Source organism: Chenopodium quinoa, unplaced genomic scaffold (genome assembly GCF_001683475.1).
Source record: "Chenopodium quinoa cultivar QQ74 unplaced genomic scaffold, ASM168347v1, whole genome shotgun sequence".
Classification (NCBI taxonomy): domain Eukaryota; kingdom Viridiplantae; phylum Streptophyta; class Magnoliopsida; order Caryophyllales; family Amaranthaceae; genus Chenopodium; species Chenopodium quinoa.
The window spans coordinates 4,728,508-4,800,596 of NW_018743510.1; the positions used below are offsets into that span (position 1 = coordinate 4,728,508).

Below are 72,089 nucleotides of genomic sequence, written 5' to 3' on the forward strand. Positions count from 1 at the left end.
TGTTTGAGGAGTAATAAATGCGGAAAGTAAAGGTGGGAGATCTGGTTCCCCTAGGGGAGGAGTGATCAATGTGTTTAGACTTCTCTAGGTGAGAGTCATCAATTACTGAATTTTTAGTGTAATCTCCCCCTTAATGAGGATTAAGGGAGGTATTTATAACCTTGGGAAACGTGTCAATCCTAGGTTTAGGTTAACCTAGGGCTGATTGGGCTTCCCTCGGAAGTTGGGCCTGGGTGGCCGGTTTCCCCATTAGGCATGGAGTATGCCACGTGTCATGACATAATAGGTCCAAGGTGGACGAATAAGCGTGTGCCACGTGGCAAGCCCTGACAGTTCCAACTAGGGGACACTTGGCAGGACCTGATTGGCCCACGTGGCGCACTCCGATTGGTGGGAGCAAAATCCCCTAATCATTTGCCCCTCACAGGCGGCACGTGACTGGTCACGTGTTACCTGTGACAGGTGTCGCACTGTAACAGGCGACAGCCTGCTACAGGTGTCACTCGGCGAAAGGCCGAGAGATTCTCCCGCCCAAATTATGAATTCTGGAAGTGACCCTTCGCCTTCTCACTTCGCCTATATAAGGGAGTGTTGACTTCAGTCATTTTCACACTTGAGAACTTTGTCAGAGAACATTCGGACCCCTGAACTTGCTCTGACATTTTGGACCCTTTCTGCCTACCGCCTGCTCTGACAAGCCGACTGCAAAGGATTTTCAGAACTTCATCAATCGTCACTCGTTCAGGTAACCGTCGGTTCTCTTACTCTTAATTTTCTCTTTACTTTATTCTTTTTTGAAATGGCACCACGGAAGCACACGACACGACCTAGGTTAGTGATCAGCCGGTCACCGGGGACGGCTGAATCTAGGACTAGGAGTGTCGCCTGCCCTTTTCTGGACCCATCTTTTCCCTTTATACAAAGTCCGACTGTATCTGTGTCTATGCAGAGCATGATGGCCAGAACAAAAAAGACTGCCAGGATCTCAAACTCAGACGGCTCCTCCCACAAGGTGCCGATTAGTGAAACATCTGACCAGGCGCAAGATGTGGAGGTGAAACAAAGCGGCTTGAAAGCCGGCAGTTCTGAGGGAGGAGTCAAAGTGACCCCTTCCCATTTTACAGTTGACAATTCTTCATTCTCTCCTGCTCCTTTTAAAGGAGAGGAGGCGGGCCCCTCCGGGAGAGGGGAGGAGTCGTCCTCTTCGGAATCGTCAGAGGACGATTCCGAGTCTAGCTCTTCTGGCCATGCTTCCCTGGACACAGAAGAGAAAAACAGTCGCCTACAAGAGGCGAGGCTTTCTCACGCAGTTGAGAAGGGGGACGATTGGGCGGAGCCATCCGCCTCTCACCGAGAGCAAAATACCCCCTACTACTGCACGGTACCTCGGGGCCGGATCACAGCCATGCAAGAGAAAGTGGAGAGCTTTATCGCAAACCACACAATGGGCCCCGGCTTTTTAGTGTTTGTGCCAGATCCAGAAGACACAGTCGTCTGGCCGGCTGGTACCAGTTATGATAGCGCCTGCTTTGGCTGCTACGAGGCGGCCATCAAGGCTGGGCTGCGCTTCCCACTACATCCAGCTGTTCAGCGGATCTTGGATGGGTATGAGTTGGGGTTATGGCAGTTCGCCCCGAACTCCTGGGTCAACGTACTCGGCTATGTGGCCGGGTGCGAACTGCACGGGGTGGAGCCGAGCTTCGAGGCTTTCGCCCACATGAACTACCTCAGCCGGACCCCTAAGGCAGGCGGTACCGGCTGGTATCAATTGACGAGCCACAGGGGGCTACCTCATGACGAGAGGTAAAGCAAACAAATGGAAGGACTGGCGGAGCACCTTCCTTATCATTGAGAGTTCAGACACAGAGCTGAACAAGCGCTTCAACAGGTGGAACGGGAATCCGCCCCTTCTTGCAGGCGGCCGTAGCATGCCGCCTGTTCCCCCCAAGGCTAAGAAAGAGATCCTAGATAAAGAACTCTTCAAAGTAGAGTCGAAGGTGAACTCTACTTCAGTGGTACGAGAGCAAGTACCCCTGCACTGCGTCCCGAGCTTCAAATGGCTCTACGTCGAGTACTTTTTGGCCGCCTGTGGCCTCAGCAGTCGGTGCTCAAGAGGTAGCCGGCCTGTCGAATACTCTGTTGTTCCATGCATTTCTTGTTATGACTTTTATTAACTTTGCTATTTGTTTTTGCAGCGGACGCCATGAGCAAAATTACCGCCTCCAAGACTGCGGCGGCCCTCCATCATGCAACAGTCTTCAACCGACTCCCCCAACAAGGGGGCACCCTTGGTGGGCTTCGAACCTTTCACCCTCTTTTTGGAGTTGTGTTTATGCATATACTGACTCTTTTCTTCTTTTTTAGACGGGCGCTCCAAGAGCTTCTTCTTCCCAACAGCCGGACCCCAAGGCCCGGAGGACGACTGTTGCGAGCTCTCCTGGTTCTGCCAGGAAACATGTGGCGGCTGAGAAACAACCGGCCACTTCTTCTAAAACTCCAGCTAGGCCACCTAGAAGTATGAAATTGTCCTTGTAAATTTTAGACTTGCTCCCTTCTTTACTAGGTCTAATCCCTTTGTTTATGCTTGATGCACCGGCCCTCAGGAGCCTGACTTGGTCGAGGTGGCCAAGTCTATGATCAAGGCTGTTCCTCCAGCTGAAAGGGAGGCGGTCAGGGGTGTCGGCACCCTTGACCTAGACGGGATTGCAGGGGTCCTTGCTGAGGTATACTTAGCATATTTTTGAGTATTTGAATTCCAGGACGCCTGTTTTCTTTTTGTTTGGAAACTAACGCCTGTTCCCCTTTGTACTTAGGCCCTGCTCCGAGTGAACGGCCTTCGCAAGCCGCTTGACCGGAAGAACAAAGAGGTAAAGGCTGCAAAAGCTATGGCCGCCTCTGACTGTGATAAGGCAATGTTTCAAATTGCCCAAAATGAAGTTCTAACCATTGATATTCTTTATTATCAGGCGCAGGCTACCGCCGCTATCAGGGCTCAGTTAGAGGCGGCCCAGAAAAGGAATAGCGAGCTGGAGGCGACCATCAACAACCTCAAGGCCGAGCTGAGACCTCTTCGCCAAAAGATGTCCTCATACGAAACCTTGGAGAAATCCTTGGCGAGCGTAAAGGTACGCCTGGTGACCCAGGAGAAGAGTCTTACTCAGGAGCTCTCGGAAAAGGCCGAGCAAGAAAAGAAAGAGCTGGTCCGGGAGATGATGGAAGACTCTGCTCAAATCCAGCGCATGACTTGGGGCCGCCTCTTCCCCAATGCCGACTTTGCCTCATGGGAAAAAACGTACCGCCAGTGTTCTGATACATATAATCAAGAGATCCTGGCGGCTGCTGAGGAAGAGGCGTTGGAGGAAGCGTTGGAGGAGGAGGAGCAGCCGGTAGTGGCGCTTGTGCCGCTTGGGGGTAATGCATCAAAGAAGGATGCAGCTAAAGCCGAGTCCAGCAAGAAGAGTACTGACCAGGCGGCAGCTGCTAATATTGAAGATCTGCCCCCTTCTTAAGCTTTATGTCTTCTTTCCACGGCCTGCGTGCCGTTTGTTTATATTTACCCGGCCAGGGGGCCGGGGCTCTGAATATTTTGCCGGTCTTTGATGAGCGGCTTCTTTTTAATGAATTTTTTGTTTTGCTTCAAATTTGTTTAAGTATTGAATATTCTGATATCCAATTGTACACTATACCGACTGTTTTACATGGCCAATAGTTGTAGATAGGTACGGATAGTTAGTCACGCCGCCTATGCCCCTGGACGACTAATTGTCTGTTTCCAGGCTAGACGATCAGTCGGCCATTTATCCAATCGGTATTCAAACCATTTTAAAGACTGGATCCCCTTTAGGCAGGCGGTCCTGTCATTTGTAAAATTAACCAAGTAGGAAAGTGGTTTGACCAAGTAAACATGATTGTTACCTAGTCGCCAAGTAACTGAGTAGTAGCGGTATCAAGCGGTGGGTACCGGTTGTTCCCCATTATTCGCCAATGTTTGTTGGCTTTTAACTCATAGGTTGTTAACCTAGCAGGAGTAGTGGTTGAGAGCCCCTGTTTGCTAAAAACAGGCGGACGACTCATACCTTTTAGGCTCCATACTAAGTTTGAGAGAGTGACTATGAGTTAACTTTGGTGTTACTCAGTCGCCGTCACCCCTGCTTGAGTAGTAAAGGTACCAGGCGGCGGAGGCCGGCTGAACCTTTTGATTCGCCAATGTTTGTTGGCTATTAACTCAAGAGGTACCCCCTGCATTTATCCCAAGTAATACAGGCGGTCATCTGACTCAGATGTCAACTGCTACCACTGGTTTGGTTAGTGATAGAGTTATCCTTGTCTCAAAAACGGCTACGTGGTTGCCCTTGGGGACAGTCGTATAGGTGCCGTGTAATTAGTTTATAGAGCAATGTTCCACCCAAAAGGGAGCTGCTCTCTGCGACGAATTTCATCCGGAGGGATGCCGCCGGACGCCTGCTATGATGTTGGGACAGGTCGTATTAGTTTTGAAGATTGGATCAGTTGGCTTGGCGCCTGGTCTGATCATTCGGCCTATGGCCTTGGTTAGTTCTTGGTGAACGTAGGTGCTAAGTAAAAGGAGGGTAGCCGCCTGTTTAGGCACAGGGTCGGCCAGGCCCTGATCATTTTTAGTTAAGTATAAGGGGGGTGGCTGTGTGTTTGGAACCAGTCGGCCCTCTTCTATGGAGAGTAACAGATTATATGTCCAGACGGCGTGCCCCTATGGTGATAGAGTAAAATATTCAATGGAGAGTAGCCGACTGTAAAGGTACAAGCGGCATGCCCCTCTGAAGATAGAGTAAAATACTCAATGGAGAGTAGCCGACTGTAAAGGTACAGACGGCATGCCCCTCTGAAGATAGAGTAAAATACTCAATGGAGAGTGGCCGACTGTAAAGGTACAGGCAGCATGCCCCTCTGAAGATAAGAGTAAAATACTCAATGGAGAGTAGCCGACTGTAAAGGTACAGACGGCATGCCCCTCTGAAGATAGAGTAAAATACTAAATGGAGAGTAGCTGACTGTAAAGGTACAGGCGGCATGCCCCTCTTAAGTAAGAATAAAAACTATGGAGAGTAGCCGATTGTTTGTTAGTAGGCGTGCCCCTCTTAGTACAAAATTGAATATTAAGTATGCAAACTTTTATTAAGTAGCCCTTGAATATTTACATCATTCAAAAGAAATATTTCTTAAGATTATCTACATTCCAAGTTCGAGGAAACGGTTGTCCGTTTGGTGTTTCCAGACGGTAGGTACCGTCCCTGACCTCTTCACAGATTCGGTAGGGTCCTTCCCAGTTGGGAGTTAGTTTGCCAGACTCATTAGCCCTACCAACTGCTACCATTTTTCTAAGTATAAAGTCCCCCACTTTGAGTGGACGCCTGTGTACTTTTTTGTTGTATGATCTAGTCATTCTCAGGCGGTAAATTTCATGGCGCAAGACAGCATTGCCCCTCCTTTCAGGAAGTGAGTCTAATTCCAGGCGCATGGCTTCCCAGTTTACCTCTTCGTCATATAGCATTACTCGAAGAGTCGGCTCGTAGTGTTCTATTGGAAGAATAGCTTCCGCACCATAAGTTAGGAGGAATGGAGTTTCTCCAGTCGCCCCTTTTTCAGTCGTCCTAATGGCCCAGAGAACATGTGGTAATTCATCCGCCCATAGGCCGCCTGCTCGTTCAATCTTTTTCTTGAGACCGTCTGAGATGATTTTATTAAAGGCTTCTACCTAGCCGTTTGCTTGTGGACGGCCGACAGATGCAAAGTAGTGTGCAATTCCTTGGTCACCCAACCATCTTTTGAGAACAGGCGTCTCAAATTGGGGACCATTATCAAAAACCATAGACATGGGAACCCCGAACCGAGTGATGACATTTTTCCAAATGAATGAAATTACATCCTTCGTCTTGATTCCCTTTACAGCCTCCGCCTCTACCCATTTAGTGAAGTAGTCGACGGCAACAAGTATGTACCTCCTTCCGCCTGTAGCAGGCGTATATGGACCCAGAATGTACATGCCCCACTTAGCAAACGGTAGTGGGCTATGAATGGTAGTGAGGTCAGTAGCCGGACGGTGAATTAGTTTGCCAAACCTTTGGCACTTGTCACATTTTTTCACCATCTCCATTGCATCTGCTTCTAAAGTAGGCCAAAAGTAGCCCTGCCGCCTTGCCCGTTGAGCAAGCGTCCTACAGCCTATATGGGAAGCACAATAACCAGAGTGAAAATCGTCTAGTATCTCTCGTCCCTTTTCTAGAGTAACACACTTTAAGAAGGGTTGAATGCTTGTCGGACCGCCTGTAAATACTTGATCATGGCCGGATGGGTTGCTTCGTATACGCCATTGTACTGACTCACTATCAATTGTGAATCAGAACAGACGTCTATTTTTCTTGCTCCTGCCGCCTTGCACATGCGGATTCCAGCTAGTAAAGCTTCATATTCTGCCTCATTGTTTGAGGCCTGAAAACTGAAGTGTAGAGCATACTCGTACCTGTCGCCCTCTGGCGACTGACATATGACGCCTGCTCCACAACCATTTGAAGTAGAGCTTCCGTCCACATATACCTTCCAGACTTGGTCTGTAACTTGAGAGTCAGGAGGACGAGTCATCTCAACAATAAAGTCAGCAAAGGCTTTCCCCTTCACTGCTTTTCTAGGCTCGAAAGTAACTTCGAGGCTCTGTATTTCTATGGCCCATTTGATCATTCGGCCTGACGACTCCATGATGGTCAGTGGTCGCTTGATAGGTTGGTCTGTATACACGACGACTGCATGTGCCAAAAAGTAGGGCTTCAATTTTTTAACAGCCATGAAGAGTGCAAGACCAAATTTCTCCACTAAGGGATACCTCAACTCGGCATTTTTCAGTACATGACTGACAAAGTAGACCGGGAGCTGACAGCCGTCTCTCTCAGCAAGGAGAACAGCGCTTAACGCATGATCAGAGACGGCAAGGAATGCAAGTGAACTTTCAATTTCTGGAAGGCGGCCTCAGCATCCGGCCCCCATTCAAACCTTGCCTTTTTCTTAATTGCCTGGAAAAAGTATAGGCATTTGTCGCCTGATCGGCTTAGAAATCTTCCCAAGGCCGCCAGACAACCTGTTAACTTCTGAACCTGTCGGATGGTACGAGGCGACTGCATGTCGATGACCGCCTGCACCTTCTCAGGGTTCGCCTCTATTCCTCTCTGATTGATAAGGAATCCGAGAAATTTCCCAGACTCAACTCCAAAGACACATTTCTTGGGATTGAGCATGACATGGTGCCGCCTGAGTGTGGCGAAAATTTCTCGGAGGTCCGACAGATGATCTTTCTGAAGTTTAGACTTGACAATCATATCATCAATATATGCCTCGACATTTCTCCCAATTTGATCAAAGAACACAGTGTTTATCATTCGCTGGAAAGTGGTCGGGGCATTCTTAAGACCAAACGGCATGACCGTGTAACAGTATAACCCCTGATCAGTGACGAAGGCCGTCTTCTCCTGATCTTTCTTCCATAAAGGAATTTGATGGAAACCAGAGTAGGCGTCCATAAAGCTCATCAAAGCATGGTCGGCTGTTGAGTCGACCAGGTTATCAATTTTAGGCAGAGGGTAACTGTCTTTGGGGCACGCCTTGTTTAAGTCTGTGTAGTCTACACACATTCGCCAGGTGCCATTCGGCTTTTTAACAAGCACCACATTTGCAACCCAGTCTGGGAAGTAACATTGCCGAATGAACCCTGCATCAAGTAATTTTTTAACTTCGGCGGCTGCCGCCTGACTTCTTTCTTCTCCATGGTTCCGCTTTTTCTGCCTTACCGGCTTCTTTTTCGGATCCACAGCCAGTTTATGTACCGCCAGGTCAGGACTAATGCCTGGCATTTCGTGGACTTCGAAAGCAAAGATGTCCTTGTATTCTTTCAATAGTTTGTAAAAGTCGTCACCCAGGACTCTCAGAGTAGTCGTCCCAACTTTGACTGTTCGGTCAGGACGCGAGTCGTCTAAGATCAGGTCCGTATGCTCACCAGCCGGCTGAGGGCGGAATTCATCCGACCGCTCCTCTGCCAATGATTGCTATTTTCTACCTTTTCTTGCGGCCCCTGTCTGGGCTGCCTTTCTCTTTTTGCCGCCTGCTTCTTGAACAGGCGCACTCTCCTTGACATTGAAAAGGTCTGTTTTTCCACCACTTGACCCAGTGGCCATAACAGTGGGCTTGACATCCGAGAGATAGCACTCTCGGGCCATCTTCTGATCTCCCCTTAGGGACCCGACTGTTCCATTATCCCTCTCAAACTTGAGCAACATAAGAGATGGGATTATAACAGCCTTGGAATTATTCAGGGTTGGTCGTCCCAGAATCATGTTGTAGGCCGAGAGTTCTTCTACTACCAGGAACCGGACTACCATGTGTCGTCCTTCCCCTTTTTCGCCCAGGCGGATGGGTAAATCCACTCGTCCCACTGGGTGGACGACTCCTCCTCCAAACCTTACTAAAGGGTGGGATGTCGGATGTATGCAATCAGTCTGATATTTTAGTTTTGACAGACATTTTCTACTGATGAGATCTGAGGAGCTTCCGGTATCTATGAGGATCGGCCAACTCTCTGGTTGGCCACTTTACATTCAATAACGATAGGGTCGTCATGCGGCCCTCTTACCCCTCCTAGATCTTCTTCAGTGATGACAATCTCAGGAAATGAATATTTGGAGGGTCGTTCTTGGTGAACGGAATTTACATCTAACCGTCTGATGTTGTCTTTGTTGCCCCTAATAGTGGGGCCGCCTCCTGAGAAGCCGCCTGCAATGGTGTAGACGATTGCACCATCTGTATCGGAGTTGTCGGCCTGTTGATTCTTTTTGGCCGACTGCTTTTTTGAGGAAGTGTTCCCCGTAGATTTCTTGACATAAGTGTCAAGATCACCTTGCTCAGCCAGGCGGTCCAGATACCGCATGAGACTGATGCAATCATTGGTGTGATGACCAACATCTTCATGATAATCACAGAATTTTTCTTGGTTCCGATAGTTTGCAGAACCCTTCATGGGGACTGGCTTCTCAATTGAGATCCGTCCCTTGATTTCCTTTAGGATAAATTGGCTATCCTTGTTAAACGCATACTTTGGGGAGTATGGTTTGAATTCTTTTTTCTTTTTCTGGGACGGCTGTTTAGAGGAATCAGCCGCCCAGACCTCTTTTCTCTTCTCATCTTTGTTTGACGACTGTTTCTGTCGTCCTTCTCTTTTGTCGGACCTTCTGCCGTCTGACTGTTTTACCGTACTACAAAGATCAGTCGCCTGTATATAGGCTTCCGCTTCAATCAAGGCCTCTTGAAGAGTCGCCACCCTCTTTCGGACCAAATCAAATTTGAAGGTCGACCCGTCTTTGAGACCTCTGAAAAAGTCAGTATAGGCTACTTCATCCGGTAACCCTTGAATTTGTAGTCTTATCAGGTTAAACCGCCTGATGTAAGAACAAAGCCCCTCCTTCTCGCCCTGCTGAATTGTTCCTAAATCAAGGGTCGTCTTCTTCGCAGGGATGTTCATGGCGAAGTTGGAGGTGAATAAGTAAGCAAGCGTCCTGAAGTTATTTACACAACCAGTCGGCAGGTTGCTGAACCATTGTTGTGCGATTCCTTTGAGAGTCGCTGGGAAACACTTGCACCAAGTGGGATCATCCAACCCTTGAAGGTACATCAGATTGGTGAATGCCATCAGATGGTCTTCTGGGTTAGTAGTGCCGTCATAGGCGCCTACTAATACATTTTTCACTTTCGCCGGCTGAGCGGCTTCAGTAATTTCCTTGGAGAAGGCCGACGGCTGTTCACCAAGTCTAAGCAACCGTAGCTGCCAGTCCATAGGTTGGACATTTTTTGCTGCATGTCCACCAAACGGAGGTGGCTGTAAAAAATACTGTTGTTGCGGTACAAACGGTAAGTTTGGTACCGCCTGGTCGCTATGAAAGCCGGACTGACGGGAGGTGCCTGACTGACTCTCATGATACGACTGAGTATGCCTCATCGAGGTATTTCGCAGACTGTCTTGGAAGCTTGAAGTAGAGGCCGACTCTTACAATCGGTCACTCTTCTTCTGCTCTAGCAGTAGCCGAGCGTCTGTGAATGTTTTCCTCGACCCGTCCGCCTGAATATGGCAAACAGGTTTCCTATTTCCTGGAGTAGGAAAACGGTATTTTGTGAAATCAAGGGCAGTCGGCTCCCGCTTCCTAGATTTAGGATGAGGAGTCGCCTCTCGCCCTTGAACTGGCTTCCTCTTCTGTGAAGTGGAGGGTTTCTTAGCCGACTGCTCCTTGTCCAGAGCAGGCGGCTTCTTGTTGATCAACTCTTGAATTTCTCCCTTGAAGTCCCTCATGAAGGTCATGAGTTCACTCCTTGTGATGGGAGCAGACCCATCAGTCGGCTGTTGCCGAACAGGCGGTGCGCCTGCTGGCTCGCTTCCTGTATGAAGATGTTCCCGTTCCCTCCTTTCGGTATGACGGGTACGTCGGGCCCTTAGGGTCCCGTCTGAAGCTGTGTGAGCTTCAACTTCAAATTCATTCTCAGTATCGTGGTCCGACTGAACTTGATGGTCGTCTAGGGGACACCTCTCTTCAGGAGTCGGTACAAACTTGGATGCCATCTCAGAAGTACTCTCCCCACAGACGGCGCCAAATTGTTTCGGGGTTTTCTGATGTCCTGCGGGAGAGTTACAATTCCGAGACTGGAACCGGACGCCTGTACCTGCAAAACAAACGGAGACTCCTTGTGGTGGGAGCTCCGCCTCCAACGATCAATTTAGTACTTGTTTGAGGAGTAATAAATGCGGAAAGTAAAGGTGGGAGATCTGGTTCCTCTAGGGGAGGAGTGATCAATGTGTTTAGACTTCTCTAGGTGAGAGTCATCAATTACTGAATTTTTAGTGTAATCTCCCCCTTAATGAGGATTAAGGGAGGTATTTATAACCTTGGAAAACGTGTCAATCCTAGGTTTAGGTTAACCTAGGGCTGATTGGGCTTCCCTCGGAAGTTGGGCCTTGGTGGCCGGTTTCTCCATTAGGCATGGAGTATGCCACGTGTCATGACATAATAGGTCCAAGGTGGACGAATAAGCGTCTGCCACGTGGAAAGCCCTGACAGTTCCAACTGGGGGACACTTGGCAGGACCTGATTGGCCCACGTGGCGCACTCCAATTGGTGGGAGCAAAATCCCCTAATCAACCTGCATGCTTAGAGCATGACAAGTATAAAATACCAATCGACTTGAATCTAAGCAATGGATCGTTAGATTATGATCAAGAACATCCAAATTACTTGGTTAAGTAAAAGGATGAGTTCTTAATGCATGGAAACAAATATAATTTGAGTATTGATGTTGCAAGTACAACCTCGGCAAGGATTAGATCCTTGATGAGGAAGCCATTTATAAGCACGAGGTTAAGACGTCCGTCGTGGCTTAAGAATGACAACATGAACTTATGTCCATGCATATTGTGCGGAAATTTAAGGTAAATTTTCATAATCACAAATGATTAGGGTATCCAAATCATTGTGAGCCAATTGGAGTAAAATCCAAGCAAAGCATCATTAGAAAATCTACTAAAATATTTGTTGAGAACATTGCTGCCTTAGAGGCAATAATAAGGAAGTTGTTAAATGGATAGTTCGTTGTTAAACTTTGATGATTGTAGATTGTCAAGTTGAACATCTCAAATCATGAAAATGAGTGGGAGCCATCATTTGGACGATAAATCCTAAATCACATATAATCCATAACACTCTCGAATCTTATCATCTTATTATGAAAGTTTTTGATGATGAAGATGTTAAGATTTGCAAATTAATCATAACTACACCTATGTAATAAGTGAACCACAACATTCACAATTGCATAAAAGAAAACAAGCATATTATATATGGGTGAGATTTCTATAAATGTTTTGTAAAGAGTATTACTCTTAAACATTTGGTGAAAACCATTTATCATAAGATGAAACGTTGAAAAGTTTCATAGTGGAATAAAATTGTTTTACTAATAATTCCACAAAGTATTTAATTATGGTTTAGAATTAAATAATGAGTCCATTCGATTTGACCATATTCAAAATAGAGTATCAAGACAAGTCTTGGATAAAGAAACACCTATTAAGTGAACGTTGAATATCACACCGAAATTATCCCTAATCGAGTCATTTGAAAGTTGGACGACTAATGACCGCATGAGATTAGTGTGTAGTATGATTTATAGCACCGTTTTTTATGCTACAAGGACAAGAATGTCATAAATCATTTGCACATGTATTGGTTTGGAACTATACCGGATCGACCTATGAGAATACTTTAAGAGGTTTAACAATCGTCATAAGTACATTATTCATTATGGCTATCGGAACCTCTTTCCTCAACCATGAGTATTGCAAGTTCTTTTGATTGAGTAATTGTTTTGATGTTGTCAAACGTCTGCCGTATAAGGGGATTATAAAGGCAACACTCGGGCGGCTAGGGCCTCTTAGTAAGGGAAGCTAATAATGCAAAACTAGGAATGTCCTCCTATTAATAGTAGGGAACATGTCTTTATTGTTTACAAGGCCTCTCAAAGAGCGAGACTGTGAAAATGCATGGCTGTGCTCAGATGGATTTTAGAAATCATCTGCTTATTGACAGTCGAACTCGGAATCAAGAAACACTTCTGGACGTAATAAGGATGACGAAAAGTCTTACCTTATAGTTCACGAAGAGACATTAAGTGACATAGGAAACAGGCTATACACAAACAACACACTTGTCCGGAAAGACAAGTAGGAGATTGAAAGGAATGGTGTGCTTTGAACAAGTGTATTATTCCGATAGAGGGTTCGGAACTAATTAGGAAAGCTAATTATTCAGTGAGGTCAAGTGATCGGATGCCTAGCTGGAAGCCGCTTCCGATCAGTATTATTAATGTATATTAATATTACAGCTTAATCTTGACCGAACCCTTCGGGTCACACCCAATCGTGTAACCAAACCGAAGCGACGAATTAATCAGAAGGATTAAATGAGTCAATATAGATTTTACGAACTAAGACGTCGAATTTCGAGCTTAGAGCGTCAAAAGTCGAGTCGAATTTAGGAATCGACTAGATGGAAAAATTAGTCAAACAACAAGTCAACGTGCACGAAAATCCTAGCCTAGCAATGGCCTAGCCATACGAGGGCTGTAGGCTAGCATGGCTAGCTGAGTTTCATGTCGTAAGGCCAGCACTGGTCGCAAGCCGAGCTTGGTGCGCGTACGCACAACTTAGGATTGTTGGCTGAGTGCGTGGCGCTAACACTAGGCCACCAGCATCCATGCAAGGTGCAGCCTACTAGACAGCCTAATGTTGTCGCAAGCTCGCGCCCGCATGGTCTGCTAGCAGCACACAGCAGCCTGCTAGCTAGCGAGGCTTGCTAGTGCTTGCAGGCAAGGCCGTTGGGCTTGCGGCAAGCCAACCAGCAGTGCATAGCAACCCAGCTAGCTAGCGGTGGGCTTGCGGTGCGTGCAGGCCGGCCCAGCCGAAGCCACAAAGGCCTTGATCGGCCATTCCTTGTTGACCAAGGATATTGACTAGTCTTACCTTATTGTGATTGGTGGGTTTGGTGGCTTGGGGAACAAGGAGGCCTTGGGGTTGTCCTTGTACTCCTCACCTACTCCCTTGCTCACCTTATACCACTTGTCGTTTGATGATTGTCTTGCCATTTTAATTTAATTTGGAGTTAAATTAAATCTTTCATTTGGCATTTTACCAACTATCCCACATTGAAAGATGATGGGAATTCTTGTGAACATTTCCCTATAAATATCAATCACTTGGTATTGGGAATTTTACTTTAGTTGGTGAACTCTAAGGGATCTCCAAAAGCGAGAAAACCTTAGTTCGTAAACGCTAAGTTATTTTTGGTCTAGCCCCTTTAAGCTACAAGGAAGGGGCCGGTTACGGGTCGGTAGCGAGGGTGTGAGCCGTCGAAGGTTTTCGCACTTGCGGAACTTGAAGCTTTCAAGTCCGAGCTCATCGGTTCAGCAAAGCACGCTTCTAGGGTGAGTATTCTTTCTCTCACTCTTCTCTTGTGTTTGTGTTTTGTTTATTTGCATGCTTTTGTTTATGTTGTAATTATTATGCATGCGATCCGGTTATCGCGTTTTGTTTCGACACCGCAAAGCCCAACCATCTCAACAATGCTGCAATTAATATGTAATGAGTAATGACAGATGAATTAACGACAAACCCTAGATCGTAAAATTAATTATTTCAATATTCCAACATGGAACCCTAAATTAACTACATTGACAAGTAAGTTAACCAAAAACGATTTTGTAAAGTTAATATTCGATGATTGTTTAAAAAACATCATACCTCATGAGCCGGTTAAAAGGAAGGAAGAAAACTCACAAGCCGCTTTCAATGGAGAAAAGGAAGCTCACAAGCCGCTTCGATGAAGGAATTCGATTAAGATCCATCAAATTTCTACTCTAAAATGCTGAAGGAGGAAGAATGGATGAGAAGAGAGAGAAAGTGATGAAGGATGGAGACTGGAGACTGGAGAGAGAGAAAAGAAAGACAAATGAAAAGAACAGGAGTCAACTAAACCAGATCAAATTGCAAAGAAACAAATTTAATAAAAGTAAGGGCATTATCGACATAGCATTGCTGATAAGCTATAGTAAAGTTCCTTATTTTTAATTAAGGACTTTAGATTAAATGCTCAACATCTCCTCCTCAACTTTACTTTAGAAATGGTCTTAAGAGTGTTATTTTTTATTTGGTCTCAATTTATTTTATTTTATTTTTTTGCTACTTTTGTAAAATCAAATTTGAGTTTATCCTTATCACTCTTATCTTGTTCTCACTTTCTCCTTTCCTCTAACTCTTGTTTTATGGGTTGAATAATTCGATGTGTGAGGTATTTTTTACCATGCAAACTGAAGATTTTTGTTAATTTTTTTGCCAACTTTGACTAAAAATTAAATTCTTAAAGAGACAGAATGACTCCTAAATTCTCTACCGAAAAAATTATTCAGCATGTAACAAAATGATTTTTGAATAAATAAATAGAGGAATAAATTAATAACCAAGGGATACATACAACACACCATCACATTAAATTATCCAAAGGTTATAACAACCCTAATTATTTTTCAATTAGTTAAAAAAAAAACATCAATTTTTGTTAAAATTGAAATTATTCTAGAACCCTCCTAGTCATGGTTAGATTACTTTAACAATTAATAAGTCCCAAGTATTTAGAAATTAGTAGTTTAAGATTTCTTGTAAAGTTTGAAATTAAATTTTCATTAAATACTCCTTTGGTTTCCGAAAGAAAGTTACGTTTGGTGGTATGGTTAATAAGGAAAATAAGATGGTGAAAAGATATAATTAGAAGTCACATATGTCAAGTACCAAGGCATTAAATTAACTTTGAAAATAAGAATATTTGCATTAAAAGTAGGTAAATATTTTTTTAAAATAGGAATAGTTCTACTGGAAGAAGATAAATAATTTGATAAATAAGGATAATTGCATGGAAAATATGTATGTAAAGGTGAAAATGTGAAAATAAGAATATACAAGTGCATTGGAAGTACTATGCGAATGGTATGAATTCCTATGTATGCCTATATTTTTCTTCTGGGATCTCATCTCAAAGCAATGGAAGGCAAAACAATAGTGGAATCAAAACAATACTCGTTTTGTTTTTTTAAGAATACTCCTATGTATGCCTATAATACTCCTAATTTAAGGATAAGTATTTCGTATATAATACAAGTTCTTATTGAGATTACTATATAATATAAAATAAAATATGAAAGTTGAGAAAAAAAAAATTATCTAATTCAAGGAATAATAGACACTCTCAAACAAAAGAAATAAAAAAAATTAAAATGACAACACGAGTGCCCTCCAGATAAACTGAAATCTCTCCAAATAATCCCTAATTCTTATTAATTGAGTATGAATAAGCATTAATCTTTAAACTAATCATTTTTTTGGGTTCAAAAAACAACCCACTTTTAAAATCACAAAAAATAGTTTGATAATTTTCATTGAAATTCATCTTCTTCAATCCCAAGAGATACGACAGCGAAAGTATGCTCACCAACGACAGAAAATTATAGCTTAAATCTCAAATTTTTGAATGCACAAAGCTATGAGATTCAACATTTATTTATTACAAAAAGATTTGAACAAAAAAAGTTACAAATAAGAAATAAACCCAAGAATTATAATGAGCTTAAAAGCAAAACCATTTGGTCATAACATCACCATCTCAAAGTTATGGACACAAATTCATATATCATACCTTTCGAAATATAAACCCCAAATTTCTTTTTTACTCCGTAATAACTTATCATTTTGGTGCAAAATGATCGGTTTTCTTTATTAATAACTTAATTTATTTATTTATGAAATTATAACTTATTTTATTTTGAATAAATACGTATGGGGTACAACCGTACAAGTATGATGTAAAGTAAATTAAAAATACATTTATTTAGTAATTTAGAAGCTACATCAAACTAACCCACAAAGCCAACAACCAGTTATTTTTCATTAAAGTTTGGAATAGAACCAACAAAGCCAAACATGTAGCATCTTTTATATTTCTTAAATGAGGGACATTCTCAAGAGCATTAGGCTGGAAAAACTTGGTATGGTGATTCTTCTGAGCCACAATCACCACAAACTTTGGGTTCCACTTCTCAACCAGGAATTTACACTCCTGCCAAGTTGAAAATTATCAAAGGATGATAGTCATGGGCAAACCTTAATGGTTTTGCAAAAAAAAAAAAAAAAAAAAAAAAAAAAAAAAAAAAAAAAAAAAAAAAAAAGTTGCTTAGATCTTAAATACTAATCAGGCAAAAACACGTACCTAAATATGATAATATGTTCAGGCTTTCTTTTCCTAGAACTGACATAGAAATCAAGCAGAGCCTATAATGAGCCATTTTAGAACTACTTAAGCTTAAGACAACATTTACACAAGTAACATCTTCTGCAAACATATCTCATGATACCTTCATCTTAGAAACGAAATTGTCAATCATTTCAACCTTAGGAGACTGAGTCCTTAGATGCCGTGTATCGTGAAATCAACAACCATTCCCTGGAGTTAACAACCTAAAGAGCATAAGAACAAACAACATCAACTAATGTTGATAGCAAATTTTCCTTGTCAATTTTCCGGAAATGACGAGGAAGGGGGAGTGTAGAAATTTACAGCAGCAATTGTTGGCACATCAGAATGCTCTGGTGATCTGTGAGATACATCCACCCCAAGAATTATTGTGGGCACTTTTGAAATTAGTGGTATAGAAAGAGTATGCTCACCAACGAACATGGAATTCAACCCAACAAGCTGCATAAAGAACAGATAAATATGAGAAGCCGCACATATTTAAAAAAAAAAAAAATAAGACCATTTAGATTATAGAACAAGTATGAACTCCAAAATCAAATTTTGATTATTACTGCAATTATTTAACATAAAAAATCAAATCAATTAAATAACAGATCCGAAAAAAAATCCATCAAAAGCACCAATTTACCCCTAACCTCTAACAAATCTGAGAAACCCAAGCTTAAATTAGTACTACTAAACAATTCAGAAATCAAGCTGGGGTTGTGTTTACTTTCACACGGGGTTGGATTGAAGACTCAAAACTTCAAAATTATGCAAATAGCAATACATCAGTTATGAACCTCAGGCTAATTCCTGCTTTATTACGATTATGTCACTCTCATATTTTTGAAATATAAGAATTTCTGGTGGAAACCAGTGACGATTACCCAAAACATGTGAAGTACAACATAAGTTCCAATTAATCTTGAAAGTGAGCTTTAAAAAATTCCAAACGGAGAGTGAATAAAGATGCTCAAGTATGATATACTCTGTAGTATATCTTTACACAGAATAATCAAATTAATATAGCAAATACCAGGAACCAAATTGTATAACATGTGGTCCTTTATACATGATTAACTGAAATTCAGAGATTTATCAACATGGAAATTAAACACCTATAAGATACATATTATATCAGAACGGTCTCACATACTTGGGCACTTACAGCGAATTGGTTTTACAAGGATGTGAGAGTCAAATGATAATCCATTTCAGAATTCGATTAAGGTGTTACCTGCAAGTTATGAGCATGTAAGCAGAGTGATAAAACATTTAATTCTGCTTTAATGGAAGTCTCAGATCTTAAAAGAGGAGAAAATAAAAAACTCGTTCAAAACCAAAACTCACTTCTCAAACCTACTTCACTGTAATCAATTTCTATCTCAAAAGGCACAAAATCTTCACAATATGCTTCATTCATTTAGAAAAAACAAATCCCAAGTCCTGAAAAAATAAATCACCGTAGACTATAAAATATACTTGTTAGAATGTGCATCTACACTTGGGGTCTGATATCTAAAGGTTGGATTCATTTAGTTTCAGTTTCAAGTTCAAATTCCCTGCAGATTAGAGCTCATGCTTAAACTGTCCATGAAAACCTCGGTGATTAAATGATTATGTTACAAAAATGAAAATTATAAATTAAAAAAATAATAATAATTGAATTAATTAAAAACAATTTGATTGAAGCCAATATAAAGCACATTCTTACAATTTTTTAAGCTTTATAGCACATGTAAGTGACCTACAAGACCTCAATCAGAGAAGAAACATTCAACATGTGATCATATGAACAGGAATTTACATAACAGGTTCAGATGCTAAGAGAGAAGATTAGTGCTCTTACTGACATTTCTTGTTTTTGAGATTAAACTTTTAACATTCCTAAATCCTGATGCAATCTATACTTGATTCCCTTTCCGAGGCAAGTTCTAAATAAGTAAAGAGTTATAAAGAACCATCACAATTGAAACAGCTACAGTAGTATAACATATACCATCGTATCAAACAATAGCATAAGCATGCAAAGAGATAAGTTAATAGCAGCTTTCCCAATGCAAGGCAACAATGGTTATTATTTCATTGTTTGATTCAGCAAGAAAAAAATCTTGTTAATCAAGCAACCGTTACCTCAAATGTAATGTTGCATGAAGCAGGAGCCCAATCCTCGGCAATATTCCTTTCAAGTGATTTCTGATCAGTTGTAGGCGGAGCCTGAATGTCAATGCCTGCTTCAGCTTTAGAAGGTTGTAAATTCATGACAAATTCCTGAGAGACAATATCAAAATCACTCAAGAACAATTGTATCTTAGGCAACTATTATCTAATGATTATCATCATTGAGCACCAGACCTTATTCTCATCATTGAGCACAGACCCTCTGCCACAATAAAAACATGGTTTGTGCCATGATCATTAATTGAAGTAGAATTTAATCAGTAATTCCTTTAGTATAATTTTGGGATTTTTATTTTGGTTTTGTGGTGTTAGTCAAAGAATTTCTCCTGTATTTCGATTCATATCATTTTCCTTTTATTTGAAAGCTAACTGATTTAATTTTTGTTTATTTCTGGGTTTTCCGCAGGTTTTCGATTGAATTTGATTTCAAATGGCTCTTACTTAGAAACTTGCTCATAAGGTATCTCTTCATTCCCATAGTTTCTTTCCAAGTCCTCTGATTGTTGAGCCACCGCCCTTAGATTTCACCGCTGCTACTCCATTCTTGCCCAGAGAAATGTAATATGGAGAGAGGTGAAAGAAAATGGAGGTGAGAGAGATGAATGGAGAGGAGAAGTAATCAAAGGATAGAGAAAGCACCACCGCCTTAAATGAATGGTGGAGCAGGAAATGGGGAAAAAGCACCGACCTAAGGCAGAAGGGCAGAATTGGCAATACATTAATGTCAATTCGAATATTGTAGCTTAGCTACAGTACTTGGCTTATGAATAGTAAATTCTAGCGCTATTACACTCTTGCCCTCAACATTAATGCATTGCCAATTCTACCCTTCTGCCTTAAGTCAGTGCTTTTCCCCATTTCCATATCGGTGTTTTTGCTGAAGTAGAATATGCAGACATTCAGTGTTTTTGTTTCATGAATGCATTTTCTTCAAATAATTTAAGAAAAGCTGTTGAGAGGGAAAAAAATGCCATCACTCAAGCTCAGCAAAACACGACATAGTGAAATGTGGAGAATGTGGCCCTTTGATAAAATTACATATATAGAACACTAACCACAACTCCATTATCCAACCGTTTTGCTGCGGCAATGTACTTTTTCATCAGATTCTGCTTGCTTTCTTTCTCCACTTTTAACTTCTTCTCCTTCTAGAGGTTGGTAAATCTGATTATTACAAGAATTATTTCACAAAATTAGGGGGAATCTAGCATTACATAGAGTACATTTCAGAGATCACAACCGTCATTGCAAGTAAAACAAAGAGAAAACAAATACGAGAGGAAGATGAAAGACTATAATCATCTTTAATTAGTGATCATCCATTAAAACATTCAAATCAACAAAACCAACAATAAAATGATATTTTAAAACCAAATCAATCTAATTAAATTTATCACTTGCCCACAATAATATCTGGAGTTGATATAAGCCTCATTCTCAAGCAACAAATGCCACAATCTAACATCAAAATTAAATAAATAAATATACCCCGATGATATAATGGAGACCACCACCTCCATAATTTCAATCACTTTTCTCCCTTTGTGGCACACCAGTTCGATATTAGGCCTCCGTTTTCCTTGACCGTAATTACTTTTCTTCTACACTCACCAAAAAAAATAAATAAACAGTAGCATAAACCATAAACACTCTAAGTGTACATTCAGGATTATCTTAATAAAGTTATCTAGCATCTCACGGGAAAAGCGCAAGCCTGAGTAAAATAAAGCTTATTAGGACAAAATCATGGATTATAAATAAATTAGAAATGACTTCATTATATCGAAAACATCAAAAATGATAGCACTGGCTAAAACTAAAAAGAATCCTACTTTTCATAGTTATAAATGCAGATATTAAGAATGAGGTAACATTAAAGCTAGATGAGAGTGAAGTAGCAGACAATATCTCAGCTCATTAGGTTGAATTTGACAAAGTACTGCTTGAGTTCAGGTAGGCCAAGCAAACCCAATGCTCTATGGATTGATTGCATTTCGTTCAGTGAACGATGAACAAAGATCCACCTTGGATTATACCTATTATATAGCAGAAATCCTCAAATGTGCAATCCATAACATAGTAAACTTACTAAAACTCTCTTGACATGGAACTACCTTAAGTATATCGTATACCAAGTAAATCAAATAGTTCTTTTTTCTTGTAAGTAAATACAGTACTTTTGAGTTGGAAAACCCATTCTGTCGTCACAACTACCACCCATGTAACAGCTGCAATTTCCATCCTACACCCGAGTGTAGTTTTACACTTTTGCACGCTTTCAAATTCCCCTCCCCATTTACTCATGAGCTGACCACATTGGGAGGCAAATGTGAGAGTGTGTAAAATTACACCCATTCTAAGATAGACACCCTATGTAACAACAAATAACACACTATAAGCATATTATGGCGAAATTTCAATGCAATTTAGAACTTCAAACTCAACAAGAACACACCATAATTCGATGAAACTGCACTAAGTGACTGCACAACACAAGGTGCTTTCCTCATACTTCACATCAGTACTATAATTTCCTAGAAGGGAGACAAAGTCATTTATCAAAATCTTACACAAACAACACAATTCCAAAAACGGGTATCAAATTTAACCAAAACCCCTATAATCTAAAATAACTATTTTTTCACTAAATTATAGGAATGATCACAAAAGTAACAAAAAAAAATATCAATATATATAATGATAAAATAAGAGCAAATATACCTAAAACCGCTCTGGTATATAAAGAAATGCATACAAATTTGTAAATGATGAAGGTCAAGGAATTCTGCAAAACAAGAAATTGAACAAAACATGAATTGGGATTTTTGGCCCAGCAAAATGGAAGCTTTTTACTCAAAAATATTCATTAAACCGCTTATTTCGTTAATTTGATCAATACAGTACAGTATAAAAGAGATGAAGAATATAGATCAAATATAGTGATTTTTTAATTTTACCTAAAGAAGAAAACTCTGGCACTGGAAACTACCATTTAATGATTCTCTTTCTTCTTGTTTTTGAATAAAGCTAACTCAAATTCCTCCTGCAAATATACATAAATACATACAATGTTAAGGAAAAACCATACATAGTCTAGAAATATTTATACAGATTTTAAGGAAAACACACACAAAACCCAGAAAAATCTAATTACAAACCTCAATTTTTTCAAATACCCACAAAATTCATTAAGCAAACCGAATTCCACTGTTCAATGGAGAGGAAAGCTCAGAAGTTGCTTCAATGGAGGATCAGAGAGAGCTCGGAAGTGAAGAAAAAAAGTTGAACACACATCAAATACCCTGGCCATTTGTACAAATTAATTCAACATAAGAACACAAAATTAACAAAATTCCAAAACGAAATTAACAATAACAATGCAAAATAAAACCCTTATTTCCGCATTACCACCGCTTGAGGTTTCACTGCTGCTGCTCGCCTGCTCCATCTTAGCGATGTAAACTATGCCCAGAGAAATTTAAAATGGAGGGTGGAGAGAGAAAATGGAGAGAATCGAATTAGAGAAGATTAATTAAGAAGATTAACCAAAAACACATAGCATAAAAAAGAAAAAGTGGATTTGTATGAAAATTAAAGCTATACATACCCTAGATTGTGAAATTGATGTTAGATGATTATAAAAAGGATAAACATCTTACCTGAAGAAGATGCTTTAATGGAGGAGATTAAGCTCAGAGCACGCAGCACGCCTTCAATGGAGAGCGAGGAAAAAGAAAGGACGAAAAGGAGCACCAACAGACATTTTATAGCAAACAAAACCCCCGAAAATGAGGAAGAGCAGAGGAGAGAGATTGAGAATTGTGGTGTTCAGGAAAACCAGGAATAAAGTAGTCAAACAAGAAGAGAAGCCTAGACAGATTTTCACATGCAAAGGGTAATTAATACGGCAAACCATTAAAATTAGGGCCAGCAAAGTAATAGCACCACTTTTTACTATTCATAAGCAAAATACTGTAGCTAAGCTACAATACTTGAATTAGACTTTTAAAGGTTTTAGATATTTATCTATTCGTTTCTTTAACAATCTAATTTGTTTAACTTTGTTAAGGGAAAGTTCCTTACTATTTTTTTGTGTTACGTTAGCGAGGTTATCAATCTTTTGAAACCAATAACAAAAGGGGCGACCCCTTAATACTCTAGAAAAAATAGGGTATTTGACTTGTTTGGTAAAGAACAATATTTACCTCAACAATGGTCATTTCTAGAACTACTTATCTAAGATTTTTCAGTGAAGGATCGAAAGATGAAGTTAAGTTAGCTCCCTTATGCTTCATTGACATTTAATGATATGAGAATAAAAATTTCTAGTCAATGGAGTGTTCTTCACTCATAACAAGAGTAGGTTATATAACCTAAACTCAAGTAATCCCTCTAGCTCGAGAGTTGTTGGATGTCATATATGAATTTTCCTAATTTATCCCTCAATTTACCTTATAATGCATGTTAATTGCGGTTTGTGATGAAGTTGAGCAGTGTAGCCCAAGCCCTAGACCTCTCTTAATATTGTTAATCTCCTCTTAGCCCTTAGTTTATTTGAACTAGTAGAAGTTAATCAAAAACACCAACCAAAACTTGACTTGACTTAGCTTATTTAAACTATAACATTCGGTGGATGATCCAAGTCTCTCTTAGGTTTGACCCTTTCTTGTCCTTTCTATTAGTTTAATGAGACCAAGATAGGTTTATTCTCTTTGATAGGCTCGACGACGGCCTATCAAAATCAAAGGATGAAAGTAGACTAAACCAACCAACTAACACTAAAAAGTAATATGAGGGTCAAGATCCACATTGTGCAATTAATAAAAAAAAAAAAAAAGAATCACATTGAAAATAAACCATGCAAAGAAAGAATTAAGATAGATATTGATCACATTTAGAGGAGTTCCTCAAACAACCTTATTTTAGATCCTTCTAAAACTTAGTTCATAAGAGAATGTCAACCAAAATGAAATCAATAATATCAATTAAGCTCCCATCCATTGCCAAATTAAGATCAATATGCAATTAAGCTAGCCAATAATGGTGATCAATGTGGTAGGTGTGTCGCGTACCTATCAAAAATAACCTAACAGACCAATACTAATGTAGACTGGCAAGTACGGGTCGGATCCCAAGAGACTAAGGTTCAGGATCAATTAATTAGACTCAAATTTCTACTAAGCAAGAATCAATTATAATCGATAACTAAGGGCCTAAAATATAGGAAAAATTCGAAAATAAACTAATTAAGATGATTAAATCAAGCAATTAAAAACATCCAAGATCTAGCTTCACCACAACTATTATTGATGCAATTGTAATTCTACCCTTAACATACGATTTCAAGTGAACGGGGAAAAGTAAACCCTAATAATTACCAAGGATCTCTCTCGAGTATCAATGGCTTCCCTAACATACAATCAATCTATTCTCATGGTATCATGCATATTAAAGACATTAAACACATTACTCTCACTTCCCAATTATCAAACCCAACTACTCTCGTGTTGAGAATCAAACCCTAAATTGATTTACTCAAATCCGTTTATACCCAACTCTCGCTGTGATAAAAACAATGGAATAATCGCAATACTATAGTTACGTCTAACCTAGCATTGGCATAACCACAATCAATTTAGCAATTCAATTGTTAAAGTTATTAAAGAATTTAAAGATTTAATTCATGCATCAATAATAATAGGGCTACACTAGATCTTGAATTAAAGAATCTACTCACACATGATTAAAGAAACGAAAACAACAATAAATAATGAAAACATAATTAAATAATAAAGGATGAGAAATAAATACCAAATCTTGAATAAAATTGAAGGTAGAAACCTTGAATCTTGAATTACAAAACTTAGAAAAGTAGATGGACAACTAGTTCTTAATGAGAGAATAAAAATAATATAAGGCTTAATGAAAAAAAAAATTAGAAAAACAAGGCTAAAAAGTATTTATATGAGCCTAAAAAGATAAGAAAAACGGCTAAGCCTTGGCGCACAAGAATCCCAGGAGGCACGGACGTGCCTTTCATAGGCACGGACGTGCCTCTACACGTAGCAAAATTGCTGCAGTTTCTGTCTTCCAGGCACGGACGTGCCTGATGCTGGGCACGGACGTGCCTGCTTCTTTACCTAGGCACGGACGTGCCTCTTCTGCTAGGCACGGACGTGCCTAGGGTCTTCCTTTGGCGCAGCTTCTGGCACAGAGGCACGGACGTGCCTAATAGGGAGGCACGGCCGTGCCTAATAGGGAGGCACGGCCGTGCCTACCTTTAAAATGCCATTTTCTTGACTTTTCTTCAATCTTCAAACTCCATGGGCTTTGACTTACTTCATAGATCTATAATTCATCCAAATTAGCTCCATTATTCCTGAAAATCATCAAAAACAACAAAACTACCCATAAAAGCATCGGATTATCCAAACTAAAGCAAAATACGCCAAAACGGACTCAAATACTCAACTAAACTAACAAAACTAATTAAAAACCAACCAAATAATATACACAAAACACGACTTATCAAACTCCCCCAAGCTAAACTAATGCTTGTCCTCAAGCATTTAACCATGAATCACAAGGGAAGAGAATGATAACTCCTCAAACAATCACAATGTGTCATCGAGTTCAAAACCACGATAAAAACGAAATCAAGAATCAACATGTACAAAAACCGCCATTCATCTCATATACTTAGACTTGACAACCAATCTTACCACACATCTCCCCATACCTACTCACACAAACATGAATAGTTCTCACTTTAGTTGTGAAAAATAAAAACAATAGCGCTCATGTGTTTTCGGGGTGAAATATGAAGCCACTCAACCTAAGCATAGCATGCATATCAACTTCACACAACCGGCCTCTTTAGGCTTGCAGTGCAACTTTCTCCATTTTTAGTGATTGATGCAAACACGAAAATCATGAAATCCATATTAGGTAAGCTCGGTACATAAGGGTTGGACGACGTAATTTGGGAATGTGGTGCTCAAAATAAAACAAATCCTAATCCCACTACACATTCAAATGTCGGGTTCAAGCCAACCTTATTTCCTCCAACTTCATACAATATAAACATAGCCCTTTTATTCATTCTTTCCCTTTTTTTTCTCTTTTTTTTAATTATTTTTTTTTCACAAAGAGGAGGGAATTAATAAATAAAAACAAATGGAAGAACTCTCAATTTTTCAAAAGCCTTTAAGGCCACTTTTCTTTTCTTTCCTTTCTTCCCTTTTCTAATATCCCCTCTTTCTCTTGTTTTCTTTCTTCTTCTTTTTTCAAAATCATTCACACTCATAGGGCTTAACAAATGTAAAACACCTTCAAAATAAACCTAGAAAAATAGCTCTAAAGCTTTAAATGTAGGGTATCAAGAAGGGGTTAATATGGCTCAAATTGGTTCAACCTACGGGTGAATGTAAAATAAAAATAAATAAAAACAAAAAGAAAAAAAACACATGAAGGCCTAGAATGTGGAGGCTCTAAATTCTACAAGGGAATTTCAATCATCTTTTCGCGACATGCATCATAAAGTCTCAAATAGTCAAAAAGCAAGACCAAGAATTCGATTATATGAAGGACAATCTAATCACACAAGAAGAAACATGACCGAGGTAGAGTGAAATCAATCAAATAAGGCTCAAGACTCTCACCGGTACACAAACTATTCACATAAGTAGAGCAGGGAGACCATCCTGGCCACTACCTAGCTCAATTCCAAGCACATCAATGAATGGGTTTTCGAAAACTCTTTTTTTTTTCAAAAAACACACATATGTGATTATAATCATAGAAGCATAGTCATGCAATGGCATATTATTCGACACTAGAAAGAAATAAACTACCCAAAAACTGAAATAAAACTAATATATACATGGTGAAAAGCAAATCCTCCCCCGAGCTAAACCATACATTGTCCTCAATGTATGCATAAATCAAGGCAAATAAACAAGGGGAAGGAAAAGACAAACTACTGATCAGGAGGGGTGGGGGGGAAACCATACCTCGGGTCGGTACTAGGATGGAAGCACGGACGTGCCTTATTTCGTGGACTCCATCTTCGTAGAATTTGCTCTTTTCACCTATTTAGATAGGGAAAATAATAAAAATTAGAACACTAATAACCACATCGAGAATCAAAAATAAAAATAAAAAAAAAAAAGAATAAAAGAAAAGAAAAGGATCGAGAATGGGTTGCCTCCCATTTAGCGCTTGTTTATAAGGTCTTTAGCTTGACCGTAGTGATACTCATTGGCTCAACCGGGATCACCACACGAAGGGGGAACTCCGCAATGTTGCCCATGGGAATGATTGCCTCCAAGTGACTCCTTCATTTTATTGTTTACCTGCCTTATATCCGAACTCACCTTCATGTGGCCAAGCACATCATCGGGTGGAATTTTGTTCTTGCTTCTCACGAAATTTCTATCAAATACATACTTATCAACCAAGGGGTTAGTAGCATCGATTCTTAAGCAAGTACCACCATCAAATATAGAATTATGTTCATCAAAGAGCTTGAACATGACTTGTTTATCCTGGTCCCTAATGGTCACTTGTCCTTTAGGAACATCTATTAAAGCTTGACTTGTGGCAAGGAATGGACGACCAAGTATGATCGGGATCTTCCGATCTTCCTTCATATCCAAGACAACAAAATCAACAGGAATAACAAGTCCACCCACCGTGACTAATACATCTTCAACCACACCCTTAGGGAGTCTAGAAGTCCTATCAGCCAATTGAAGATAAATAGGGGAAGGTTTAAGTCCTTGCAAGCCTAAGCTCTCATATAATGAATAAGGCATTAAGTTAACACTAGCACCTAAATCGCACAAAACCCTATCGAAAAATTTCTCATTTATCGTGCAGGGAATAGTGAAACTACCCGGATCATGCAGCTTAGGTGGTAGGTTATCATATAAGAGAGTAGGGCCTTTCTTATTTACTACTTCCTTATCCTTTTGTTGATCTTTAATATTCTTTACAAAATTTGCAAATTGAGGCATTTGAACTAAAAGATCAGAAAAGGGAGTAGAACCGTGTACCTTCTTGAGGGCTTCACAATATTTGCCAAAATGTCTATCGAGCATGGCTTTTGACAACCGTTGTGGGGAAGGAATTGGTTCCTCATAAGCCGGTGGAGCCACATATTTGGAGCTTTGAACATCCTTGCCCTTTTCGTCTTTTCTAGACTCCTCACTGCACACCTTCTCAACAATTTGCCTCGGAAAGGCTTCATCTCTTCTCAAGAAAACAACATTGCATTGTTCTTTTTGAACCTTTGCTTGATCTTGAAGAGTTGATAGGCGACTCACCTGTTATAAAATTTGGCTTATTTCGCTTTCCATGAGCTTACTATGGGCTTGCAAATGTTGGATGGATTTACCTTGTTGTTGGATAGCACTATTGGTTGTGGTAATAAAGCTCTCTATCATCACTTCAAGGCTAGATTTTTTGGGTTGTGGTTGCATTGGTTGTTGGTTCATGGATGGTCTTTGTTGGAGACCGGGTAGTGGTTGGTTGTAGTTGTTGGGTTGGGGTGGTGGTGATGGATTCTGCTGTGCTTGGGTGTTCTTGTATGATAAGTTTGGATGGTGTTTCCAACCTTCATTATAGGAATTTGAGTAGGGATCATAAGGATTTTTGGGATTTGAGGAGTAGAAAGCATTGGCTTGTTCGATGGACATCTCACTCGGGTTCTGCGGGCAATTTGGTGCGATATGGCCCTACACATTACACATTTGACAAACTTCCTGGGGGCTAGTAGATGTTCCAGCTTGGAACTTATCAAACCTGCTTGTTAGTGCCTTCACAGAACTGGCTAACATAGTCAAAGCATCTACATCAAGCTTACCTCCTTTTTTCACATTCTGACGACCTCCTGGATGATAATTATCATTGGCCGCCATCTTCTCAATCAGGTCCTTTGCCTCAGTTGGGTTCTTTTTCAAGAGAGAACCCCCTGATGCAGCATCAATGTAGATTCGGAACTCATGGGTTAGGCCATTATAAAAGGTTTGAATCAACAGCCACTCTGGGATACCGTGACGAGGGCATTATCTCTGTAACCTCTTGAACCTTCTCCAAGCCTCATAGAGAGACTCGTCATCTGACTGTCGGAAGGTGGATAGCTCGTTCCTCAACCTGGCAGTCTTCTCATGTCCCAAAAACTTCACTAAGAAGGCCTTCACTAGCTTGTCCCATGTGTCAAATGAGTCAGAACCCTCATCTCTCAGCCATTCCTTCGCCCTATCCCGTAATGAAAAAGGAAAAAGGCGAAGTCTAAGAGCAACGTCTGTAACACCATTCATCTTCATGGTATCACATTTCTCCAAAAAGCTATCAATATGACTTACTGGGCAATCATGTGGTAGCCCTGCGAATGAATCATTGGAGATGAACTGGATGAATTGCGGCTTGAGCTCGAAGTGCTGAGCCGTCACAGGTGGTCTTACGATGCTAGAAAGGATTCCGGTAGTCGTATCAGGAATACCGTACTCCAAAAGGGATTTCATTGGTTGGTCTACCATGTTTCTATTGGTTTGATTTCTCCTTCTTCTTCTACCTTCCCGTCTTCTTGCGGTTGCTTCGATTTCATAATCAAAAGGTGCTAGATCTTCTGAACCCGAGCTTCGTGTGGGCATGCAACAAGAAAACTAGAGAAAGAGTATCAAAAACACAAGAAAAAAATAGCCGAAGCAACGAAATAAGCCTAGAAAAAATGAATCACAATTAATCTAATGAAACCGTTAGTCCCCGACAACGGCGCCAAAATTTGGTAGGCGTGTCGCGTACCTATCAAAAATAACCTAACAGACCAATACTAATGTAGACTGGCAAGTAAGGGTCGGATCCCAAGAGACTAAGGTTCAGGAACAATTAATTAGACTCAAATTTCTACTAAGCAAGAATCAATTATAATCGATAACTAAGGGCCTAAAATATAGGAAAAATTCGAAAATAAACTAATTAAGATGATTAAATCAAGCAATTAAAAACATCCAAGATCTAGCTTCACCACAACTATTATTGATGCAATTGTAATTCTACCCTTAACATACGATTTCAAGTGAACGGGGAAAAGTAAACCCTAATAATTACCAAGGATCTCTCTCGAGTATCAATGGCTTCCCTAACATACAATCAATCCTATTCTCATGGTATCATGCATATTAAAGACATTAAACACATTACTCTCACTTCCCAATTATCAAACCCAACTACTCTCGTGTTGAGAATCAAACCCTAAATTGATTTACTCAAATCCGTTTATACCCAACTCTCGCTGTGATAAAAACAATAATATTCGCAATACTATAGTTACGTCTAACCTAGCATTGGCATAATCACAATCAATTTAGCAATTCAATTGTTAAAGTTATTAAAGAATTTAAAGATTTAATTCATGCATCAATAATAATAGGGCTACACTAGATCTTAAATTAAAGAATCTACTCACACATGATTAAAGAAACGAAAACAACAATAAATAATGAAAACATAATTAAATAATAAAGGATGAGAAATAAATACCAAATCTTGAATAAAATTGAAGGTAGAAACCTTGAATCTTGAATTACAAAACTTAGAAAAGTAGATGGACAACTAGTTCTTAATGAGAGAATAAAAATAATATAAGGTTTAATGAAAAAAAAAATAATTAGAAAAACAAGGCTAAAAAGTATTTATATGAGCCTAAAAAGATAAGAAAAACGGCTAAGCCTTGGCGCACAAGAATCCCAGGAGGCACGGACGTGCCTCTACACGTAGCAAAATTGCTGCAGTTTCTGTCTTCCAAGCACGGACGAGCCTGATGCTGGGCACGGACGTGCCTGCTTCTTTACCTAGGCACGGACGTGCCTAGGGTCTTCCTTTGGCGCAGCTTCTGGCACAGAGGCACGGACGTGCCTAATAGGGAGGCACGACCGTGCCTACCTCTAAAATCCTATTTTTTTTACTTTTCTTCAATCTCCAAACTCCATGGGCTTTGACTTACTTCATGGATCTATAATTCATCCAAATTAGCTCCATTATTCCTGAAAATCATCAAAAACAACAAAACTACCCATAAAAGCATCGGATTATCCAAACTAAAGCAAAATACGCCAAACGGACTCAAATACTCAACTAAACTAACAAAACTAACTAAAAACCAACCAAATAATATACACAAAACACGACTTATCACAATGCTAACAACATGTCTCCGTCAACTCAATTAATTTAATCACACAATTAATCATCAATGTTCATCGCATTCCACTCAATCAATAAACACAATGCTTCACTTAACACCTATCAAATCTAGCTCTACACACTAAGCATAATTAAATAAAGCAATTAACAAAACAATTAAAGGAATCAAGAAATAATCAAGATTGAAGATTAATTACACTAATTTAATCAAGCAAGTTATTCAAGAAAGCAATAAAGGTGAGATAGAGTAAGAAACGCTCATTGATTTGTTGAGAAGATCTCCAAAGCAATTGTCACACTTGATTCTTCCATCTCTCAATTCTCCATTGATTTTCCTCACTTTCTCTTTCTAAAAATACTCCTAATCTATCTCAAATCTAAAGAGAAAAGCTATCAACTAATCCTAAGATATGAAGGAGGATGAAAAAAAAGGTAAGTTTGTTTTATAAGTTGAGTCCAACAGGTAATTATATTAAGGAAAATAAAGGAGCAAAAATCCAGAAAAACGTTGGGCATACATGGTCGTGCGAGCGCACGAGCCGCCCTGCATGCGCACGCGAGGGTGTTACCCAGCTCATGCGAGAGCGCTGCTAGATGCGCGCAAGATGCCGAGGCCACATTAGTGCGCAATTGCTCGCATCCGGGAGCTGGTGTGCACATGTGGCCACCTATTGTTTGGCAAATTGAAGGTAAAGCACTAAATTATATATGATTCTTTGATTTGTAATGTTTTTATTTCCATGGTTGTCATTTTTAAACATATAATTTTAATAACCAATATTTATATTTATATTTATCAATAAATAAAAATTATAAGAAAAAAGATGATATTTTGAATACAGAAAATGAAAATTAAGAAATTCCTTTTTAAAGGAAAATAAAAATGTGCATCGTATGAGATTGTTTTTAAACAAGATTAATTTTAGTACAGGTATTTCTTTAATTTTGGTACAAGCAAAATCTTTGTTTGTTTTTTTTCCCAAAAATCATTCAACATATGGGTTAATATTATGACAACAACAGATTAGGAAGGACTCTCTTTCATAAGCGTGATAACCCGTTAATAATGAACAAAGCCCAAAAGGCCCAACCATCAATTACCACAACTAGCTAAATCAATTCCTATTTCCTTTAGTTTATTGGCCCAATATTATGGCCCATTATTACAAGTAAGAAACATACTTTTGAAAAAAAAAAAAAATTACTTGAACTTTGCGGCCAAAAACAAATAAAAAATATTTAAACTACAATTTTTGAAAAATTAGAAGGAAATTATAAAAGGAGCTTAATTCTTTTTGACAAGGACAATGAACAACTGAGTTCCTTGCTTAATGCTTGACTTGAACTTGTCAGAAAACTCAATGGTTTTCTTAGAAAATCTATCAAACAGTTCATCAATTTTCTCAACGCCAAAATGTTTAGAAAAAATTCCTTCCATTCCAGCTCTCAAGTGATTTGCTATTGTGTTATCATCACCTGTAGTCTTAGAACCACCCTCATTATTCTTTCTTGCTGAAGTTGGATCAGTTAGCTCCATTCTCTCAATGCTAAATCGCCCGTTCTTTTTCACTAAGGATTGCATCTCCATTGGTGAAACGCCGTAGATTGGCAAGTTGAAGGAGTCTACTTGCTCTTGGCTTATGACTCCCTAAAATCATTAGGGAAGAGAAATAACAAAAAAAAAAAAATACTTAGAAAATATTTTGTACTAGTTTCGTTATTACAATCACAAACACATTGTGAACTTTTACTTTTGAATGTAAATTAAAAGCAAAATTAAATCAAGAACACAGTGCAACACTTCATTTGACCTACAAGCAAATAAGATGGTGATTAATGGATTATCATACTTTTATCTTATTTGGCCATCTAGTTGGTTTAGCCATCAAACAACCTAATCAATTACGCTTTGTTTGGATAACAAAGAAAGAAGGAAAGGAAGGGGAGGGGAGGGGAAAAGGAGGAAGGGAAGGGAGAAGAAAGGGAGGGGGAGGTGAGGACCATTTTCCCTCCATATCTCTCCAATTTTGGAGTGATTATGCTTATTAAAGAGAGAGGGAAAATGGATTCCTCCCTCTCCTTCCCCTTCCTTCCAACAATCCTTTACCCAAATAAGAGAATTTGTCCCCCTCCCTTTCTCTTCTCTTCTTTTCCTTCCATTTCTTTCAATCCGAACAAAGTGTTAAATAAAGCATAACTGGCGTTACCTAGTTGGTTCATTAGAACTAAAATTGCACTTACAAAAAGAACAAAAGGCACTTACAGCTTCAGCCATATCCACTAGGGAAGCACCCAAGAGGTCGAACATTATCCCAGCAGGAACCTGAGAATGAGCCACTGTTTCATCAGGAATACATGGCATAATGAGCACCATCATCCCACCAACTACGAGCTCTCTCGCTCTTTCTCCCAAAAACAGCTCCATGTCTTCAGAAAACTGCCTAGCATAAGCATCCTCAACACCTCGTGGAGCACTAGTGTAGTGGATTCTCCCACCATTCCATGCCTCAGATTCCTTGTTAAGTAGCTCCTTAGGCTCCTTAGACAACCATTGTAGAGAATATGATGAGTGGATAAAGTGGAGTGACGAATCAGGAAAAAGACGGCCATAGAAGGAACCGGGCACACCAGCTGAGAAGTAGGCACGATCAAAAGGAAGGGAGGTAAAGAGGGTGTTGAAATCGTTTCCAGCATGATCATTGAAGAAGACTTGAAATTGAGGGTTTTTGAAAGACAGGGATTTGGCTTTGGTTTCGATTGTGTCCATCACATTTTGCATTGCAGTGAATGTATTCGGACCTACTGAACAGCCAAGGTCAGCTAACCGGATTGTCGCGGTTGCTGATGGTGTTGTGGCAGTAATGGGCAAGAGGAAGTTCATGGCATCAAATTTCTCAGTGATTGCGGAGCAAATTAACCCTTGTACTGCACTTGAAGCTGATTTCTGTGTTGGTTTCAAAAGATTCATCATTAGTTCTTAATATTATGCAGTTTCTTACATCATTAACATAACCGGCCATGATGGATTATAAGATAATTTACATTCAATATGAGATTCTATGTGGTAGAGGCTACTAAAAGAAACATTTGACACATTTAACCACTAATCAAAATTAAACCATTGTCATCACATCTTTTTTATGTACGCTGCAAAGAATAACATCCAACTTTCCCTCTATATTTGGGTATTTTAAACTACAAGTAAAACTTGATTTCTAAATAAGTTTACTTTTAAAAAATATCTTTTATAGATATATATTTTAGTATTAGTTAAAAATCGAGCATTTGCTAGGGATATATGAAGTTTTCTTATAAGGTATGTTCAAAAGTTTGGCATACAAAAATTAAAAAAGTTTTAACCGAATCAAACAAACTACACAAAATACAAAGCAAATTTATGGAAAATGCTAAATCCAAACGAATCACACAAACTACCCAAATAACAAACCAATTTTTGTAATACCTTCGTATCATAATACATTATGTGTAACTATTTAATGTTTATATCTCACAAAAAATAACCAATTATTGCACATAATGTTAAAACCAAAACTCCTTACATATGTTGTTCTCTAAACTAATTCCACTAAAATTATCTATATATGTGGATCGATTTTTTATTTTGTTTTTTAAAATTTCATTTTTCAAAAACTTAAAACCACTAATTTTGTTGGGTAATGGTTATTGTTAATTAACCGCTAATACTGTTAGCATATTTAATTTACAAACCGCGATTGATATTAGTGGTTCATCTATTAATACTACTAATAACAATATTAGCAATTTTACATACTATACGAGATCAATTTTCTATAAAACCTAAAAATCTAAGAATCTAACCTTCTAGCTCCATCCTAATATACAACTACTAATAACACTAGTAGCGATTTTGTTAATAAAGTTGTTAACACCAATTGAGGTTTTATTATCAAATTGAATCACTAAGATGTTGTCGGTTTTATTAATATAATCACTACTAGTGTTAGTGGTTTAATATTATCTAACACTTCTATCAGTAACTAATTCTTGGATGGTATTAGGAGAATTAGTTTTGAAACCAACACATATAAGAATATAGTTTCGTTTTGGCATTATTTATAGACATCGCTCCAAATTTACATATTCACCCAATTTTCTTTGTTTTATTATCTTAAATCTCAAATCTAAAACTATATGCAACAACCGTATCATTGCTTGAGCCAATAACTGGCTACATATAATAATAATAATAATAATAATAATAATAATAATAATCTATGTAACTCTTTTTTGGTTGGAAATTTTTCCTTTCCAAAATACCCTTCATTAGATATACAAATTTACTATAAAAACTTTTTTTTTTTTTTTGAAACAAATAAAGTTTTGACAATTATTGGATTGTACAAGGATAATTAAATTAATAACATCAATTAAAAAAAAACAAATACACGTTCATGAGTACATCCCTGTTTTTTTTTTTTTTTGACAATTATTGAATTAAACAAGGATAATTGGTTGGAAAAAAATTATACAACGATAATTTAATTAGTGAATTTATCTAAAAAAAAACAAAAGGATAAAAAAAAATCAAAAACTATCCACATTAGACATACATTTACCAACCTCTGATTCCCATATATACGTTCATCCTACTTAAAAAAAAATAGAAAGTGGTTATCTTTCATTGAATTGAATTTGGTTTATAATTATATTATGCATTATTTACAAGACAAGAAGATTACCAAAGAATCTATAAGAAGATTACAAGGTATTTACATAATTTTTTGTTTTAATGTACAAGAGAAGTTTTTGCTTGAAAATTATGATTTCGTTGCTTTATATTGGTGATTGCTCCCAAGTACCACCCTTTTTCCTAACTTTGATTGCTCCCAAGCTTCCTAAATTGCTTTGTTTCATTATGTACTCCGTATATAGTTAATGTCAAATTGTGGGTTTTCTTTTTTGAATTGGAGGCGGGTAATATATATGATTCCATATAATTCATCTTCTTGTGTCCCAATATAGTTCCACGCATATTGACATTTTCTTTTAATTTTCTCTCTAATTTTGGTCCTTATAATGTAATTTTTTGGTTTTGATTGAATTTTAACAAGGAGTAATATATAAAATTTATTTTTATTGAATTATATTTGGGATGGTTGTCATTAGTCTACACTCTTGATTTTGATTGAATTTTAACAAGGAGTAATATATAAAAGTTATTTTTTATTGAATTATATTTGGGTTGAATTATATTTGGGATGGTTGTTTTAGTCATTAGTCTACATTTTATCAAATTTCACTAGAAAATCTTTTGGGATTATTTTACTATTGTAAATAAATTGTGAGTTGCTCCCACCTTTTGTATCATGTAATTGATGTTATATGCTTTCACAACCTATATTAGTCAAACTTTTGTGCAAATTAAAGACTTAAAGTACATCTTTAATTATTACGGACTATATTGCTATAAAGATTAGGCAGTGTGAAAAATGACAATTTGGGACATAGAGAAGGGTTAACCAATTTCAATGTCATAGTGTAATATAGTTCTCCATATAACGTGATAATAATTTTTGTATGATCGATTAGCACTGTATTTTACTAAATTTCTTTATTTTACAGTCATAAATATTAAAGAGGAAAGTTTATAATATACACATAGACAATTTATAAGAAAAAAGTTGTCCAATTGTTAGAGCAAATTAAAAAGGTAATCGTGCATGCATTGTGTGCGCCTCTAAGGTTGTAATAATAATAATAATAATAATAATAATAATAATAATAATAATAAGAATAAATTAAAAATAAAAAAACTCACTTAATGGAGTTTGTTTTTTTTCCTTTATACGTTACTCTAAAATCTAAATAAACGGTGAAAGTTCAATTAAACTGATGAGCCCACATTAACATACATCATAATCAGACCATAACACCTTTTTCTAGGTGATGATATCCTTTTTTTTTTTTTTTTTAACAATTTAGAAGACAAATTATACTTCATATTTTGCTCTTTAAACCCAAATTAACACTTTTGTTACGGTTTTAATTGAATCGTTTTACGTTTAAGTACATATTCAATAAAGATAATATGACTGATTGACTGGTATTCAAACTATTTTTTTGAAATTGTTAACTTGATACTCGCCACCGCATCCTCTTAACAATTGAGGTCATACTGTATTAATAAAGATGGGCCACCTGACACAAGCCTATTGTGGGCAGGGCCAACCTGACACTATTCATGTTGGGACATTGGTTGTGCCTGGGCATAGAATTTTGGAATATAAGCACGTCACGGCCATGGCCCGTAGAAGCACAAGATAGCCCACGGGTTAACCCAACAGGCTCAACATGTAAATAGGCCCGTGGGCCTGCTTGGGCCATGTTTTTGCAATTTTAGGCTCAGCTGCACGACCTAATTCTTAATGCCTACACCCTCTTTTAGGCAAAACTACCGTCACCCCCCCCCACTAAATTACCATATAGCCCTTACTCCCCCACTAAAAGACAAACTACAACCCCCCAACTAATCGCACAATAACTATCTACTAACCATGGTAACTTTAATTAACCACCCCTACTCCACATATATATACATACATACCAAAAAAAAAAAAAACCATTTCAAATCATTTTCTCTCTACAACCTTCTTCTTCATCAACTTTTCTAGACTTTCTCTCTCATCAAAACCAAAAATCGGAACAATATCACTCTAAAATTACTCCAAATTACTTCAAAATGCTACAAATGTCTGACATTCGCGAAGAAATTCTTCAATCGCAACAACATTTCAATGATCATTTTAGTACAATTTTGTGTATAAATCCTAGGTTTTCAATTTTAACTTGCAATTATATGTTCTACGTAATTTGCTATGATAACACTTATTTTTATGCAAAAATGATTAAAAATCTACTATATTTTGTGTTAATTTTCAATTTTCCAATTTTTAGTTAACTTTATCAAGGAATTAATTTTGTGTTACATATGTAAAAATAATAAGAAATTATGAAATTGTTTGCCATTGAAAATTGAGTACAGAGTATAATTATGTTAATTTTCTGAATTAGTTGAGTTTTTGTAGAGTTACTGAGATTTAAATTAGTTTATATTGAAAATGACTTTTCGGTTAATGTTCATTTTCATTTTGATAGATGTTCATTATGATATTAGTATATGATCATTTACATTCTTACCTTATATCTACAAGGATTCAGTCTAATTAAGAGAAGATTACCTTAGTTTTGTGAATGATCATTCACATAGTAATGAACGTTTACTAGTATTTAAACAAATGTTCATTTGAATTTAAATACATACATGTTCATGCATTCTGATATTGAAGATATCCACATAAGCTATAATAATACATGTTTAACTTCATGTTAAATTAATATATGCTCATGAGCGTCATTTGAATATTATACTACATATATTTTAACTCTAATATTAATAGATGTTTATTCGAATTTGATACATAAATGTTCATTTGGATATGTGTATATTCACACATATATTAATGTATGTTCATTCACATGTTCAAAAATGTTCAAAAATAAATCACATATGGTTCATTCATCATAGACCTTTGATGATTCTATTTTAAAATATAATATAATCTTATGGTATTTTATCCACATATAATATCAATAATACATATTAAGTCGTATTTTGACATATTGAATTACTATTAATGGTTATTTACATATTAATAGATTTTTATTTGGATTTTGATGTATGTTCATTGTCATATGAATAAATGTTCATTTAGAATTTAATACATGTTCATTATTTAGATTTTATACGTGTTCATTCTCATATTGAAAGATCTTTATATGTTTATAGTGTGTTCATTTCTGAATTTGTAATTGTTATTCATGCGCAAATGTTCAATTTTTGAATCCTTAGATTTCATATACTTTTGTTTGAAATGTGTTATTATTATTATGTTTTTTTATTTTTTTTGAAAAACTTGATCGATCTCTTATTATACAAGATAATCAAGTAAGGAAGTTGAAGGCAACATAAATATTGGCTCAGATTATATTTTTCATGGAAAGCACACAAATATATGATTAAAGGTGTAACAAGGAGGATATATATATACACTTTATTATACCAAATGTAACAAAGAATGTTCATTTTACAAGACAAATATGTACATTTGGTTCACTTTATTTCATGTTTATGAAACAATTACATGCAATAGTATAGTTGTATAGAAATGTGTTATTATAATAATTAAATTAAATTTATTTTATATTGGGAATTATTTTTAACAAAGTTTTATTTAAATAAATAGAATTCTAAGACGTATGTATTTGCATACATCTTACTATAAAACTTACACATAGCTCTTGAAATGAACATTTGATAATACAAAAATGAACATCTGTTGAAACACGAATAAACAAAAATGAACATTGAATGATGCAATACTTCTTATAATAAAAATGATTTGAATGCAACAATCCTTATAAATAAATTTGCTCTCATTATTATTTATAGCAAATCTTAAAATTCAATTCAGAAAATATATTAATTTGAACAAAAACTCCTTGTTATAAAAATAAACATCTAATGATACATAAATAAACATTTACTAATAAAGAAATGAACGTGTTATATAAATTTATAGGAAATTAATAAATGAAAAGGGGCGGAGGCAGGGCACGCAGGAAGGATGGGGGTGCAGGCAGTGTTCCCTGGCGTGAAATATAGGTAAAAATTTATAGTGTCCGGTTGGGCCTGGGCCCGAGAAGGTCTTAGGCCTATGGCCCAGCCCAAAGTCATCTTTAGTCATACATATGAACTACTTTTTTTAAGGCATATTGTAAATTTGTAATAGCCGTAATCTAAAGTTGTTCATTTTCTGGTCCTCGTATGGCTCCATCTGAAATAAGTATCGAAGGGTCCCTTATTCGTGGGAGTCTAAAGATCAAAAAGAATAAGGGCTAGCTTTTGGATTAATGTTTTTCAAGTCAGTTGTTCATTTTTTGGATTAGTGTTATTCAAGTAAGTTGTTCATTTTTGGAATTATGTTATTCAAAGAATCCAAATTGTAAGAACCACACTTTTTTATTTGTCTCACTTTAAATAATATACTAGATAACATTAAAAAGTTAGATTTTTTTTTTACATATTATGTACATAGTTTCATATTCTCATAGTACATGTTTTTTTTTTATCCTTCTTCCATTCTTTAATTGCTTGTTTATTAGCTTGTCCAATATTGATTCACTATTGACCCAACCCCCTTTGTCCCAAATTCCCAATATAATGTGACCCCCTTTTGGCACAACACTTTACCAACCCGCACTAATTCTAATTCGACCCGCCATATAATCATATTTAGTTCTCGTAAAAAAAAAAAAATAATAAAAATAAAAAAAATAATAAAAAAATTACTTACAATAATTGTTATTCTCTCCAATTTAAAATTATTTGTCACAAATTGATTTTTTGCATTATTCATCTACTAATTTTGATAGTACATCTATGCTTACAAAAATTATACATTTCTCCTGTTTGGTTTTAATTGTAACATTAAGAAAATTGCATTTATTTATGTTGTTACGTTTGACCAACTTTATAGTCAAGTCGTATCTTGTTAGACTCGTTCAATTCATATTTACACAATACTAAATTTTATATTTTTTGTCTATTTATATTAGAGATTAAAAGAGTTGAAATTATAAATTAACAAACGTGAAAAAAGTTATAACTAAAAAAGAACCGAGGAAATATTAATGATCAACCTCTAGCGTTGACAAGCGTGTCTAATCAAGCTACTCTGTACATCAACTGTTTAGAAATAGAGAGTATGAAGTTGGCAAGCTTTATTTTCACTTACATGGTGCTCTATACATACAAGACTAGAAAGAAATTGAATCTCAATACACGAAGTATACAAGACTTTGTGAGCCTTCGTTAATTTAAACCCAGAATATATATATATATATATATATATATATATATATATATATATATATATATATATATATATATATATATATATATATATATATAAAAGAATGATTCAAGTAAGCTAGTTGGTGATTAAGTTTAATCAAATCAACAAATATGTATTTTCTCATATTAATCGATAAATAATCATAGTCAATGTTTCACTCCTCAAATGGAATATTTAATCGAAAGAATTGGAACGGAATACTAGAAGCTAAGAGCGATATAATTAATTAGCTAGTTAAATATACCTGAAAGGTGGAGTTCTTGGTATAGCTGAAACTGCCATCTCCTCCCTTCATTGGATATGATTCTACTGCTGCCATCTCTATTTTTAGTGAGATATCTTTCCCTCTCCTCTCTAAAAATAAGATCAAAGAAGCTGTGTCGATGTTGTAATTTCCTTTTACTCCGCACTTGAGTTGCCAAACTCTTCACGCTTAAATAATCGGCTAAAATTATAGTAGGCGAGTATTTTTATATATTTTCTCAATTTCCCTCAATTTTTGACAAACCAGTACACGTGAGTGGGGTTCGGGTATTTTTATTAATACTTTACGAATCCCAAGCCTATTTTATTACAATATTGTCATTTTAAGGCTGTTAATTTGGATTTTCTCCTATTTACATACTTCTCTTTATATATTAGTTTCGTTTCTTATCATATGTAACAAAGGGTATTATTTCAACATAAAAATTTCTTTTATTAAACATAATAAAAAACCAAGGCAGTATAAAACCTAAATAAGCTAAGTCTCACCCCCCTCCCCCCCTCTTCAAATACTGATTTCGCCATTGTATACCAAAACGTAACAAGATTTCACTTAAATAGGTTATTCTAATATATCTTATTTTAATATTTTGTATATTCACTCTCCTGATTCTCTTCCCCACTTGTACCCAATTTTGTTTTTTTTCAGGATTTTCTTTTTTATTCAACCAATTCCAATTCAATCATAGATTAATGATTTTCTACTATTTCTCCAAGACTCCATAATTGAAGAAGTGGAGCAAATGATTAAATACGGAGGGAGTAATAAACTTCTAGAGGCCCAACTTAATAAAATATACTTTATCTGTTTTTTTTAACTTAACTTATTTCTTTTATCACGCTTATCAATGCAAAACTTTAATGATCAATAACTTTAATTTTCCATATGTAAAAATTATAAAAGTTATATATTATGATAGTACTTATTGAGACAAATTCAAAAAGATCCAGCATAAATATGTTTTTCCTTACATATTATTCACAAAGGACAGTCAAAGGAGATATGGTGAATAGTGTAAAAGTCAAACCGGGTCAAGTAAAAAAGAACGGAGGAAGTATAGTTAAAGAGAATTGGAGTTGAGCCATGGAGACCGGACTTTCTCATGCCCTCCCATTCCGCCCCTACGATATATGCTTTCACTAGCACTATTAGCATTAGACCTGTCAATTCAGGTTATTTGGGTCGGGTCGGGTTCGGTTCATCACTCATTAACTCGAGTTTAGGTTCGGGTCAGGTTAGAAATTGACAAATCTACTTGTGATGCGTGCGCTTGTGTAGTATAGGCATTTTCACGCAACTACTACAAATTCGACATTTTCCACACAATTAGTGATTTCCCCGAGAGTGAGGGATAACTCAAGTGGTTAGAACTTTCCTTCGTTTTAAGGAGATCGTGTGATCGATTCTCATCACCCACTCTTGTTGTTCTCTAAACAATAACAAAAAAAAAAAAAAAATTACCATCCGTGTCTATGTTAAAGCTTTTCAAATGTGTGTTAAGTTTAGATCCCATTTGTAATATAATATTTTGTAATTGGATTACTTACAATAGGTAGGACATTTGGACTTGCACAATTACTAATGTACAATTTAAATATTTTGAAATCTAATATTTAAATTGGAATATTTTGTAATTGGAATACTTGCTTTATTTACAATAGGTAGGACATTTGGACTTTCACAATTACTAATGTACAATTTAAATATTATTATCTTTAATTATTATTATGTACATTTTATAGAGATTTGATATTTGAATGTCTATAACAAGATGATTCTTACATTATCCCACTTAAATATTTTTCCGTATCTAAAATAGTGGAGATACCCCACATGTCACTACAAGCTCAAAAATAGAACAGAAAGCCTGTTTGCTGAATTTGGTAAATTATTTATGGTTAGCGAATGCTCAACGTTTCCAAAGCTTAATGATTTTAGCTAACTAAGAGAAACAGTAATTGTGATATTTAAAGAGGTAATTTATTTCCAATATATTTTAGGATTATTATGGTTCCATTTGTGTGGAAATAGGAGGGTGTTTTCCATTACATGAGTGATGCATTGTGGAAATTATCTTCACCACTTAAGATATGATCTTGTCGTAGATCACGAAATAATTAACCTCCCAAGAACTATTTAACACAATTTCATTTTTAGTTTTTAGCTCAAGCTTTGCACGTATATTTTGAGAGAATCATTCGAAAATTTCAAACACTCCTGAAAAATAGCTCGTTACATTAGTTTATCAAGCGGTAGTGTACACACTTTATTACGATTTCATTGTCTCTTACCTTAACTTTGTGAGAAAACATTATTAAGAGAGCGTGTGTATTTGTATTTGAATCACTAAATGGTTAAGTAGTGATTGTGAGTATCATTTGTTTGGTCAAATGCAAGTGCTTGTGAGGTCAAATGCATTTTAGACACCTTTAGTTAGGTGTGGGGATTGTTTAATCCGAGTAGGTAAACAATTTTTTGTGATTGCTTTTGTATTTTTGAGGTAATTAATAAAAGTAACTAGGAATATGGATGACGTAGGCTCTGAGTTTAGCTAATCAGTAGATCTAAATGTTCTTATCGTTTTATCATACTGTTTCCCTTTTAACTTGATGTGTAATTTCAAAGTATAACTTTTTTTATATTTCTTTATACTAATTATATGAGAATAAATACTATGTATTGATTTCGTAGCATGCATCCGAGCAATTAATACAAATCGTAGCCCTATATGACAAACCATTAAATTCCAACCTTTATTCGATAAATCAAAGATCTTGAGACTCTTCCATGGAGTAAAGGAGAGAACTACCAAACATAGATCATTAATTATGAAAATCAAATGTCCAAAAACTCCTAGAAAAGGAGAGACAACCACACGTCCACACATAGCTTAAGTGGTTAGAGTTTCCCTCTCGATTCCAGGAGATTTTGGGATCGATTTTCATCACCTGCCCTTGTGGCTCTCTAAGCAAAAAAAAAAAAAAAAAAAAAAAAAAAAAAAAAAAAAGGATAAAAATAAATAAATTAAAACTTCCTCCATTTTATATTTTACGTTGTATTTGCTATTTATAGCGTTCTCTTTTATTTTATTAAATAACCCATAAAAACGCAATATGTTATATTTCACCTCCGCTTAATAATAAGTTCCATTTTATTAATTAAAAACATTGATTTTTGTGCCAAAGCTTTTTCTATTAACGTTTTTGGGTCATTTTGGCCCTCTAATTAGTTTCGACTTGAGGTCAGAATTGAAAAAGGTTATTGAAAATGCTTCATTTTGCATGCTAAGAATTACCTCATTTTGCGTGACACAAAAAAAAAAAAGCATTTTCGATACTTTTATTTGGTGTTTTGACCTTAAATCGGACTCATAGGGTCAAAATCGATAGAGCTAGTTTTAGCATGAAAATCGATAACTAACTTTTAGTCAATAAGAGGTGGTGAAATAAAACTATTTGCGTTTTTGTGCTTGGTTATTTAAAATAGAAGAAAAAACAGGTGGTTAAATCAAAATAGGGTGTTTTGAGGGATGGTAAAATATAATTAATCCTAATATTTTTAATACATTTTGTTTGTAACTATTTTCATTTACCATAATATTTACCGAATTCGACAACATTTATTGTCATTTACTAAAATATTTACCTACCCCAAAACAAATATTACCCCCTCCGCTTCACTTTGCTAGTCCCTTTTGGAATCAATCACTTAAAATAAGAAAAGGAGAAATCCTTATAATTTGGAATTTGATTAGAGCTTTGTAATTAATGTTTTGCCTTTCCTGTTTTATTTGTTTTATTTATGAGAATTGGATGTAATTAAATCGCCTATAATAAATCTCGATTGGAATAATTTTCCATGTTAGCTATCCACTAGCACATATATTAACCAATCAGAATTATTTGACTCTTTAAACACCCAATTAGATTAATTATTCATAGATTATGAAAATTATTTACCCTTTAATAATGTTAGGAATATATTCTATATGGGTATCATTTTGAAATGTCCAAAATACTATATGGGACTAACAAAATGAATTAAAATGGAGGGAGCATCATTTTATCTAGTCCTATAGCATTTTCTTAATAGCTGCAAAACAAATGTAACAAAAAAATATGAAATGAAGGGAGTATCATTTACTGCATAGTTATTGAGTTTTGAAAACCACATAATACACTACCAAATCATAGCCAATACAAGAAAATATTTTAGTGGGGCTTACTTTTTCTTAAACTCTAAGTAAAAAATTTGCTATTAGCTAGTTAGTTAGTTCCAAAACTGAACAAAGTCAACACACATTAAGTTTTCAGAAACTTTCACCAATGAATAAAAAAAGTTTCCCAAAATCATCTTAATTATTGAATAACTCCCCTGTATACTCTATTAAGGCCCTGTTTTTTTAGAGCTGCTCTGCTGAGCCCTATTCTGCTGAAATCTGCTCTGCTCTACTCTATTCTGGATTAAAAATAATAATTAATAATATCTTTAAAATAAATAATTAAAAATAACAACAACAATAATAATAATAAAACTAATAATTTATAATTAATATTTAATAATAATAATAATAATAATAATTCACAATAAAATTTATTAATATTTATAATAATATTAATTAATAATAACTTATAACAATTTCTAAATATATATTGATCATAATAATAACACATAATATTTTTTTCCTGAGAGAATAATAATACTTCATATTTAATAATAATACAAAAATATTATTTTATTCGGATGCATACGCTTGGCATACCAATCATTCAACATGATGCGAATATAGGAGTAGCAGATTCAACTATGTTTGCACAATGGCGCAAAGATAGTATGGCCAAAGTGCGACATCGTACAAGACGCCGAATTTGGAGGGCTAATCGGTCAGAAAGCGACAATGAAGATGATGAAAATAAAGATCATATGGAAGTAGATGGTTAATTCACCACGTTGTTAAACTCTTGTCTAATTATGTTCTTATTTTGATATGTGGTTGTAATAATTTGAAGATGTTAAACTATTGTCTTTTATCTTTCTACTAATAACATATGTTAAAGATGGTACACACCTATTTATGTTTTCATTCACCTAAATCAATGGTATGTGATTAGGGGATTTTTCCCCACCAATCACCATCTGACAAGTGGACCAATCAGGTTCCGCCATGTGTCCGTCACATGGGCCAATAGGAGCCTGCCACGTGTCAAGCAATGATCCGTCCACTATGGACCAATTACGACACGACACGTGTCCTTCCCATGACACCTGGGATAACCGGTCACCTAGGCCCAACTTCCGAGGGAAGCCCAATCAGCCCAAGGTTAACCTAAACCTAGATTGACACGTTTCCCGAGGTTATAAATACCTCCCTTAATCCTCATTAAGGGAGATTACACGCTAAAAAGCAGATTACACACATTAAACACTCTCACCTAGAGAGACCCAATCACTTTAATTTCCGCATTAATTACTCCTTAATCAAGTACTAACTTGACCGTCGGAGGCGGATCTCCAATCATCCGGAGCATCCGTTTGTTTTGCAGGTACAGGCGTCCGGTTCTAGTCTCGGAATTGTAACTCTCCCGCAGGACATCAGAAAACCCCGAAACATTTGGCGCCGTCTGTGGGGAGAGTACTTCTGAGATGGCATCCACGTCTGTACCGACTCCTGAAGAGAGGCGTCCCCTAGACGACCCCCAAGTTCAGTCGGACCACGATACTGAGAATGAATTTGAAGTTGAAGCTCACACAGCTTCAGACGGGACCCTAAGGACCCGACGTACCCGTCATACCGAAAGGAGGGAACGGGAACATCTTCAAACTGGAAGCGAGCCAGCAGGCGCACCGCCTGTTCGGCAGCAGCCGATTGATGGGTCTGCTCCCATCACAAGGAACGAACTCATGACCTTCATGAGGGACTTCAAGGGAGAAATTCAAGAGTTGATCAACAAGAAGCCGCCTGCTCTGGACAAGGAGCAGTCGGCTAAGAAACCCTCCACTTCACAGAAGAGGAAGCCAGTTCAAGGGCGAGAGGCGACCCCTCATCCTAAATCTAGGAAGCGGGAGCCACCTGCCCTTGATTTCACAAAATACCGTTTTCCTACTCCAGGAAATAGGAAACCTGTTCGTCATATTCAGGCGGACGGGTCGAGGAAAACATACACAGACGCTCGGCTACTGCTAGAGCAGAAGAAGAGTGACCGATTGTCAGAGTCGGCCTCTACTTCAAACTTCCAAGACAGTCTGCGAAATACCTCGATGAGGCATACTCAGTCGTATCATGAGAGTCAGTCAGGCGGCACCTCCCGTCAGTCCGGCTTTCATAGCGACCAGGCGGTACCAAACTTACCGTTTGTACCGCAACAACATTATTTTTTACAGCCACCTCCGTTTGGTGGACATGCAGCAAAAAATGTCCAACCTATGGACTGGCAGCTACGGTTGCTTAGACTTGGTGAACAGCCGTCGGCCTTCTCCTAGGAAATTACTGAAGCCGCTCAGCCGGCAAAAGTGAAAAATGTATTAGTAGGCGCCTATGACGGCACTACTAACCCAGAAGACCATCTGATGGCATTCACCAATCTGATGTACCTTCAAGGGTTGGATGATCCCACTTGGTGCAAGTGTTTCCCAGCGACTCTCAAAGGAATCGCACAACAATGGTTCGGCAACCTGCCGACTGGTTGTGTAAATAACTTCAAGACGCTTGCTTACTTATTCACCTCCAACTTCGCCATGAACATCCCTGCGAAGAAGACGACCCTTGATTTAGGAACAATTCAGCAGGGCGAGAAGGAGGGGCTTCGTTCTTACATCAGGCGGTTTAACCTGATGAGAATACAGATTCAAGGGTTACCGGATGAAGTAGCCTATACTGACTTTTTCAGAGGTCTCAAAGACGGGTCGACCTTCAAATTTGATTTGGTCCGAAAGAGGGTGGCGACTCTTCAAGAGGCCTTGATTGAAGCGGAAGCCTATATACAGGCGACTGATCTTTGTAGTACGGTAAAACAGTCAGACGGGAAAAAGTCCGACAAAAGAAAAGGACGACAGAAACAGTCGTCAAACAAAGACGAGAAGAGAAAAGAGGTCTGGGTGGCTGATTCCTCTAAACAGCCGGCCCAGAAAAAGAAAAAAGAATTCAAACCATACTCCCCAAAGTATGCGTTTAACAAGGATAGCCAGTTTATCCTAAAGGAAATCAAGGGACGGATCTTAATTGAGAATCCGGTCCCCATGAAGGGTTCTGCAAACAACCGGAACCAAGAAAAATTCTGTGCTTATCATGAAGATGTTGGTCATCACACCAATGAATGCATCAGTCTCATGCGGTATCTGGACCGCCTGGCTGAGCAAGGTGATCTTGACACTTATGTCAAGAAATCTACGAGGAACACTTTCTCAAAAAAGCAGTCGACCAAAAAGAATCAACAGACCGACAGCTCCGATACAGATGATGCAGTCGTCTACACCATTGCAGGCGGCTTCTCAGGAGGCGGCCCCACTATTAGGGGCAACATAGACAATATCAGACGGTTAGTTGTAAATTCCGTTCACCAAGAGCGGCCCTCCAAATATTCATTTCCTGAGATTGTCATCACTGAAGAAGATCTAGGAGGGGTAAGAGGGACGCATGACGACCCTATCGTTATTGAATGTAAAGTGGCCAACCAGGGAGTTGGCCGAATCCTCATAGATACTGGAAGCTCCTCAGATCTCATCAGTAGCAAATGTCTGTCGAAACTAAAATATCAGACTGATTGCATACATCCGGCATCCCACCCTTTAGTAGGGTTTGGAGGAGGAGTCGTCCACCTAGTGGGACGAGTGGATTTACCCATCCGCCTGGGCAAAAAAGGGGAAGGACGACACATGGTAGTCCGGTTCCTGGTAGTAGAAGAACTCTCGGCCTACAACATGATTCAGGGACGACCAACCCTGAATAATTACAAGGCTGTTATAACCTCATCTCTTATGTTGCTCAAGTTTGAGAGGGATAATGGAACAGTCGGGTCCCTAAGGGGAGATCAGAGGATGGCCCGAGAGTGCTATCTCTCGGATGTCAAGCCCACTGTTATGGCCACTGGGTCGAGTGGTGGAAAAATAGACCTTGACAATGTCAAGGAGAGTGCGCCTGTTCAAGAAGCAGGCGGCAAGAAGAGAAAGGCATCCCAGACAGGGGCCGCACGAAAAGACAGAAAATAGCAATCATTGGCAGAGGAGCGGTCGGATGAATTCCGCCCTCAGCCGGCTGGTGAGCATACGGACTTGATCTTAGACGATTCACGTCCTGAGCGAACAGTCAAAGTTGGGACGACTGCTCTGAGAGTCTTGGGTGACGACTTTCACAAACTGTTGAAAGAATACAAGGACATCTTTGCATTCGAAGTCCATGAAATGCCAAGAATTAGTCCTGATCTGGCGGTACATAAACTGGCCGTGGATCCGAAAAAGAAGCCGGTACGGCAGAAGAAGTGGAACCATGGCGAAGAAAGAAGTCAGGCGGCAGCCGCCGAAGTTAAAAAATTACTTGATGCAGGGTTCATTCGGCAATGTTACTTCCCAGACTGGGTTGCAAATGTGGTGCTTGTTAAAAAGCCGAATGGCACCTGGCGAATGTGTGTAGACTACACAGACTTAAATAAGGCGTGCCCCAAAGACAGTTACCCTCTACCTAAAATTGATAACCTGGTCGACTCAACAGCCGGCCATGCTTTGATGAGCTTTATGGACGCCTACTCTGGTTTCCATCAAATTCCTTTATGGAAGAAAGATCAGGAGAAGACGGCCTTCGTCACTGATCAGGGGTTATACTGTTACACGGTCATGCCGTTTGGTCTTAAGAATGCCCCGGCCACTTTCCAGCGAATGATAAACACTGTGTTCTTTGATCAGATTGGGAGAAACGTCGAGGCATACATTGATGATATGATTGTCAAGACTAAACTTCAGAAAGATCATCTGTCGGACCTCCGAGAAACTTTCGCCACACTCAGGCGGCACCATGTCATGCTCAATCCCAAGAAATGTGTATTTGGAGTTGAGTCTGGGAAATTTCTCGGATTCCTTATCAATCAGAGAGGAATAGAGGCGAACCCTGAGAAGGTGCAGGCGGTCATTGACATGCAGTCGCCCCGTACCATCCGAGAGGTTCAGAAGTTAATAGGTTGTCTGGCGGCCTTGGGAAGATTTCTAAGCCGATCAGGCGACAAATGCCTATACTTTTTCCAGGCCATTAAGAAAAAGGCAAGGTTTGAATGGGGGCCGGATGCTGAGGCCGCCTTCCAGAAATTGAAAGTTCACTTGCATTCCTTGCCGAGGCTGGTCAGCCCTTTGCCCAAAGAAGTACTCTACATGTACCTGGCCGTCTCTGATCATGCGTTAAGCGCTGTTCTCCTTGCTGAAAGAGACGACTTTCAGCTCCCGGTCTACTTTGTCAGTCACGTGCTGAAAAATGCCGAGTTGAGGTATCCCCTAGTGGAGAAATTTGGTCTTGCACTCTTCATGGCTGTTAAAAAATTGAAGCCCTACTTTTTGGCACATGCAGTCGTCGTGTATACAGACCAACCTATCAAGCGACCACTGACCATCATGGGTCGTCAGGCCGAATGATCAAATGGGCCATAGAAATTCAGAGCCTCGAAGTTACTTTCGAGCCTAGAAAAGCAGTGAAGGGAAAGCCTTTGCTGACTTTATTGTTGAGATGACTCGTCCTCCTGACTCTCAAGTTACAGACCAAGTCTGTAAGGTATATGTGGACGGAAGCTCTACTTGAAATTGTTGTGGAGCAGGCGTCATATGTCAGTCGCCAGAGGGCGACAGGTACGAGTATGCTCTACGCTTCAGTTTTCAGGCCTCAAACAATGAGGCAGAATATGAAGCTTTACTAGCCGGAATCCGCATGTGCAAGGCGGCAGGGGCAAGAAAAATAGACGCCTGTTCCGATTCACAATTGATAGTGAGTCAGTACAATGGCGAATACGAAGCAACCCATCCGGCCATGATCAAGTATTTACAGGCGGTCCGACAAGCAGTCGGCTCCCTTGAGGATTTCCATCTAACCCAAGTGCCGAGATCAGAAAACAACCAGGCGGATGCACTGTCAAAATTAGCATCATCCGCCTCCTGTGATACTCCTCGAACTGTTTTTTGGGAAGTAATGGAGAAGAGAAGCATCGAGGAAGACCCTATTGGAATCCTAGACAGAAGCTCAACCTGGATGGATCCAATCAGGGCATATCTGACAAACGGTACCCTGCCGGATGATCATCAACAGGCGGCAGCACTGAAAAAACGAGCAACCAGTTTTGAAATAATAAAGGGAGAACTTCACAAAAGGGGGTACCTTCAACCCTTCTTAAAGTGTGTTACTCCAGAAAAGGGACGAGAGATACTAGACGATCTTCACTCTGGTTACTGTGCTTCCCATATAGGCGGTAGGACGCTTGCTCAACGGGCAAGGCGGCAGGGCTACTTTTGGCCTACTTTAGAAGCAGATGCGATGGTGATGGTGAAAAAATGTGACAAGTGCCAAAGGTTTGGCAAACTAATTCACCGTCCGGCTACTGAGTACACAGGCGTCCACTCAAAGTGGGGGACTTTGTACTTAGAAAAATGGAAGCAGTTGGTAGGGCTAATGAGTCTGGAAAACTAACTCCCAACTGGGAAGGACCCTACTGAATCTGTGAAGAAGTCAGGGACGGTACCTACCGTCTGGGAACACCAGACGGACAACCGTTGCCTCGAACTTGGAATGTAGATAATCTTAAGAAAATATTTCTTTTGAATGATGTAAATAGTCAAGGGCTACTTAATAAAAGTTTGCATACTTAATATTCAATTTTGTACTAAGAGGGGCACGCCTACTAACAAACAGTCGGCTACTCTCCATGTTTAATTTTTATTCTTACTTAAGAGGGGCAGGCCGCCTATACATTTACAGTCGGCTACTCTCCATTGAGTATTTTACTCTATCTTCAGAGGGGCATGCCGTCTGTACCTTTACAGTCGGCTACTCTCCATTGAGTATTTTACTCTTCAGAGGGACATGCCGCCTGTACCTTTACAGTTAGCTACTCTCCATTGAGTATTTTACTCTATCTTCAGAGGGGCATGCCGCCTGTACCTTTACAGTCGGCTACTCTCCATTGAATATGTTACTCTATCACCATAGGGGCATGCCGTCTGGACATATAGTCGGCTACTCTCCATAAAAGAGGGCCGACTGGTTCCAAACACACAGCCACCCCCCTTATACTTAACTAAAAATGATCAGGGCCTGGCCGACCCTGTGCCTAAACAGGAGGCTACCCTCCTTTTACTTAGCACCTACGTTCACCAAGAACTAACCAAGGCCACAGGCCGAATGATCAGACCAGGCGCCAAGCCAACTGATCAAATCTTCAAAACTAATACGACCTGTCCCAACATCATAGCAGGCGTCCGGTGGCATCCCTCCGGATGAAATTCGTCGCAGAGAGAAGCTCCCTTTTGGGTGGAAAATTGCTCTATAAACTAATTACACGGCACCTATACGACTGCCCCCAAGGGCAACCACGTAGCCGTTTTTGAGACAAGGATAACTCTATCACTAACCAAACCAGTGGTAGCAGTTGGCATCTGAGTCAGATGACCGCCTGTATTACTTGGGATAAATGCAGGGGGTACCTCTTGAGTTAATAGCCAACAAAAATTGGCGAATCAAAAGGTTCAGCCGGCCTCCGCCGCCTGGTACCTTTACTACTCAAGCAGGAGTGACGGCGACTGAGTAACACCAAAGTTAACTCATAGTCACTCTCTCAAACTTAGTATGGAGCCTAAAAGGTATGAGTCGTCCGCCTGTTTTTAGCAAACAGGGGCTCTCAACCACTACTCCTGCTAGGTTAACAACCTATGAGTTAAAAGCCAACAAACATTGGCGAATAAAGTGGAACAACCGGTACCCACCGCTTGATACCTTGACTACTCAGTTACTTGGCGACTAGGTAACAATCATGTTTACTTGGTCACTCCTTAAAAATTTAGTATGAAACTAAAAAGGTGTTCATACAGCACCGACTCACACTAGATTAAATATGGCCGGGAATAGTCGGCCTAGACGGCCTAAAGTCTCTAGCCTAAAAACATGACAAGTAGGAAACCACTTTCCTACTTGGTTAATTTTACAAAATAACAGGACTGCCTGCCTAAAGGGGATTCAGTCTTTAAAATGGTTTGAATACCGATTGGATAAATGGCCGACTGATCGTCTAGCCTGGAAACAGACAACCAGTCGTCCAGGGGCATAGGCGGCGTGACTAACTATCCGTACCTGTCTGCAACTATCGGCCATGTAAAACAGTCGGTATAGTGTACAATTGGATATCAGAATATTCAATACTTAAACAAATTTGAAGCAAAACAAAAAAAAATCATTAAAAAAAAGCCGGTCATTAAAGACCGGCAAAATATTCAGAGCCCCGGCCCCCTGGCCGGGTAAATACAAAACAAACGGCACGCAGGCCGTGGAAAGAAGACATAAAGCTTAAGAAGGGGGCAGATCTTCAATATTAGCAGCTGCCGCCTGGTCAGCACTCTTCTTGCTGGACTCGGCTTCAGCTGCATCCTTCTTTGATGCATTACCCCCAAGCGGCACAAGCGCCACTACCGGCTCCTCCTCCTCCTCCAACGCCTCTTCCTCAGCAGCCGCCAGGATCTCTTGATTATATCTATCAGAACACTGGCGGTACATTTTTTCCCATGAGGCAAAGTCGGCATTGGGGAAGAGGCGGCCCCAAGTCATGCGCTGGATTTGAGCAGAGTCTTCCATCATCTCCCGGACCAGCTCTTTCTTTTCTTGCTCGGCCTTTTCCGAGAGCTCCTGAGTAAGACTCTTCTCCTAGGTCACCAGGCGTACCTTTACGCTCGCCAAGGATTTCTCCAAGGTTTCGTATGTGGACATCTTTTGGCGAAGAGGTCTCAGCTCGGCCTTGAGGTTGTTGATGGTCGCCTCCAGCTCGCTATTCCTCTTCTGGGCCGCCTCTAACTGAGCCCGGATAGCGGCGGTAGCCTGCGCCTGATAATAAAGAATATCAATGGTCAGAACTTCATTTTGGGCAATTTGAAACATTGCCTTATCACAGTCAGAGGCGGCCATAGCTTTTGCAGCCTTTACCTCTTTGTTCTTCCGGTCAAGCGGCTTGCGAAGGCCGTTCACTCGGAGCAGGGCCTAAGTAAAAAGGGGAACATGCGTCAGTTTCCAAACAAAAAGAAAACAGGCGTCCTGGAATTCAAATACTCAAAAATATGCTAAGTATACCTCAGCAAGGACCCCTGCAATCCCGTCTAGGTCAAGGGTGCCGACACCCCTGACCGCCTCCCTTTCAGCTGGAGGAACGGCCTTGATCATAGACTTGGCCACCTCGACCAAGTCAGGCTCCTGAGGGCCGGCTGCATCAAGCATAAACAAACAGATTAGACCTAGTAAAGAAGGGAGCAAGTCTAAAATTTACAAGGACAATTTCATACTTCTAAGTGGCCCAGCTGGAGTTTTAGAAGAAGTGGCCGGCTGTTTCTCAGCCGCCACATGTTTCCTGGCAGAACCAGGAGAGCTCGCAACAGTCGTCCTCCGGGCCTTGGGGTTCGGCTGTTGGGAAGAAGAAACTCTTGGAGCGCTCGTCTAAAAAAGAAGAAAAGTCAGTATATGCATAAACACAACTCCAAAAAGAGGGTGAAAGGTTCGAAGCCCACCAAGGGTGCCCCCTTGTTGGGGGAGTCGGTTGAAGACTGTTGCATGATGGAGGCCCGCAACATGGCCGCCGCAGTCTTGGAGGCGGTAATTTTGCTCATGGCGTCCGCTGCAAAAACAAATAGCAAAGTTAATAAAAGTCATAACAAGAAATGCATGGAACAACAGAGTATTCGACAGGCCGGCTACCTCTTGAGCACCGACTGCTGAGGCCACAGGCGGCCAAAAAGTACTCGTCGTAGAGCCCTTTGAAGCTCGGGACGCAGTGCAGGGGTACTTGCTCTCGTACCCCTGAAGTAGAGTTCACCTTCGACTCTACTTTGAAGAGTCCTTTATCTAGGATCTCTTTCTTAGCCTTGGGGGGAACAGGCGGCATGCTGCGGCCGCCTGCAAGAAGGGGCGGATTCCTGTTCCACCTGTTGAAGCGCTTGTTCAGCTCTGTGTCTGAACTCTCAATGATGAGGAAGGTGCTCCGCCAGTCCTTCCATTTGTTTGCTTTACCTCTCGTCATAAGGTAGCCCCTGTGGCTCGTCAATTGATACCAGCCGGTACCGCCTGCCTTAGGGGTCCGGCTGAGGTAGTTCATGTGGGCGAAAGCCTCGAAGCTCGGCTCCACCCCGTGCAGTTCGCACCCGGCCACATAGCCGAGTACGTTGACCCAGGAGTTTGGGGCTAACTGCCATAACCCCAACTCATACCCATCCAAGATCCGCTGAACAGCCGGATGTAGCGGGAAGCGCAGCCCAGCCTTGATGGCCGCCTCGTAGCAGCCAAAGCAGGCGCCATCATAACTGGTACCAGCCGGCCAGACGACTGTGTCTTCTGAATCCGGCACGAACACTAAAAAGCCGGGGCCCATTGTGTGGTTTGCGATAAAGCTCTCCACTTTCTCTTGCATGGCTGTGATCCGGCCCCGAGGTACCGTGCAGTAGTAGGGGGTATTTTGCTCTCGGTGAGAGGCGGATGGCTCCGCCCAATCGTCCCCCTTCTCAACTGCGTGAGAAAGCCTCGCCTCTTGTAGGCGACTGTTTTTCTCTTCTGTGTCCAGGGAAGCATGGTCAGAAGAGCTAGACTCGGATTCGTCCTCTGAAGAGTCCGAGGAGGACGACTCCTCCCCTCTCCCGGAGGGGCCCGCCTCTTCTCCTTTAAAAGGAGCAGGAGAGAATGTAGAATTGTCAACTGTAAAATGGGAAGGGGTCACTTTGACTCCTCCCTCAGAACTGTCGGCTTTCAAGCCGCTTTGTTTCACTTCCACATCTGGCGCCTGGTCAGATGTTTCACTAATCGGCACCCTGTGGGAGGAGCCGTCTGAGTTTGAGATCCTGGCAGTCTTTTTTGTTCTGGCCATCATGCTCTGCATAGACACAGATACAGTCGGACTTTGTATAAAGGGCAAAGATGGGTCCAGAAAAGGGCAGGCGACACTCCTAGTCCTAGATTCAGCCGTCCCCGGTGACCGGCTGATCACTAACCTAGGTCGTGTCGTGTGCTTCCGTGGTGCCATTTCAAAAAAGAATAAAGTAAAGAGAAAATTAAGAGTAAGAGAACCGACGGTTACCTGAACGAGTGACGATTGATGAAGTTCTGAAAATCCTTTGCAGTCGGCTTGTCAGAGCAGGCGGTAGGCAGAAAGGGTCCAAAATGTCAGAGCAAGTTCAGGGGTCCGAATGTTCTCTCACAAAGTCTTCAAGTGTGAAAATGACCGAAGTCAACACTCCTTTATATAGGCGAAGTGAGAAGGCGAAGGGTCACTTCCAGAATTCAAAATTTTGGCGGGAGAATCTCTCGGCCTCTCGCCGAGTGACACCTGTAGCAGGCCGTCGCCTGTTACAGGGCGATACCTGTCACAGGTAACACGTGACCAGTCACGTGCCACCTGTGAGGGGCAAATGATTAGGGGATTTTTCCCCACCAATCACCATCTGACAAGTGGACCAATCAGGTTCCGCCATGTGTCCGTCACATGGGCCAATAGGAGCCTGCCACGTGTCAAGCAATGATCCGTCCACTATGGACCAATTACGACACGACACGTGTCCTTCCCATGACACCTGGGATAACCGGTCACCTAGGCCCAACTTCCGAGGGAAGCCCAATCAGCCCAAGGTTAACCTAAACCTAGATTGAAACGTTTCCCGAGGTTATAAATACCTCCCTTAATCCTCATTAAGGGAGATTACACGCTAAAAAGCAGATTACACACATTAAACACTCTCACCTAGAGAGACCCAATCACTTTAATTTCCGCATTAATTACTCCTTAATCAAGTACTAACTTGACCGTCGGAGGCGGATCTCCAATCATCCGGAGCATCCGTTTGTTTTGCAGGTACAGGCGTCCGGTTCCAGTCTCGAAATTGTAACTCTCCCGCAGGACATCAGAAAACCCCGAAACAGTATGCACTTGCTAATAATAATAATAATAATTAAATGCTATAATCATAGTAATAATACTTAAAATAATATAATAATAATAATATTAATAATAAAAATAATAATGATAATAATAATAATAAAAATAATAATAATAATAATAATAATAATAATAATAATAATAATAATAATAATAATAATAATAATAATAATAATAATAATAATAATAATAATAATAATAATAATAATATTAATATTAATAATATTGCTGAAATCTGCTCTGCTCTGCTCTGCTGAAATCTGCTCTGCTCTGCCCTGTCCAGAAGCTCAAAAGAACAAGGCCTAAGTTTTGAAAGTTGTTTTACATACCATATAAGTAGTCAAATTTTAAAAGCAACAAATTGAAATCCTAGGAAGCTTTTCGAACTATTTTTTTTTTGGTGTTTAGAGAGCTACAAGGGCGGCGGTGAGAATCCATCCCACAATCTCCTAAAATTGGGAGGAAAGCTCTAACTACTTAATCTATTCTTCATTCTCAACTTTTCGAACTATTAGTTACAATGATTCACATGATCCGATCTTATCTTTAAATTTGATTAAACTTTAACCTAATTGATACGCTAATCTATAAGATAAAACATTATCAAATGAGATAGATGCATGTCATTAGATTCATATTAATATGTATTTTTCAAATATGATTTTTTCATAATTATTTAAATTACGAGAAATATATATACTCAACGATATACAAATATAAACATAAAAAAAAAAATGATCTGTTTTGATTAATTTTAACATAAGTTGGTATCACCTTAAATAAGTTGAACTGAACATAGCTAGCCTAATATTGCTCACTTGTTATTGGATTGTTTTTTATTTAAATAGAAAGGTACACAACTTTACTTAGACCTTATTTAATTCAACTTATTTTTACTAATTTCAGGAAAAATAAGTTCAAATCAGATCAGAAAAAATAAGTTCAGATTAGAAAAAATAAGTTCAAATCCGATCAATGTTTTATGTGCAGTTTTTTATCGTTAAATATCTTTAATTTCGTAATGAAAAAAATTATAAAAATTATATATTAATAAAATACACATTATTATGAATCTAACAGACCTCAGTTGATATATTTTTTCCTTATCGAATATTGTAAATTTAAGGTCAAAATTTGATCAAATCAAACAATCAGATAAGATCAGATAAAATCAAATCAGATTAGATCAAATCAAATCAGATAAGAAAAATTAAGTAAATTAAACAAGCCTTATTTACAGTTCGTAATTTGTGGTACTTGTGTTCAATAAACATGCATTGTGGTACTTGTCTTCAATAAATATGCATTAATTGGTATAGTTACCATATCTAAACACTGCAACAAATGAATAACACGTACAAGATTGTTTATTAAGTCTATTTAAATTCTAATGCATCATACAAGGAGTAGTTAGCATGTAGCGATTAATAAAACCTTACGAGGTACACGAGGTACACGAGGTACACGAGGTGAGCACTGAGCAGATTAAAAAATAAAAGTGGTTCAGTGAATCATTATTGAACCGAGTTGATCTCAATTTACTTACACTAATAATTTACTATATTAGCTTAATAATTTCATATAGAGGCGGGAGGACATTGCACATTTCCACGTGGTAGATCCATGACATTTGGAAAGCCAACCATGTTCACCGTACCCGCGGTGCACGAGGAGAGCTCTCTATCCAGTATGTTGACTAAATCTAAATGGATGCTTGGAATAACTTTTGAAAAATTGGTTTTAATAATTTTAACTTCAACTTATTTGACATTTGTTTTTAATAATCCCAATTTTAAATTATTATTGAATAATTCCAATTTTAGGAGATTTTCGTTTTTACTGATCTTAAGTAACCGGTAATCTATTAAATAGGTTTTTTTTTTCATCGACACGTGTAAGCACATATATGGTCCAAAAATAAATTTAAAAAATAAAAATTAAAAAAGAAAAATTAAATAAAAAAGAACCAACCACCATATCCTCCCCTCCCCACCTACCAACCTATGGCAGCCTACCAGAACCACCGTCTCCCCACCTGCACCCTCCCGAAACCGCCCCTCTTCCCCAACCCACCACGCAAATCGACCTAATTCCCACCCCACCCACTGAAAGTCACCCCTTCTCCCTTTTCCCCACCACGAAACCACCATTCGCAGCCATAAATTGGCTTTTTTGGAGGGTTTCGGGGCTGGGGAAGGGGAAGGGGATGAGATGGGGTTTCGGGACTGGGGAAGGGGTGGGGGTTGGCTTTTAGGGCTAGGGAATGGGAGATGGTGGGTTTTTCGGTGGTGGGCTAAGGGAGGAGGGGTGTTTCTGGTGGTTAGACTTGCAGGGTCGCAGGGCAAATGGTTTCAGAGGGGTTAGGGGTTGCCAGAGAAGGCTGGGGTTAGGGGGTGTCGGAGAAAGTGGGGGCTGCTACCTGCCGGCAATGGCAGAGGCTGGGGGTTGGGTTTTTTTTTTTATTAAATTTCTTTTATTAATTATTTGATTTTTTTTTGGAACAATAAGATGATGACAAGTGTCCATCAACTTGTTATAACAGGTTTTGTGACCGGTTGGGACCAATAAAAACGAATATCCCCTAAAGTTGGAATTATTAAAAGTGAATGAGTTAAAGTTGGGATTATTAAAATCAATTTTTCCATAAATTTTTTAGATGGATGTAATTTGAATATGATATATATTTTCTCCTTCCTCTATTTCAAGAGTATATTACATAAATTTTTATCCTTAAACCTACCTTAGGATGCATGTAAAATAAATATAAAATAATAAGTATCACAATATAAGACATCCTAAAAAAAAAAAAAACAACTTTTGTGTGAGGGTGGCCACATCGTGTGGCCAGCTGACATACACCAAGTAATCCCTAAACGACGAGTAACCCTGATCGATCGAGTAACCTTTGTCCGAGTAAATCTTGGCCGACTTAGTAACCCCTAATCGAGTGAATAACCTCTGATCGAGTAACCCCTGACCAACTTACGATTAGTAATCCCTGACCGAATGAGTAACCCGTGACCGAGTAACCCCTAACTGATCAAGTAACCCCTGACTAAGTTAATAATCCCTGACCGAGTGAGTACCCTTATAGCACTAACAAAGTAACTCCCATAGTGGTTGGCCACACGGTATGACCAGACACATATAAAAGTTTGTGCAAAAAGAAATATTCTTTCTCCGTTTTTTAGTTGACACCATTTGACTTTTACACTATGTACAAACTATGCTTTGACTAGATTTTGTTATTTACATCTACGATAAAACATAGTCAAATGAGATCTTGTTTAATGGTCTTAATATATATTTTATATTAATATCCATTTTTTATAATTTTTCAATGTCGAGAATTAGAGATATTAATTGTTAAAATAGTGTGTTGCTAATATGCGTGATAAAAGAAAGATGTCAATTAAATAAAAATAGAGATAATATCATAATATAAGACAAGCGAATGAGAGAGTCATGCGCTGGATTTGAGCAGAGTTTTCCATCATCTCCCGGACCAGCTCTTTCTTTTCTTGCTCGGCCTTTTCCGAGAGCTCCTGAGTAAGACTCTTCTCCTAGGTCACCAGGCGTACCTTTACGCTCGCCAAGGATTTCTCCAAGGTTTCGTATGTGGACATCTTTTGGCGAAGAGGTCTCAGCTCGGCCTTGAGGTTGTTGATGGTCGCCTCCAGCTCGCTATTCCTCTTCTGGGCCGCCTCTAACTGAGCCCGGATAGCGGCGGTAGCCTGCGCCTGATAATAAAGAATATCAATGGTCAGAACTTCATTTTGGGCAATTTGAAACATTGCCTTATCACAGTCAGAGGCGGCCATAGCTTTTGCAGCCTTTACCTCTTTGTTCTTCCGGTCAAGCGGCTTGCGAAGGCCGTTCACTCGGAGCAGGGCCTAAGTAAAAAGGGGAACATGCGTCAGTTTCCAAACAAAAAGAAAACAGGCGTCCTGGAATTCAAATACTCAAAAATATGCTAAGTATACCTCAGCAAGGACCCCTGCAATCCCGTCTAGGTCAAGGGTGCCGACACCCCTGACCGCCTCCCTTTCAGCTGGAGGAACGGCCTTGATCATAGACTTGGCCACCTCGACCAAGTCAGGCTCCTGAGGGCCGGCTGCATCAAGCATAAACAAACAGATTAGACCTAGTAAAGAAGGGAGCAAGTCTAAAATTTACAAGGACAATTTCATACTTCTAAGTGGCCCAGCTGGAGTTTTAGAAGAAGTGGCCGGCTGTTTCTCAGCCGCCACATGTTTCCTGGCAGAACCAGGAGAGCTCGCAACAGTCGTCCTCCGGGCCTTGGGGTCCGGCTGTTGGGAAGAAGAAACTCTTGGAGCGCTCGTCTAAAAAAGAAGAAAAGTCAGTATATGCATAAACACAACTCCAAAAAGAGGGTGAAAGGTTCGAAGCCCACCAAGGGTGCCCCCTTGTTGGGGGAGTCGGTTGAAGACTGTTGCATGATGGAGGCCCGCAACATGGCCGCCGCAGTCTTGGAGGCGGTAATTTTGCTCATGGCGTCCGCTGCAAAAACAAATAGCAAAGTTAATAAAAGTCATAACAAGAAATGCATGGAACAACAGAGTATTCGACAGGCCGGCTACCTCTTGAGCACCGACTGCTGAGGCCACAGGCGGCCAAAAAGTACTCGTCGTAGAGCCCTTTGAAGCTCGGGACGCAGTGCAGGGGTACTTGCTCTCGTACCCCTGAAGTAGAGTTCACCTTCGACTCTACTTTGAAGAGTCCTTTATCTAGGATCTCTTTCTTAGCCTTGGGGGGAACAGGCGGCATGCTGCGGCCGCCTGCAAGAAGGGGCGGATTCCTGTTCCACCTGTTGAAGCGCTTGTTCAGCTCTGTGTCTGAACTCTCAATGATGAGGAAGGTGCTCCGCCAGTCCTTCCATTTGTTTGCTTTACCTCTCGTCATAAGGTAGCCCCTGTGGCTCGTCAATTGATACCAGCCGGTACCGCCTGCCTTAGGGGTCCGGCTGAGGTAGTTCATGTGGGCGAAAGCCTCGAAGCTCGGCTCCACCCCGTGCAGTTCGCACCCGGCCACATAGCCGAGTACGTTGACCCAGGAGTTTGGGGCTAACTGCCATAACCCCAACTCATACCCATCCAAGATCCGCTGAACAGCCGGATGTAGCGGGAAGCGCAGCCCAGCCTTGATGGCCGCCTCGTAGCAGCCAAAGCAGGCGCCATCATAACTGGTACCAGCCGGCCAGACGACTGTGTCTTCTGAATCCGGCACGAACACTAAAAAGCCGGGGCCCATTGTGTGGTTTGCGATAAAGCTCTCCACTTTCTCTTGCATGGCTGTGATCCGGCCCCGAGGTACCGTGCAGTAGTAGGGGGTATTTTGCTCTCGGTGAGAGGCGGATGGCTCCGCCCAATCGTCCCCCTTCTCAACTGCGTGAGAAAGCCTCGCCTCTTGTAGGCGACTGTTTTTCTCTTCTGTGTCCAGGGAAGCATGGTCAGAAGAGCTAGACTCGGATTCGTCCTCTGAAGAGTCCGAGGAGGACGACTCCTCCCCTCTCCCGGAGGGGCCCGCCTCTTCTCCTTTAAAAGGAGCAGGAGAGAATGTAGAATTGTCAACTGTAAAATGGGAAGGGGTCACTTTGACTCCTCCCTCAGAACTGTCGGCTTTCAAGCCGCTTTGTTTCACTTCCACATCTGGCGCCTGGTCAGATGTTTCACTAATCGGCACCCTGTGGGAGGAGCCGTCTGAGTTTGAGATCCTGGCAGTCTTTTTTGTTCTGGCCATCATGCTCTGCATAGACACAGATACAGTCGGACTTTGTATAAAGGGCAAAGATGGGTCCAGAAAAGGGCAGGCGACACTCCTAGTCCTAGATTCAGCCGTCCCCGGTGACCGGCTGATCACTAACCTAGGTCGTGTCGTGTGCTTCCGTGGTGCCATTTCAAAAAAGAATAAAGTAAAGAGAAAATTAAGAGTAAGAGAACCGACGGTTACCTGAACGAGTGACGATTGATGAAGTTCTGAAAATCCTTTGCAGTCGGCTTGTCAGAGCAGGCGGTAGGCAGAAAGGGTCCAAAATGTCAGAGCAAGTTCAGGGGTCCGAATGTTCTCTCACAAAGTCTTCAAGTGTGAAAATGACCGAAGTCAACACTCCTTTATATAGGCGAAGTGAGAAGGCGAAGGGTCACTTCCAGAATTCAAAATTTTGGCGGGAGAATCTCTCGGCCTCTCGCCGAGTGACACCTGTAGCAGGCCGTCGCCTGTTACAGGGCGATACCTGTCACAGGTAACACGTGACCAGTCACGTGCCACCTGTGAGGGGCAAATGATTAGGGGATTTTTCCCCACCAATCACCATCTGACAAGTGGACCAATCAGGTTCCGCCATGTGTCCGTCACATGGGCCAATAGGAGCCTGCCACGTGTCAAGCAATGATCCGTCCACTATGGACCAATTACGACACGACACGTGTCCTTCCCATGACACCTGGGATAACCGGTCACCTAGGCCCAACTTCCGAGGGAAGCCCAATCAGCCCAAGGTTAACCTAAACCTAGATTGAAACGTTTCCCGAGGTTATAAATACCTCCCTTAATCCTCATTAAGGGAGATTACACGCTAAAAAGCAGATTACACACATTAAACACTCTCACCTAGAGAGACCCAATCACTTTAATTTCCGCATTAATTACTCCTTAATCAAGTACTAACTTGACCGTCGGAGGCGGATCTCCAATCATCCGGAGCATCCGTTTGTTTTGCAGGTACAGGCGTCCGGTTCCAGTCTCGGAATTGTAACTCTCCCGCAGGACATCAGAAAACCCCGAAACAGTATGCACTTGCTAATAATAATAATAATAATTAAAATGCTATAATCATAGTAATAATACTTAAAATAAAATAATAATAATAATATTAATAATAAAAATAATAATGATAATAATAATAATAAAAATAATAATAATAATAATAATAATAATAATAATAATAATAATAATAATAATAATAATATTAATATTAATAATATTGCTGAAATCTGCTCTGCTCTGCTCTGCTGAAATCTGCTCTGCTCTGCCCTGTCCAGAAGCTCAAAAGAACAAGGCCTAAGTTTTGAAAGTTGTTTTACATACCATATAAGTAGTCAAATTTTAAAAGCAACAAATTGAAATCCTAGGAAGCTTTTCGAACTATTTTTTTTTTGGTGTTTAGAGAGCTACAAGGGCGGCGGTGAGAATCCATCCCACAATCTCCTAAAATTGGGAGGAAAGCTCTAACTACTTAATCTATTCTTCATTCTCAACTTTTCGAACTATTAGTTACAATGATTCACATGATCCGATCTTATCTTTAAATTTGATTAAACTTTAACCTAATTGATACGCTAATCTATAAGATAAAACATTATCAAATGAGATAGATGCATGTCATTAGATTCATATTAATATGTATTTTTCAAATATGATTTTTTCATAATTATTTAAATTACGAGAAATATATATACTCAACGATATACAAATATAAACATAAAAAAAAAAATGATCTGTTTTGATTAATTTTAACATAAGTTGGTATCACCTTAAATAAGTTGAACTGAACATAGCTAGCCTAATATTGCTCACTTGTTATTGGATTGTTTTTTATTTAAATAGAAAGGTACACAACTTTACTTAGACCTTATTTAATTCAACTTATTTTTACTAATTTCAGGAAAAATAAGTTCAAATCAGATCAGAAAAAAATAAGTTCAGATTAGAAAAAATAAGTTCAAATCCGATCAATGTTTTATGTGCAGTTTTTTATCGTTAAATATCTTTAATTTCGTAATGAAAAAAATTATAAAAATTATATATTAATAAAATACACATTATTATGAATCTAACAGACCTCAGTTGATATATTTTTTCCTTATCGAATATTGTAAATTTAAGGTCAAAATTTGATCAAATCAAACAATCAGATAAGATCAGATAAAATCAAATCAGATTAGACCAAATCAAATCAGATAAGAAAAATTAAGTAAATTAAACAAGCCTTATTTACAGTTCGTAATTTGTGGTACTTGTGTTCAATAAACATGCATTGTGGTACTTGTCTTCAATAAATATGCATTAATTGGTATAGTTACCATATCTAAACACTGCAACAAATGAATAACACGTACAAGATTGTTTATTAAGTCTATTTAAATTCTAATGCATCATACAAGGAGTAGTTAGCATGTAGCGATTAATAAAACCTTACGAGGTACACGAGGTACACGAGGTACACGAGGTGAGCACTGAGCAGATTAAAAAATAAAAGTGGTTCAGTGAATCATTATTGAACCGAGTTGATCTCAATTTACTTACACTAATAATTTACTATATTAGCTTAATAATTTCATATAGAGGCGGGAGGACATTGCACATTTCCACGTGGTAGATCCATGACATTTGGAAAGCCAACCATGTTCACCGTACCCGCGGTGCACGAGGAGAGCTCTCTATCCAGTATGTTGACTAAATCTAAATGGATGCTTGGAATAACTTTTGAAAAATTGGTTTTAATAATTTTAACTTCAACTTATTTGACATTTGTTTTTAATAATCCCAATTTTAAATTATTATTGAATAATTCCAATTTTAGGAGATTTTCGTTTTTACTGATCTTAAGTAACCGGTAATCTATTAAATAGGTTTTTTTTTTCATCGACACGTGTAAGCACATATATGGTCCAAAAATAAATTTAAAAAATAAAAATTAAAAAAGAAAAATTAAATAAAAAAGAACCAACCACCATATCCTCCCCTCCCCACCTACCAACCTATGGCAGCCTACCAGAACCACCGTCTCCCCACCTGCACCCTCCCGAAACCGCCCCTCTTCCCCAACCCACCACGCAAATCGACCTAATTCCCACCCCACCCACTGAAAGTCACCCCTTCTCCCTTTTCCCCACCACGAAACCACCATTCGCAGCCATAAATTGGCTTTTTTGGAGGGTTTCGGGGCTGGGGAAGGGGAAGGGGATGAGATGGGGTTTCGGGACTGGGGAAGGGGTGGGGGTTGGCTTTTAGGGCTAGGGAATGGGAGATGGTGGGTTTTTCGGTGGTGGGCTAAGGGAGGAGGGGTGTTTCTGGTGGTTAGACTTGCAGGGTCGCAGGGCAAATGGTTTCAGAGGGGTTAGGGGTTGCCAGAGAAGGCTGGGGTTAGGGGGTGTCGGAGAAAGTGGGGGCTGCTACCTGCCGGCAATGGCAGAGGCTGGGGGTTGGGTTTTTTTTTTTATTAAATTTCTTTTATTAATTATTTGATTTTTTTTGGAACAATAAGATGATGACAAGTGTCCATCAACTTGTTATAACAGGTTTTGTGACCGGTTGGGACCAATAAAAACGAATATCCCCTAAAGTTGGAATTATTAAAAGTGAATGAGTTAAAGTTGGGATTATTAAAATCAATTTTTCCATAAATTTTTTAGATGGATGTAATTTGAATATGATATATATTTTCTCCTTCCTCTATTTCAAGAGTATATTACATAAATTTTTATCCTTAAACCTACCTTAGGATGCATGTAAAATAAATATAAAATAATAAGTATCACAATATAAGACATCCTAAAAAAAAAAAAACAACTTTTGTGTGAGGGTGGCCACATCGTGTGGCCAGCTGACATACACCAAGTAATCCCTAAACGACGAGTAACCCTGATCGATCGAGTAACCTTTGTCCGAGTAAATCTTGGCCGACTTAGTAACCCCTAATCGAGTGAATAACCTCTGATCGAGTAACCCCTGACCAACTTACGATTAGTAATCCCTGACCGAATGAGTAACCCGTGACCGAGTAACCCCTAACTGATCAAGTAACCCCTGACTAATTTAATAATCCCTGACCGAGTGAGTACCCTTATAGCACTAACAAAGTAACTCCCATAGTGGTTGGCCACACGGTATGACCAGACACATATAAAAGTTTGTGCAAAAAGAAATATTCTTTCTCCGTTTTTTAGTTGACACCATTTGACTTTTACACTATGTACAAACTATGCTTTGACTAGATTTTGTTATTTACATCTACGATAAAACATAGTCAAATGAGATCTTGTTTAATGGTCTTAATATATATTTTATATTAATATCCATTTTTTATAATTTTTCAATGTCGAGAATTAGAGATATTAATTGTTAAAATAGTGTGTTGCTAATATGCGTGATAAAAGAAAGATGTCAATTAAATAAAAATAGAGATAATATCATAATATAAGACAAGCGAATGAGAGAGTCATGCGCTGGATTTGAGCAGAGTTTTCCATCATCTCCCGGACCAGCTCTTTCTTTTCTTGCTCGGCCTTTTCCGAGAGCTCCTGAGTAAGACTCTTCTCCTAGGTCACCAGGCGTACCTTTACGCTCGCCAAGGATTTCTCCAAGGTTTCGTATGTGGACATCTTTTGGCGAAGAGGTCTCAGCTCGGCCTTGAGGTTGTTGATGGTCGCCTCCAGCTCGCTATTCCTCTTCTGGGCCGCCTCTAACTGAGCCCGGATAGCGGCGGTAGCCTGCGCCTGATAATAAAGAATATCAATGGTCAGAACTTCATTTTGGGCAATTTGAAACATTGCCTTATCACAGTCAGAGGCGGCCATAGCTTTTGCAGCCTTTACCTCTTTGTTCTTCCGGTCAAGCGGCTTGCGAAGGCCGTTCACTCGGAGCAGGGCCTAAGTAAAAAGGGGAACATGCGTCAGTTTCCAAACAAAAAGAAAACAGGCGTCCTGGAATTCAAATACTCAAAAATATGCTAAGTATACCTCAGCAAGGACCCCTGCAATCCCGTCTAGGTCAAGGGTGCCGACACCCCTGACCGCCTCCCTTTCAGCTGGAGGAACGGCCTTGATCATAGACTTGGCCACCTCGACCAAGTCAGGCTCCTGAGGGCCGGCTGCATCAAGCATAAACAAACAGATTAGACCTAGTAAAGAAAGGAGCAAGTCTTAAATTTACAAGGACAATTTCATACTTCTAAGTGGCCCAGCTGGAGTTTTAGAAGAAGTGGCCGGCTGTTTCTCAGCCGCCACATGTTTCCTGGCAGAACCAGGAGAGCTCGCAACAGTCGTCCTCCGGGCCTTGGGGTCCGGCTGTTGGGAAGAAGAAACTCTTGGAGCGCTCGTCTAAAAAAGAAGAAAAGTCAGTATATGCATAAACACAACTCCAAAAAGAGGGTGAAAGGTTCGAAGCCCACCAAGGGTGCCCCCTTGTTGGGGGAGTCGGTTGAAGACTGTTGCATGATGGAGGCCCGCAACATGGCCGCCGCAGTCTTGGAGGCGGTAATTTTGCTCATGGCGTCCGCTGCAAAAACAAATAGCAAAGTTAATAAAAGTCATAACAAGAAATGCATGGAACAACAGAGTATTCGACAGGCCGGCTACCTCTTGAGCACCGACTGCTGAGGCCACAGGCGGCCAAAAAGTACTCGTCGTAGAGCCCTTTGAAGCTCGGGACGCAGTGCAGGGGTACTTGCTCTCGTACCCCTGAAGTAGAGTTCACCTTCGACTCTACTTTGAAGAGTCCTTTATCTAGGATCTCTTTCTTAGCCTTGGGGGGAACAGGCGGCATGCTGCGGCCGCCTGCAAGAAGGGGCGGATTCCTGTTCCACCTGTTGAAGCGCTTGTTCAGCTCTGTGTCTGAACTCTCAATGATGAGGAAGGTGCTCCGCCAGTCCTTCCATTTGTTTGCTTTACCTCTCGTCATAAGGTAGCCCCTGTGGCTCGTCAATTGATACCAGCCGGTACCGCCTGCCTTAGGGGTCCGGCTGAGGTAGTTCATGTGGGCGAAAGCCTCGAAGCTCGGCTCCACCCCGTGCAGTTCGCACCCGGCCACATAGCCGAGTACGTTGACCCAGGAGTTTGGGGCTAACTGCCATAACCCCAACTCATACCCATCCAAGATCCGCTGAACAGCCGGATGTAGCGGGAAGCGCAGCCCAGCCTTGATGGCCGCCTCGTAGCAGCCAAAGCAGGCGCCATCATAACTGGTACCAGCCGGCCAGACGACTGTGTCTTCTGAATCCGGCACGAACACTAAAAAGCCGGGGCCCATTGTGTGGTTTGCGATAAAGCTCTCCACTTTCTCTTGCATGGCTGTGATCCGGCCCCGAGGTACCGTGCAGTAGTAGGGGGTATTTTGCTCTCGGTGAGAGGCGGATGGCTCCGCCCAATCGTCCCCCTTCTCAACTGCGTGAGAAAGCCTCGCCTCTTGTAGGCGACTGTTTTTCTCTTCTGTGTCCAGGGAAGCATGGTCAGAAGAGCTAGACTCGGATTCGTCCTCTGAAGAGTCCGAGGAGGACGACTCCTCCCCTCTCCCGGAGGGGCCCGCCTCTTCTCCTTTAAAAGGAGCAGGAGAGAATGTAGAATTGTCAACTGTAAAATGGGAAGGGGTCACTTTGACTCCTCCCTCAGAACTGTCGGCTTTCAAGCCGCTTTGTTTCACTTCCACATCTGGCGCCTGGTCAGATGTTTCACTAATCGGCACCCTGTGGGAGGAGCCGTCTGAGTTTGAGATCCTGGCAGTCTTTTTTGTTCTGGCCATCATGCTCTGCATAGACACAGATACAGTCGGACTTTGTATAAAGGGCAAAGATGGGTCCAGAAAAGGGCAGGCGACACTCCTAGTCCTAGATTCAGCCGTCCCCGGTGACCGGCTGATCACTAACCTAGGTCGTGTCGTGTGCTTCCGTGGTGCCATTTCAAAAAAGAATAAAGTAAAGAGAAAATTAAGAGTAAGAGAACCGACGGTTACCTGAACGAGTGACGATTGATGAAGTTCTGAAAATCCTTTGCAGTCGGCTTGTCAGAGCAGGCGGTAGGCAGAAAGGGTCCAAAATGTCAGAGCAAGTTCAGGGGTCCGAATGTTCTCTCACAAAGTCTTCAAGTGTGAAAATGACCGAAGTCAACACTCCTTTATATAGGCGAAGTGAGAAGGCGAAGGGTCACTTCCAGAATTCAAAATTTTGGCGGGAGAATCTCTCGGCCTCTCGCCGAGTGACACCTGTAGCAGGCCGTCGCCTGTTACAGGGCGATACCTGTCACAGGTAACACGTGACCAGTCACGTGCCACCTGTGAGGGGCAAATGATTAGGGGATTTTTCCCCACCAATCACCATCTGACAAGTGGACCAATCAGGTTCCGCCATGTGTCCGTCACATGGGCCAATAGGAGCCTGCCACGTGTCAAGCAATGATCCGTCCACTATGGACCAATTACGACACGACACGTGTCCTTCCCATGACACCTGGGATAACCGGTCACCTAGGCCCAACTTCCGAGGGAAGCCCAATCAGCCCAAGGTTAACCTAAACCTAGATTGAAACGTTTCCCGAGGTTATAAATACCTCCCTTAATCCTCATTAAGGGAGATTACACGCTAAAAAGCAGATTACACACATTAAACACTCTCACCTAGAGAGACCCAATCACTTTAATTTCCGCATTAATTACTCCTTAATCAAGTACTAACTTGACCGTCGGAGGCGGATCTCCAATCATCCGGAGCATCCGTTTGTTTTGCAGGTACAGGCGTCCGGTTCCAGTCTCGGAATTGTAACTCTCCCGCAGGACATCAGAAAACCCCGAAACAGTATGCACTTGCTAATAATAATAATAATAATTAAATGCTATAATCATAGTAATAATACTTAAAATAAAATAATAATAATAATATTAATAATAAAAATAATAATGATAATAATAATAATAATAATAATAATAATAATAATAATAATAATAATAATAATAATAATAATAATAATAATAATAATAATAATAATATTAATATTAATAATATTGCTGAAATCTGCTCTGCTCTGCTCTGCTGAAATCTGCTCTGCTCTGCCCTGTCCAGAAGCTCAAAAGAACAAGGCCTAAGTTTTGAAAGTTGTTTTACATACCATATAAGTAGTCAAATTTTAAAAGCAACAAATTGAAATCCTAGGAAGCTTTTCGAACTATTTTTTTTTGGTGTTTAGAGAGCTACAAGGGCGGCGGTGAGAATCCATCCCACAATCTCCTAAAATTGGGAGGAAAGCTCTAACTACTTAATCTATTCTTCATTCTCAACTTTTCGAACTATTAGTTACAATGATTCACATGATCCGATCTTATCTTTAAATTTGATTAAACTTTAACCTAATTGATACGCTAATCTATAAGATAAAACATTATCAAATGAGATAGATGCATGTCATTAGATTCATATTAATATGTATTTTTCAAATATGATTTTTTCATAATTATTTAAATTACGAGAAATATATATACTCAACGATATACAAATATAAACATAAAAAAAAAAATGATCTGTTTTGATTAATTTTAACATAAGTTGGTATCACCTTAAATAAGTTGAACTGAACATAGCTAGCCTAATATTGCTCACTTGTTATTGGATTGTTTTTTATTTAAATAGAAAGGTACACAACTTTACTTAGACCTTATT

General features: G+C 39.5%; 2 protein-coding genes and 1 long non-coding RNA gene across 15 annotated transcripts; all 3 read right to left on the reverse strand.

Moving 5' to 3' along the window:
* Window positions 1–16,439: 16,439 nt before the first annotated feature.
* On the reverse strand, window positions 16,440–22,963 carry LOC110739773. 13 transcript variants are annotated; one of them, XR_002514906.1, is made up of 14 exons: window positions 22,739–22,963; window positions 22,488–22,541; window positions 22,238–22,381; window positions 22,037–22,122; window positions 21,801–21,864; window positions 21,535–21,613; window positions 20,568–20,680; window positions 20,135–20,243; window positions 19,032–19,622; window positions 18,249–18,344; window positions 18,067–18,135; window positions 17,217–17,354; window positions 17,014–17,116; window positions 16,440–16,718 (listed from the first exon to the last, which is right to left on the reverse strand). It is a non-coding gene; the product is annotated as an uncharacterized LOC110739773 (long non-coding RNA). The 13 variants fall into 13 exon arrangements; XR_002514903.1 differs by having other exon boundaries at window positions 20,568–21,449; XR_002514905.1 differs by having other exon boundaries at window positions 19,032–19,169; window positions 19,521–19,622; window positions 20,568–21,613.
* Window positions 22,964–27,343: 4,380 nt separating this feature from the next.
* On the reverse strand, window positions 27,344–28,999 carry LOC110739828. Its single transcript, XM_021920311.1, has 2 exons — window positions 28,841–28,999; window positions 27,344–28,405 (listed from the first exon to the last, which is right to left on the reverse strand). The coding sequence occupies exons 1-2, from the start codon at window positions 28,997–28,999 to the stop codon at window positions 27,344–27,346; spliced, it is 1,221 nt and encodes a 406-aa protein (XP_021776003.1).
* Window positions 29,000–32,321: 3,322 nt separating this feature from the next.
* Window positions 32,322–42,148, reverse strand: LOC110739774 (probable S-adenosylmethionine-dependent methyltransferase At5g38100). The gene is made up of 3 exons (XM_021920247.1): window positions 41,487–42,148; window positions 33,550–34,230; window positions 32,322–32,934 (listed from the first exon to the last, which is right to left on the reverse strand). Exons 1-3 carry the CDS (start codon window positions 41,559–41,561, stop codon window positions 32,572–32,574), a joined length of 1,119 nt encoding a protein of 372 aa, XP_021775939.1. The 5' UTR covers window positions 41,562–42,148; the 3' UTR covers window positions 32,322–32,571.
* Between the last annotated feature and the right edge of the window lie 29,941 nt (window positions 42,149–72,089).

Bases quoted from the DNA above. Each gene is read 5' to 3' on its own strand.
- LOC110739828 (XM_021920311.1), bottom strand. From the start codon at position 28,999: ATGGCGGCCAATGATAATTATCATCCAGGAGGTCGTCAGAATGTGAAA. The intron at 28,406-28,840 runs GTTTGTCAAATG...ATTTTATAACAG, and splicing joins CATCTACTAGCCCCCAGGAA to GTGAGTCGCCTATCAACTCT.
- LOC110739774 (XM_021920247.1), bottom strand. From the start codon at position 41,561: ATGGCAGCAGTAGAATCATATCCAATGAAGGGAGGAGATGGCAGTTTC. The intron at 34,231-41,486 runs GTATATTTAACT...AAACCAACACAG, and splicing joins CCAAGAACTCCACCTTTCAG to AAATCAGCTTCAAGTGCAGT. The intron at 32,935-33,549 runs GTAAGTGCCTTT...TAATGATTTTAG, and splicing joins TAGTGGATATGGCTGAAGCT to GGAGTCATAAGCCAAGAGCA.